Source organism: Populus euphratica, unplaced genomic scaffold (assembly GCF_000495115.2).
Source record: "Populus euphratica unplaced genomic scaffold, PopEup_1.0 scaffold26.1, whole genome shotgun sequence".
Lineage (NCBI taxonomy): Eukaryota > Viridiplantae > Streptophyta > Magnoliopsida > Malpighiales > Salicaceae > Populus > Populus euphratica.
The window spans coordinates 1335407-1406888 of record NW_011499896.1 but is presented as its reverse complement, the minus strand read 5'-3'; the positions used below and the strand labels follow the sequence as shown (position 1 = coordinate 1406888).

Genomic DNA, 71482 nt, shown 5'->3' with positions numbered 1-71482 from the left:
ACGTTAGCGGCGCCTAAACCTTTTTTTTTAGTGTTCAATAAGATTTTTCTCAGACCTCCAGGCATCACGTGAGTCAATAATCTAGATACTAAGGCAGGTGCTAAATTGTTAAAATTGACCACTCCAACGACTAGTTTGGATTTCGTTACGTTTTTCAAGTAACAACGGTCTGGTCTCCCAACAAACAAAACTGTAAAAATGGCGACGACACCCGCGTTTCTTTCCCCGTCCCTTCTAATTATCTACAACAATACAATATCATCATCAAAATTATAGCTCTAACTCCAGCAGCAGCAGCTAAAATCTCAATTAGCAAGCAACCTCCAATCATTTCGGTTCATGAAATTCCTGGTACTCCAAATCCTCTGCTTTACTTCCTTTAAACTATGCAGTTACAATCTTGCTTCGTCGGCCTCTTTCTCCTCCTCTCTTGTATTTCTGCATCTGGGTTTGGATCCATGGGCCCCATCTCTGCCGCATTTGGAGACCATGCCTTCTTCTGCGCCATCGACGCTAGTGGCAAGCAAGATGTTATTTGTTGGATAAAGAATAACACTTTGCCACCATCATCATCCTCAGCTTCTACATCTGCTTATTTTAGTAATATTGGTCCCATAGCAGCTCTATCAGGCGGCGAAGGATTTCTTTGCGGAATCTTAGCTAATAACTCACAAGTATTCTGTTGGAGCTCAGTTTATTCAGGTCCAAATCTTGTTCCTTCAGTTTATAGGAACACAGCTTATTCTCATATTGCAGCAGGAAAGAATCATGTGTGTGCTATTAGAGGATCTTATTACTCTGATCATGATTCCGGCACGATTGATTGTTGGAATATTATCAACGGTGCTAATAACAGTTTAACTTCTGTACAGGGCACTGGTGTCTTTTATGGCCAATCTATTAGTAATCTTGTGTTTGATAAGGTTGTTTCTGGTGAAGAGTTTAGTTGTGGTGGGGTTAGAGGAAGAGGGGTTGTTTGTTGGGGACCGAACAAAGATAGGTTCGGCGTTTCGAATTTCTCCGAGAATTACATGGTTTTAGCTTCAGGGAGGGATTCCGTTTGTGGGATTTTGGAGGGGTCTAATGATGTCAAATGTTGGGGCAACAGTACTAATTCATATTCAACCCCTCCCGTTGGGACCCGTTTTGTGTCACTCACTGCTGGAACTAACCATTTCTGTGGGATTAGGGAGGATAATCATGCAGTCGAGTGTTGGGGAAGTTTCAATTCATCTTTAATTCCAAAGGGTGGTTCTGGGTTTATGGCGATTGCTTCGTCTGATTTCACGACATGTGGGATAAGGGAAGATGATTTGGTTATTGATTGCTGGTTTGCTAACGGGACTTTGCCACCTGATTACAGTCCTCCTTTGGAGTTGTGCAGCCCAGGGCTATGTAGTCCTCGTTCTTGCGGTGAAGGAGAGTTTGTTTTCAATGCAAGCATTCTAAATGAACCGGACTTGACAAGCTTGTGTGTTAGAAAGGACTTAAAGATTTGTTCTCCATGTGGGTCAAATTGTTCTGAAGGTTTTTTCTTATCTAGTCCTTGTACTGAGAATGCCGATAGAGTATGCACAGCTTGCTCTCTTTGCCAGAACAATTCTTGTTGGGAAGTTTGTGGGTTGAAATCATATAATGAGAAGCAATGGCACAACTTGCGCAGATTAGCAGTCATAATTGGTTCTTCTGCTTTGGGTTTCTTGTTGATATTAGTTAGCTGGTGTGTTCTTCCATGTTTATTCGCCAGCCGAAACGAAGAAAGAACAAAGAATCAGTTTCATTCTTGTATTGGCAAACCAGAGCTCGAAGCTGACGTTGCTTATGATTCTTACCTTCCTCAATCCATCACTCCTTGTCCTGGGAAGGCTCAAGTTTTCCGACTATCAGAGCTTAAAGATGTCACCAATGGATTCAGAGAGTTCAACGAGCTTGGTCGAGGAAGCTATGGTTTTGTTTATAAAGCAGTTTTAGCTGATGGGAGACAGGTTGCAGTCAAGAGGGCAAACGCTGCCACGATAATTCACTCTAATAGCAGGAATTTTGACATGGAATTAGAGGTCCTCTGCAACGTTCGGCATTGCAATATTGTGAACTTGTTAGGTTACTGCTTAGAAATGGGGGAAAGGCTGCTTGTCTACGAGTATATGCCCCATGGCACGCTTCATGATCACCTCCATGGTGGGCTTTCTCCTCTGAATTGGAGCCTTAGGTTGAAGATTTCAATGCAGGCTGCCAAGGGACTTGAGTACCTTCACATGGAAGCGGAACCGCCAATTGTCCATCATAATGTCCAGACTTCTAACATCCTTTTGGATTCTGACTGGGGAGCACGAATCGCAGATTTTGGGCTTCTTTCAGCAAATGAGAAGGATATTTGTGGAGATATGAAAAGTGATGTATACAACTTTGGAATTGTACTGCTAGAGATTCTTAGCGGAAGAAAAACTTATGATAGAGATTACACTCCACCAAATATTGTTGAGTGGGCTGTGCCATTAATTAAACAGGGCAAAGCAGCTGCCATAATTGATAGATATGTCACTTTTCCAAGAAATGTGGAGTCCCTACTTAAAGTTGCCGAGATAGCAGAATTGGCTGTCAGAGAAAATCCTAACGAGCGACCTACTATGTCGGATGTGGCAACCTTTCTAGAGCAAATTGTGAAGGATGGATTGCTCTTGTAGTCTACAGACAGGATCCTTAGATGTCGATTGAAATTGATATGACGAAAGAGGTACCATTACCTCACCTTCAGCACTGAGTGCTGCTATACGGCTACTGTATACATGTCTTGAGCATTTTTGTACATCACGTTGTTTCAATACCCCCCTTCCCATTTTCTCTTTGTTATCTTTGTGTTCATTTATAGATGTGATGGGGAATTCCATTTGTATACCATTCTACATGTTTTGATCTCCAAGGAAGTTAAAAACAAAAAATTTGCCCATCTGAACACTGGACAACAATGCCTTGATGTAATAGACTAGGACAAATTCATATGAATCCGCTGAAACTCAAATTCCAAGCCCAAAAATTACACGAACCACAAAAACGAAAAGTTTGCCAACGCAGTCCTAGTCAATGTTCCAATCAACCACCCTACGTTTAATAATCCTTTGGTGGTCCCCATGCTTGTATAAATGCTTGGGAATCTAGATTTAGATTGATGGTCCTTCCTGTTTCAGTGATAAAGAATATTGCAAATCGCTAGCGATGAGAATTCTTGAATTTAAACCATCACTATTTGTTGATTAATTATCCACGCAAACGAGCTTATGCAACCAGACAACGTATCTATCAATATGACCAGGAACAGACTGTGTAAGGTCTGAAACGTTTAACAAGCTGATGCAAAAGGAATTCGACAGTGGATTGTGGTAATCCTGACAGCAAGAGATAAAATATTGTCAAGTCCGCACCGTATTAGCTTTCAGACACAGCTTCTCTTTCTCTATCTCTTAATTTTGTCTTATTCAGTCTCAATGTTTTCTCCAGGGCATTCTTAACGAATGCATTGATAAGAAATCGATTAACACGTGTATCTGAAAAGAGATTGATTAATAAACGCACTATTATTATATGTGCACCTAGTCAGATAATAATGCATACTATCAGTAGCTTTCTGGATGCAATTTGTCATTGTCATGGCTGGATCTATGTGCTCATTGGATGTTTTCGTGGGCTAAAGTTTATTGGAGAGGATCGAATTCCCTTTATTGTCCTGAAGCACACTGTGGGGATCCATCTTTTTTTTGCAGAAAAGTTTCTATGATTATGCTGAGGAGTGATGATCTCATAAGCTTGAGCTAAACGTTGTTGATACCAGATATTCAGAACTGGAGTTTGACTCCATCTGCTTAGAGTATGGTCAAGCATTTGTGAAACATGCAAGAGTTCAAAAGGAAAAGAAGAAACTGAACCCTTATGATTATAATGGACAAATGGAATAGCTTTGTGAGAGATTACAGACAGTAGTAAAAGCTAGGTTTTTGGAAAAGAGAGGAGGATGCTGGTGCGGAGCACCTGGCTGCAGATGGAAGAGAGAGAAGAATCTCAGCCATTTAGATCACAAGGCCTGTTCAAACACGAAGGTGGTGCCAACGCCCCCACTCATGGGACCTTTTATTCCAGTGAAGCATTTTCGAGAACTGATTGAACATGGCAGCCTTTCTATCAACTTGACAATGAATTATTCGAAGACCATTCTGTTCTAATCCAGAGGATAAGTCACAGAGAGAGAGGAAAAATTGCCAATTGCCAACCTCGTGTATTTCCCTTTCTATCTCCTTAAATCTTCTATGATACACTTTTAGGCTCACACGCATATCTCTGTAGCCTTCACCATATTTACAGACAAAATATAGAAAGAAAGAGCCTTTCAGGTAAAGTGTTTCTCTGTAGTTTTTTTCTCTGTTTGCCAAAAATCCTTCTCAACAGCTAGTTGGTTTTAAACAATGAAGAAAGGGAGGTATGGTGTGGACAATCCCTTAGAAACCAACTTGATTGTCCCATTTTGGCAAGAAGGGATCTATTTATCCATGCTTTCCTGTTGCAATGCTTTTGCTCCTTGTGTCATGGTGCTTCCAAACAGCAGGCACTTTCATGCCTCATTATTTCAAGGTGGTGAACAATATTTATGAAATTTAACATATCTATTCTGGTTTGAACTTTTGAAGTTGCAGCATATAATGCTTAGATATATTAATACAAATGCACTGTTTTTCTTGTCTAACAGGAACTAATTGAGCTCCGTTTGATCTCCAAAAAGCTTCATGTATCAGTTCAGACTAAAATATGTGCCTGTGTTAGATCCCTGTGTGCCTGGCTCCCTGCATGCCATTTGCATAGCTCATCAGAACGTCGGTAGCCTTGGTGGATGGCGTGCAAGGAGTCATGCATGCTGTGAGTCATTTATCGGAGAAGGGAACATTGTTACATTAATTGTACAGCCTCGTTAGGATGTCATGCCTAGAAAGCTTGACTGTGCCGTGCATTGAGGGAAACTAGGAAGCTGTACACTTTTGGGTATGGTGTGCATCCATTTTGACGGACAGAAACAAGAATTTATGTTCATGATGGAAAAGAGTCAAGCCTATACTTAATAGTTTTCACTTTCATACTGCCAGGTCACCAGCTTGATTTTGACACAACCCTAATCATCCACAGTAAGATAATTTTCCCTCTGTTCAACAAATTCAAATAATGGTCATCCACAATTCAATCATTAATTTAAAAGCTTTCATTAATTTGCAGTTCATGACACGTTGGGGGATTTGACCTACCATGAAGCTTGCTCTTGTCTGCTATAATTTGCAGTTCATGACACGTTGGGGGATTTGACCTGCCATGAAGCTTGCTCTTGTCTGCTATCTAGTAGTTTTTGTTTTGCAGGCAGATCTTGATGCTCTGACCAGGCCAAGGGTGAGGTGGGCAATTAACAAAGCATGGAATATGGATCTTGCTTCTTGTGTTAGATTTTTGGTTAAATGTAATAACTATTAGTGGTTTTTGTATTCCAAGAATTCAGTCAATTTTTTTTTGCTTTAATGTGTTAGATTTATTTCTCTTATTTTCACGTATAAAATATTTAACTTATTAAAATTAGAGTACACAATTACAAAATAACAAATATAAAGAATAGAAGCTATTCCAAAAAGAAAACATTTCTAATATAATATGATTCATATTTTCTGGCAAAACACAAGGTACTAAACAATCAAACAAAATAAATTATGTGTGTTTTAGCAATAAAAAAAAACATAATAAAGTACTTTTTGTTATTTTTACAAAAGTTTACATGTTAACTTACCGTACAGAGTCTCTATAGTCAAGCACTAGTGATAATACCTTGAAACAAAAATAGACACATTTATTAAAAAAATTATAAAAACTTAATAACTCATTTTATTTATAAGAGATTGTTCTTATATATATTATATACATTGCTTTGCTCACGGACTACAATTAACATTATTTGCAGTAGCTGGAAATGAAATTTCTATTTAGCTATTTTTTTCAAAAATAACAATCATTATCAATCTAATTAGTGCTTTTTCAAAACATCATATCGAGTCACATTATGCTCAAGTTATAGAAATTACACATATGGTAGCTACTAAAGAACGTGAGGCTGGTAAAAAGGTTAATCAAATATGTAATTTACATCGAAATAGAACTACTCATTGAGCTCTCATTTTGATTTTATTTACAACTTAGTAGATATTTATGATGTAACTATTACTATATTTAAAAGTATGGTTCAAGAAGGATCTTTTAGCTCTATATGTGGAGAAGCTAGTGGTTGTTTGATTGTGATGAAATCTTTTGAATTTATATTCATCTTTTATTTGATGCATAAAATAATAGGGATTGCTGATTTACTTTGTTGAGCTTTGCAGCAAAAATCTCTTTACATCTTAAATGCAATTAAAACTTTATTGTTAACTTGATAAATTTATATATATGAGTGAATGATTGATTTTAAAAAATAATTTATATGCATTGATATCATAGTCCAGAATAGGAAAAATTCTTGGCTCTGCCCCGAGACCAAACCTTTTCTATTTTGTCCCTCCACCAAAGCATGAAGAGACAACAAAATAAACATCCTCGCATGAAGAAAGATGTTGAATTTGATAGAATTCTACAGAATAATACCATGCTATTTTTAAATTTATACTGCAACACATGAGATAAAACGGTTTAAGCTTTTAGTATTCGTAGTTTCCTATTGATTCATGTCCATTTCATACTCCTCTTTTTTTATTTTGCAATGGATCAATCAACCAATTTATACTAAACCACAATACACATGTATTTCACACAATAACAAGTTAAAATTAATTTAAACAAACAACATCTTTTACTAAATTCAACATCGTGTTAAAAGGATTGTTCCTATGGAATCAAAAAAACCTTTCGTTTGACCACACAACACCAGAATGATCCAATCAATATATTTATATATCTGTAGCAGTTATTATCTAGACTCATTTAATTAGAAATAAAAATTTGCTTTTCTTTTTTTCTAAGGTTTATAGAACAAGGATTACCAAATAAAAAATACTGGAAAATTTGGTCTATATCCTCTAGTATGGGTGCTTATATCGTAGTATAATATCCATCAGATAAAAAAGAAGCCCTGGTTATGAAATTTGAATATCTTTAATATCATTTTTGTTGGTCAACATTTTAACTATGGTAGACATTCATAGGCGAAGCTTGGTAGTTTCTTACAGCAAAGGTTTCCTGTGATTATTGTTCCATATTCTCATATTTTTTTATTTAGAGTAAATGGAAAATTGCCTTGCATATTACTGTTAGCTAAGATATGAATCGATCTACGTAATTAAAATGCCCAAGAAATGTTTTTACTTTTTTCTCTGATTTAGGCTATTTTTGATAACCTTTGCTTTATCCAAATCAACTTGCTCATACTAGATTGTAGAGACCTAATCTTTCAAAGCATTTACTATATTCTAGTATTCCCTGCCCTTTTTGCTTCTTTCATCATCATCTCAGCCTTGTATTGAGCTCTTAAGCTTTTTTGTTTTTTCAATAATGAGATTGGTTAATTTTATTTTTTTTGCAACTTCTAGTCTCATTTTGTTGTGATCCTTCTCTTTTTTTAAAGAAGTTATTGATTCCTTGCCAGCACGTCTCCTACCTTCACAAGCCTTTTTCAGAGTCACCAACTCTTTTTCCAGCATTACATGTTTGTTCACTAGATCATCATACTTGATCATTCTTTCTTTCTATTATCCTTAGATTCCATGCACAATTTCCTTAGACTGCTTATCCATCTTTTAGTGGTTCTTTCCTCATTTCAAATCCTGTATTAATTCAACTATCTACTCAACCTTTTGTCTCAACTATTGGTTTAGAAAGGCCTTCATCCTTTTCTTTTTAAAAGTTGGTTTTCTAAGAATTTTTGTTGACTCTTACTATTTTTCAACTCAATCCTCAGCTTATCTAACTCCTATAGCAATTCTTCTTCATTATTTACCCCTTTTTTTATGGGTTCTATGGTAGAGGATCTTCCTGACTGATGTTTGGCTTTGCATTCTAATGTTTCTAAGCACCCAAATAATTCATCATTCCTCCATACTAAGTAATTAGGGTTGGTTGAGGATTATTTTTGTTGTTCCTCTCTGTAGAATAAAATAAGCTACGTCCAATCACATCTGATAATGTGATTGGCATCTTTGAACAAACTATTATACTTAGCTAGTCCTTATGTCCTTGATAGGTACTAAATGCCTCTAAATTTCCTAGCTACTAATAAGGGTGAGTAGCTGATGTAACTAGTTAAACCAATCAATGGGACCCATTCTATATCACCACAACTCAAAAGATAAGATAAATTGCTTACCCAAAGGGCTTTTCCACCTAAAATTACTCTGATAAAATGCTTGGTAATTTTTTAACCATGACTTTTAATTTAAGTTGTTCCATTCCTCACTTAAAATCATCATGAAAGGTCTTATGTTGAACAACCAGAAATTATTGAAAACTTTTCTTGGTGTCTCTAAATGGTTGACTATCCATATATAATATAGAACACAACACCACATTGCTCCCTTTCCATGCAATTTACAATGGTTTGGGGATAAAAGAGTTTCAGCCAAGAAAGCTGAGGTGGGGTTATTCTTTGTCATTCATATTCAACTAAGGCGTTGGCAGCTTCAATATTGATGATCCTAATAACTTCTAAAGGAAACGAAACTAACTCGAAGGTGGTTAAAGCAACTACTTAGTATTCCCTTATCTTTATTTACCTTTATTTTATTCATCATTAACTTCCACTTAAATTCTCTATTAAACATCTTGTATTGATCAAATTTTATAGATGCAATAATTTTACAATCTTGGTAGTTGTGTTCTTAATTCTTTGTCTAAAATATACTTTATAAGGGTTATATGGGAAGTTAAGAATCTGGGCATACTCTTTGATGGTAGGGGTTATGTCAATATCATCAAAGGTGACACATATAACATGGATTCCATAAATCCATTAAGGCCTTGCCTGTAGAAATCTAAACTAAGATCCTTATTAGGTGGGCAATTCTCCCTTACTTTCTGTCAAACAAAGTCTCATCCACATATCATAAGACTGTCATAAGCTTCTTTATATTATCTATGAGTTAATGTATTTTGGTTATGTATAGTAATTCAGTACTTAGAGAAAATCCCCTTCAACTAGATGCATCATCATGGATCTTTCCCCATACTTAGAAAAAGTCATGGAAATCATAGTTTTAGCTTAAAAAAAAAAACAACCCTGTAAAGTTTAGGATTTTAATCAAGTTTGAACTATTGCAAAATATTGCAAAATGAATTATTAAGAAGTCTATACCCTAAAGGTAGGTTCTAGGTTATGACATGAGGGGTAAGCTCAATAACTAGTTTTAAAAGAGTCTATGATATGTCTAATAACCTCTTTTCATAAAGGTGGTGTGGGGATTTACAAAAAATAGTTAGGGCACAGTGTAATTGTTATTATTAAGTAAATGCTCGGCTTATAGTTAGATTTCTCATGAATCTGAACTCCGACTGAAAGTCATAAGACAAATTACTATTCCACACTTAACCTAGAATTAAGTTTATTCAAAAAATAAAAATACATGAAAGCATTAATTCATACCTGATGTACTTATGCATGCGTAGTATATAAACATGCATAATAAAGTAGTAAAAATAAGTAAGCAAACAATCAAACAATTAAAGCTCAATCTAACTAATTTCTTCTTTGCTACGTGAGATTTATGAAATACTTTGTTTAAATTCACCACCATTGGGTTGTATCTTCTTTTTTTATTATTGCTACGTTATAGCATCCTTCATGTTATTTATTCTATATTGTTCACCATCATTAATAAGTTTATGAATGCTTTCTAATATTTTGTTTGTGTTTGTAGTGTTTCTATGCAGTCTTAAAAAATCGCATTCTATCTTTTAGGGTAGGTCTCTTTAAGTTAGTTAAGTTTAAACCTCAACCATAATATCTAGTTTTAGACATATATGTGTCAATGTTCACACTTATAAGTTATATTAGAAAGTTTAGAACTTTCTACTAATTAAAATATTAAACTTAAAATGTCTTAAACCTCTCATTGTTAGAATTGCTAAATATCTAGTTTGGGCATGTTATTATTTGTTATTTCCCCTTTCTATGTCGTTTAATTACAATATTGATATTATTACCCCATTTATATTGTTTGGACTTATGATGAAATATATATGGATTCCTATGTGTGCTTATAACTATTATGTTTTGTATCTATTTAGAAGTTGCAATATAGCTTTTAGGTTAGCTTCTCTTTCAAGTCAATTGATTCTAAAACCCAATTAAAATAAGTTTTTTAAAAGACTTATCTATTTCTTAAGTTTGTTTTTAGTTTGTCTATTTTTTACATTATGGTTGAAACCTTTTAATCTTGCATCTTGGTTTTGTTATATTCTTACCATTTTAATACAATCATTGTCAACTGTAATTTGTTATTTTCTTTTATATGGATGTAAATATTTTTAAACAATATGTGTTATGGCATTCTTTTTTATTTTCTAGTGAAAAATCAAGACTCATTCATATATGTATTCATATTGGCTTTGTTTAAAAGAAATTTACAAGTTATATTATTAGAAAATCATTCTAAATTATCATTCTAAATTCTAATTTAGAATAATGAATTCTAAAAAATTATAAATTACATTTTTAATAAATTCTCAATGAATATAAATTTGAATTCTATTCAAATAAAAAATTAAATATGTAAATCATATAAATATATAAATATATTACATAAATTAAATGTATTATATAAATCTAAATGTATTATATGTAATCTATTAATTAAATATAATAGGAATATATTAAATAGGTAATAGGAATATAATAGGAATGGTCCTGAAAAGAATATCTAGCATCGCTATTCATAAATAGAATCCAGGTACTATGTGTCAATATTAAGACAAAAAAAAATACGGATATAGTTAAATGGTAAAATTTTTCCTTGCCAAAGAGAAGACGCGTGTTTGATTCTCGTTATCCGTATAAGTCGATTTATTTAATAAAATAAAGGATTTAGTATAGTTGACCTTAATAGTCTAATTTTTTTACCCCTTGACACGACCAAAAGATTGATGTCTTCTCCCAAGTGCAGGAGTGTCAAAGTAATAAATAACCCGGTAAGACCGGGATCGAACCACAAGGAGGTTAATTGTATAAATTATAGATAATAACAATACAACAACAATAATAGTAACAACAACAATAAACAATAATAATAGTAATAACAATAACAATAGCAATAACAATAACAATAACAATAATAACAAGTTCTTGATATGTAGTGGCATTCCTTTATATTCAGGAAATTCAAATGACAGTACTGTTTCAAAGCTAGGTTTATAGAATCATTATGTTCTTCTATCTAAATATCTGCCCGATTTTACATATCATCATATATAAAAATTCAATTTTTTAATGTAATATATGTATAATCTAGCCTTTACCACACGCGGTTTTTAGAAAATTAAAGGAAAATCTTAGGCATCGTTGTAAGTAACTGACAATACAGAAAATTGAAAGCAATATTAGCAAATACGTACAGTAAATTAGAGGGATGAGTACATATATAAGCCTGCATCAAAGTAAACAGACTTCAAGAATCTTCATCTTGGATCTGCTACGCAACATTGGGTCATTCACCCTTCTAATTATAGAGTTAGCACTAGAATCTAGATCTTGAGGTGCCCTACTTTCTCTGGATAATTGTTTGGTTGCATAGCCTTCTCTATGGTAGCTTCTTTTGCAAGACCTTTATACTTCTTAATAAAATCACTGGTCACATTCACCATGAACAACAGCAACGACAACAACCTGCTGCTATCCCAAAAATGTTAGCATATTGATTGACAGTTAGGTTTTTGAACCCAATCCAATGTGGACATTGTGCATGCTTGTGCTAGCTAGAACTGAAATTTAGGTGTATAAAGATAGTATTCTGGTACTTAATTAGATGAACTTGGTCTACTGGTTCAACCGATAGTACTGTCATAATTTACGGCACTAAGTTGCTAGACCAGTAGACCAATTACAGACACCGGAATCCATTGCACCTCCTAATTAAAACTTGTTTGATCCAATAGACAAGGTCCAAGCATGTAAATCTTTTGCATATATACAGCCCTAGGTATGCATATGCGCGCGCGCGCGCGTATGGTAAACTGAACAGAAGGACACTTTATTATTGCCGTGTGAGAAAAGACAAAAGAAGTGACTCATACAAACACATATATCACCCTGAGGGCTCAAGAAACAATCACAGAAGCTAGCAAACCGTATGTTGAACAATCACAGATTTGAAACATGACCAGCTATATATGTTCTCATAGGAACATGACAGGGTCCACATCCGAGTAATTAACTTTTGTTGAATTCTTACTTGTTTTCATTAACTGCTTAAGACACTTAAGTTGTATCATGTTTGAAAACCTAGTATATGTTACAAAGAGATAACTTATATGCACTTCACTAACAGCCCCCTTCAAATTAACTGAATTTGTGTGAAATGTAAGGAACAAGGCATTAGGCCTTGAGCAACTTGTCCCTTACAAAGTGGTAGTTCACCTCCATATGCTCGGTTCTTGCTTTAAACACTGAATTGCAAGACAAGTACGTGGTACAAAGTGGTAGTTCACCTTTATACTGAATTGCTTTAAACAAGGATTGATGTTAACAACTGAACTCTCTTCATGGCTTTCTCCTCTTTCTTTTTTGTCCTTGCAACTTAAACTGGAGTGTATATTATATCTTTGCAGTATCGTCTTCAAGAAGGACACTAGTAGGAAGGGATTGTTAGAGGACAGAATCTCTCGGGATACTGAGTCTCCTAGTCGTTGCTCTTTGGAGTTTGTATTCTCTAAGTTCCCAGTACTTCGTAAAGTACTAGTTTTGTTTCAGTCATGATCCTTCAAGTGTGTGCATAATTTTGGACCATTGACAACAGCAATATAATTGCTCTTGCTTTCATCAATTTACTTACGTCATAACACATTAACGTCTTGAATAAATCATCATATAACATATCCAGCATCCATTATAAAATCTAATAAATAACACAAAAAAGGTGAACCATATATATATATATATATCTGTATATATATATGTATGAAGATTTCGTTTGTTAAAGAAAACTAATAAACATTTCGTTGCTCTCTCTATGTAGATACTCTCATTATAAAGACAAGAGGAGCTTCATGAGTTAACCTTGTGAGATCTCTCCACTTGTTTTCACTTTGAAAAAGCTTCAACCCGTTCTCTCTTGAAGACTATTACTTCAATACCTTCTAACACAAAAGATTTGTTTGGATGAATCTATATGAAAGGGTGAAAAATATGAAAAGAGTCAAGTCTTGTAAACTTAAAATCCTCAAAAAGGAAAGTAATGGTTCTTTGTGTTGAAAAGATAGCTAGAAATGACCCCCCCCCCCCCCCCCCCAACCCCATTAGAGTCAGGAGAATGGAGGAAGAAGGCTTGCTATGAAACTCACCATATATATAACGTATGATTTGCCTTCTTAAATATCACGGTTGATTTTGGATTGCTTTCTAAAGATTTAAGTCTTAAGATGAATGGTTTATTTTTAATCTAACATATTATTTTACTTTCTTAATTTATACTCATCAAGAATATATATCTGAGATATATATACATATTCTTTAACACTTTCTCATTTGCAACTTGTTATTTTATACTGTCAAGGTGATTTGGGTTTCAGGATCTTTGTTGAGTTATTGAACCTCTCACATTAAACTTTATAGCTGGGTTTAGATTCATTCAAAAGACTCGAATTTTATGATGAGTGATCTATTTTTAATCTTATTTTGTTGTATTTATTAAATAGATGTGGTGCATTGCACGCGATCCATGCACGATTATTTTGTTTTATTATATAATGTAGTTTTTGACACATCCTATATACGATTAATTCAAGTTTCTAAAGTCTAGCTAAATATAGAACTTGAAATAAAAATAATTCAAAGTCAATATCATACATGTAATTAAAGAATTGAAAAGAATAAACATTTTATTCATGATGAAATATAATAGTATTTTAAATATAATAGTTTTTTCCTACTAATTTCAATTAATTTGCTTATAATCCTACGTACCTTTTGTATTCCTACTAATTTCAATTAATAAATATAGTTAAGTGGCTTGGGTTTCAAGATTCTTGATGGGTTGTCGGCCCTTTTTGAGACTTTGTTATCATATAAATTAATTTATAGTTGAGTTTAGATTTATTTAAAAGAATCAAGTCATATAATGAGAGGTATATTCCAATTTTATATGTTACTTTTATTATTTATTAGATGTATATTTCATTTATTGTTTTTTTATTTATTATAAGATGTAGTTTTTGACAATGTAATCATGTTAACAATATATAATCTGATTGGAACCTCCTTAGTGTGTGGTTTCCAATTCAATAATAAGAGTTTATACTATACTTGTTTGATATACCATTAGTGGAACCTCTAACCTTGGCATTTGTTATTATCATTGTTTAATCCTTACATTAATATTCCATCTCCAAGTTCTCATCATCATCTTCTCTTCTTCTTCTCTTTCTTTATTATTATTATTATTATTATTATTATTATTATTATTATTACTACTACTACTACTACTACTATTAATACTATTATTATTATTATTATTATTATTATTATTATTATTATTATTATTATTACTATTGAACAACTAAAATACTTATGGAGGTTCTGGCCTAGTGGTGGGAGGGGTTTGTCCCCTTCTTCCGCACCTGGGTTCGAACCTTACCATGCACACATGTCACCCCGCGGTGCCTTACCTGCTCGCTGGACTTGCAGGATATTCAGTGGACCGTGAGGATTAGTCGTGGTGCGCGTAAGCTGACCTGGACACCCCACGTAAATCATAAAAAAAAAAAAATACTCATGGAGGTCAAGAAATTAAAACTAACCTTAAGGTTTTTTTTTTTTTTTTTGTCTTTCCACAGATCTTTTTATTATTATTATGCCTCCCGGGGTCTAAAAATGATCGCCAATTCTGTTCTTCCTACTGTATTCTTGAAAGCATCACCATATCCTTTATTTGATCCTTTATTTGGATGGGTGCGCATCAATATTGAGTAGTTGATTTGTTATTTGTTGGTTTTTTTAAAAGAAAAATTTTCTCACCTATAAAAATATAAGAATTTCATTTTTTTTATTGATGGTTTTTTTTTTTTCAAAATAGTATGGTAGGACAAAAACGGGAACATAGCTTTGTCTATTTTAAATTTAAAAAATAAATCAAACTCTATACGAATAAATGCTCTATTTCTATGCAAACTCTACAAATAAATGAAGTTATATTTTTGGTGTAAAATTAAAACAGTTTAACATAAAATATAGGATTAAAATTATTTTGAGAGGGAAAAAAAATCACAGCAATTTAAGTAAGATAAAATCAATTCAATGAAAAGAGTATTTATTGATAATAAATAAAATGTTGGAACTTTGTAAATTAAAAACAAAAGGGGGATGCTTCGTCAAAACAAAACAAATCATTTTTTGTTGAAACCATGTTATTTTTCTACTGAGCTACTTAAGACTACAGCATGGACTTTGAAAAACTCTTGAAAGTAGAATTGAGTGTGCAATCAATGAAAGAACCAACCGGTGAATCAAAAACAAAGATGTGAGAGCCTCCAGCCTTCAAATTTATTGAAAGATGTTTCTCGGTCAACAAAGAAAAAAAATGCGACTGGAAACAAAAAATGCAGTGTAACTTACCTACCAGATAGAAGATATCAGAATCTTTTTCGATCCTTCCTTGCCCTTGCTCTCACCTGCCTATCTAACATCTGGATATTTACATGGTGCTTGAATTGGCTCTCGTATAAAGTATGTACAAAAACCTATCTCAGAATTTGTCACAAGCTTCTACACTTCTGCAAACCTTGCAATAAGTTCAAAATTCCCTATAATAGATAACAAGTCACGATTTCCTATGAAGGCATTTCTTCTCGTGATCATAACCTTGTACTTCACCTACCAAAAATGAGGGGGGAAGGGTATTCATCGATTCCACGACCTCAAGTATGGCTTCCCCATTGGATCGTGTAAAACAGAATTCTGTGGCAAAGCCATCCATCCCATATCATCAGGCATCAGGGAACTAGCAGTGTCACGCCCGCTAAAGTAATCGAGTGGATGAGCTGGTTGTGGTAAAGCATTACTGACCCTGGGGGTAACCCCGCTCACCATACCATAGGCCCTCGGCAACACAAACTGCTCAGCAGAGCCCACTGAATCTATGGTACCATTTGGACGCTGGTTGGTGGGGCTACCTGAATGTAACTGGTTAATGGGCCTTGCCATATGCAGTTGGTTACACTGGGATAGAACACTAAATAGGCTTTGATCTGCATTACTTCCAATGCTCTGGTTTGAGACACTAACACCACCTGCACCATTCCAGTCCCCGCGAACTTGATGCTCCCCAGAGAACCAGTTCTGGGTTAACAAACCATCATCATTTGGATGGGATTGGAGCCGTGCTGGCATGCGAACAGGATTAACATTCCATTCTTGCAGATTGACTAGTGGAGCATGTCCTTGTCTTGGAATCAAGAATCCTCCTCCCTCAGAATAAATGTCCTCTGATATATTTTGTTGCATGTACTCCTCAATGTGATTCTTCTGTCTCTGTTCAAGTGACAGCGAGGACTGAAGCTGCCCCTGGATATGCCCTGTATACTGACCATCTTCCATTATAACATCATTTGGTGATTGAAAATCTAACCCGGTTGGCTTTTGTTCATTATGGTAGGGTAAAGTTACCTGACCTTTGAACAAAGATTGAAGCAACCCACTACGATCATGGTTTGGGTAAGAACTGAAAGAACCATCATCAGATTGTCTGTGCAATAAATCTTTTCCGGTTTCCTCTTCATGCACTTCAGATTCCAAATCAATCAACTGGGAGCATTGTTCTTCATTAACTTGATGTGGCAGTGACAATCTACCAGTAGATGTGTATTCATGATTTGCAGTGGAATCATAATATGAGTTGGGTATGCTAACTGCTGACCAGACATCTCCACCAGAAGAGAAAGGAACTCCCTGATCAATGGAAGCGTCTCCGATGTGCATGGTCCCTGAGTACTCAGATAAATGTGGAGAAGCTTCATCTGAATTAGAGTTCAAATGGACATGATTATTTTCCATATTCATATCTATGGGATTAAGATCATGGCTAACAGAGAGGGAGGAAAGATGATGCGGGGACTGATTCTGCTGGGAGCCTGAACCAGAATCTCCATAATCAGAAATGCTGGATTCTTCGTTTCTTGATCCATGATCATGCTGATCCTGAAGCACAATTTCATGGTTCTGTTCCTGCTGATCCTGAAACACAATTTCATGGTCCTGTTCCTGCTTATCCTGAAAAAACAATGACAAAAAAGCCAAACTTAGAATCAAGTATGGAAGAATTCACCATCATTCAACAATGAGAATTGGGTTAAACAGGTTCTGATGGTAAGCAGATGATATTAGCTGTATAATTGAGTGATGAGCAAAAAAAAAAAAAAAAGGGCAGGGGGGGGGGGTTGATATGAGGACAGAGAATTAAACCTCCGTGTTGGTGTCATGTTGGTCTGCACATTGATCGCTCTGATCCCGAAGCAGAGTCTCATGACCATCTTTCTCCAGATGCTGGTTCAGGAACCAAACAAGTTAAATATAGAACAGGGAAGATTTCTAGGATTTCACTGTCATACAAATTCTGCTGCCCTGGACATGCAACAAAATGATACAAGCCCACGAAAAGAAAAAATACACAAGGCCAGAATATCAGACCTCCACTGGATATTTTAATATCTCTTCCTCCAAAGATTTGGTTATCTCCTGTCTCTGAAACTGTCTCTCTCTCCAAATTGCATATGCTACAGGAAGATCTTTGTTTGCCAATTGCATCCTACATAAAACAAAATCACATTTTGAGAGAAGAAATCAAATATTTTTGTGCCTGTAAAAAGATAGTGTAGTCCAACAATGTACAACTAACCAATGCTCCTGCAACTTCTTTTGTTCCTCTTTCACGAATTCTTCATATGGTTGTACATGCAAAGTATCAAGGTCACCTAACACACAGTTAAGAGACTTAGATTGAATGCTTTTACCAGACTGCTTCATGATCTTAACAAGTTGGTGCTGCTTCTTGCTTATCTGATATCAAATGCAGGTCATCAGCAAAATCCTTAAAAAGAGAGAAAAGTTCAAAACAAGATGAGGAGAAGAATCACATGTATTTTCCACATTTCCAACATTTTGCAAATTTCTAGCCTTATTTTTATATGCAAGAGAGAGAGATTATTATCACTTGACTTGGTTACTACTTTAGGTAAACATTGATTGTGGTGGTCACCTAAGCATGCAAGGTAAAAAGTGTAGACACGTAAAACTTGACAAACAGGAGAATTTTATGATGGATGAATCCTGCCATTAAGGTAAAGAATAAATACTAAAGTACTTCATATAAACTAAGAAATAACAAAGACGCCAACCTTTAAGTATGACATATATTTTGCACCGTCACTACGGTGGATATTGCGCTTGTGTAGCTTGTCTCCTTTTCCAGGTCTGGCATCATCTGAAGCAAGCAACGACTTTCTCAGTTTCTCCTTCATGGAGCCTTTCTCACAAATCCTGACACCAAAGGCAACTAGTGAGATTCTTACACAATTGAGCAGGACTGCAACACAAATGGTGCAACATAAGATCTAAAAGATCTCCTGCCCATTATGTAATTATTTTTTGGAAAAGAGGCAAGGCCACTGCAAATTGCGACCTGCTAAAGATAGCAACAGCATTGCACCAAAAAGGGAGAAATAAATCATAAAGATCAGAATAGCATTAAGAAAAAGATATTAAGCCCAGAATGTCTGCATCAAACCAACCAGCACTTTCCAAAAGCAAATACAGGAGCTACAGGCATCTCAATATATTATTTACTTATCTTGAAGGATGGTGTTGTTGAAGGGGGTGGATACTATGAATTTTATCGGGAGAACAAACGCACGAGAATAAGAGTATGGAAGGCTTTTAGGTCTCCACCCTCCATGAAAGAATATAATGAAGCTAATGTTAGCAACGATCATGATAATCAAAACAGGGTTCCAACATGAGCCTGTAGAGGCGTCACCTCAGGAGGATAAGTGGGCTTCTTTAGCAAGGTTATCAGAAGATAGTAAATCAAAAGAGATGTGTCTCAAACCAAATCAGCTAATTGATATTGTTCTGGGGGAGAGTGATATAGGAATCTAGTAGTGATCCTCAAACAGAGTTCAGATTTTGGTTATCCTTTCAAATTTTCAGAAGCTCTGTAAAGCAAGATATCTAAAAATAACAGAGATATTTTTATCCTTTTTTTATACTTGAATCTTCACAATGTTTATCTTTCAAAGATTGATGAGCACAACAATAGAGGTATTGAACCTTTACAAGCAGGGACCTGTAATGATAGAAATATGAATAACTTTTTAGATTGTATTTCATGGATAGAAGAAGTGTTGGTTTAGAAAATGAAAAAACCTCACTTAATTAAACCTTGGAAAACTTCAAGAAATAACAATCAAATGCATGGCAAGGAAGACCAGTTGAGGAAAGCTTAATTACCTTTTCTGAACCTCTCCACTCTTTGTTACAGGAGAGTTCTGGGTATCGCTGCTAGATGTTTTCTCCTCTGCAACCAAGGAGCAGGATCCAGATGTCGCCGACTCATTCTCCCCGGTGCCATGAAATTCAGACTCGATATCGCAAGGGGAAATTCTTTTATCTGCATCACTTCTTGACCTCCTTAAAAAAAATAATGTCCAAATGTGAACATGAATATCATACGAAGAAGTCCAAGAGCCTCATTAACTTGACAAAAGACTATGATAAGAAGAAACTGCAATATAAACTCTTCAAAAATCAAATGCATAATTTGATGATTTAAAACCTTAAAAGTTATCTCCGAACCATTCCAAACAAAGTAATGAAGCAATAATCGTATGAAAATATGTATTTCAATAGTGAAAAGAAGGAACACAGTCAAGTAATCAAAAAGTATGGCGCATGCAAGTGTAATTAGGGAAGCATGAATGAAAAATTATGCATAATTTAAATCCTCCTCAAATTTCCATTTATTAAAGAATGGATAAGGTGTTCAAATAGTTCACAAGAAAACAAATAAGGGAGTTTGGTGTCATTAGATACAGCAAAGTCAAACAACTAGTTATAATCAGGTGAATTGAAACATTTACCATTTTACACAACAGAAATCCCCCACTGATAATTAACCAGCTTCGCAAATCCAGTAGGAAAACTAGTTCAAGTTTCCACCAGCTTACATGACATTCCACAACTGTACAGCTCTCAGGGTTTTTTTTTTTTTTTTACCGTAACGCACACGATGGGATCAAAATCTTCTTTCCCATTACTACACTATTGAGCATGACATTTTGTAGAGTCTAGGAATGAGTGGTTAAGCATGATAAAGGCAAAACAGCTGAGGAAGATAGCTCTGCCAGTACAATGTTTTGCTTTGCTTGCGCATAATACAGAGACTTTATATACAAGGTACAGCAAGCAGCAGGTACAAACCTCCATATCTTCTGCAAAATTTCCTTTTCAGGATCCTTGCTGCTTTCCCACGTGTCCTTCAACTTCTGCAAATATGTTATCATGCTGCCACAAGCAGAAAACCAATAAATTAAGCAAACATTGTTAACATAGGGAACACACATCGCCTAAACGGCTAAGTTAAATAATGAAACAAAATCAGAGAAGTATGCCTTACTCAATGTGATAATCTTGTAACTTGGAGTAGAATGCCTTTTTATCAGCCTTTAGATGCTGTTCCTGACAAAGAACCACATCAGGGTGAAGATTACCAGAGCAAAGTGAAGCACCCCTGCAACAACATTTTCCACATAAATAGTCTAATCAAACTTTGAAACAAGATCTTATGTTCATAGTGTACAGCTTCAGGAGAAACCACAATAGAGTTCCTAGTTTTTTATTTTAAATTTTCTGATACTAGGAAACCCAAACATATCAGTGTCATGCCAGAAATCAAGAACATGCAAGGCAGTTATAAGATATGAAAACCCATATATAATATAGAAGAAAGATAAAGCACCGAGAATCAACAAACTTGATGCCACAATACAAAAGATTTAAACCACTCCATGTTGCCACTGTCAAGCAGCTTTCTTTAGTGTTAAAAATTCAGAACATGACAGTATTTCTCTAAAAAGTCAGCAAGTAACAGGAAAGAAAATTCTCTACGGCCAAAAAGCACAAGTATGAATTTTGTTTCTTATATATATATATATATGCTCAAGCCCAAACAAGATGAGATCAGAAGACATTGTGGGAAAGGAGGGAAAGAAAACCTTCAATACCACATGGAAATAGCTTATTAGATAATGGAAGAGAAAACAGAGGATCCCTACATAAAACCTTGACCAGAGAACACAGGAAAAAATCAAAATTCATGAGTGCATCTGTATTGCCATATCTCCAAAGAGCTCCAAAGAAGGTCGTGGTTGATCCCCACCCCCCTATAAAAAAATAAAAATAAAAAAACTGGTATCAAATACCAATACTTACCATCTAAGCAACGGATTTCCAAAATGAAAGTTGTCCCCAGCAAGCAATGCTTCCACAACCTCTTCCGTGCCTAGTCCTGTTGGTAGAAACTGCTTAAGAAAGTTTCTCTCATCTTCCGATAAATGATTTTGCCAAGTCTGCATAAGGTTCCACATAGAGGCATTAGGCATTAATATATATATATATATATGCAAGCAAGGAAAAAATATGCACATGAATAATTACAAACAATGATCACAAGTTATAGTCACCTCGTAGGAAAGGACCTCTGCTAAATTCTGCAGCTCAAAAATCTCTGGAGGAACAGCAAAAACATCTGCCAAAGGATTATGATAGTGGAGAACAGAATCAACAAATGGCATTAAATCTCTCTGACTAATGCCAATTTGCTCCTTTTTGGCAATAACCTTCTTTCTGTTGCCATCCCACTCAAGAGAAATAAGAGATTTTGCATTCAAGCCATTCTTCGATTTATTCTTTTTCATTCTGTACGGGTCCCGGGAACTACAACCAGCAAGGCTGGCACCATTAAGCCGTTTTCTTCGTTGATCAGCCGCCATTCACCACAGCCCAAGATGTCAACAATCAATCCTATCCTCGGTGGAAGATTAAAGCAACATGTTTTTAGTGTACCTGTGTAATTATCCACAGGCAAAAAACAAAATTACTTCGAATATTAGTTAAACAGTCAATTAATAAACAAGTTCAAAGTTCTATAATGCATTGATAATTGGAAAAATAGTATATAGAATATAGAAATTCAATTTTTGAATTCAACACAACATTTTATAGATAAAGAATCCGAAATTAAAATAAATCACCCTCGTCGAACAATGCAACCCGTGGTGCAGAAATCGAAAAGCCAGACATGTAAAAACTGAGATAAAAAAATTAAAAGATAGGTCTTTCGAATTGGAAATAGGAAAAACCCTAAATAATTGAACGGAAAAAATACCTTGAATAGAAACGAGCACCACTTAAATTGAGAGTGAAGGCTGCTTGGTGTGTTAAACGCGCAAGCAAAGCAAGGGAGCGACGAGAGAGTAAAAGATAGAAACGGAGAGATAATCAAAGCGATAAATAGAGAAGGAGAGAGAGAGAGAGGTCTTCTATTTTTATTTTTATTTTTCCAGTGTTATCCTCCTCCTCCTTGATTGGCTAGGTTTTTACGAGAGCGAGGGACGCCACAAGAATACGAGAGAGCGACAGAGAGAGATTAGACGAGTGGTGTCCGTGCGGTTTTGTGTAGCCTCGCACTATGAACGGTTGGTTGAACAGGGTGCTAGGAGGTTGGACATTCAACCCTTCATTCGCGCGCTTGGGGCTCGGCTTCGCTTATCCATGGCTCCTCTTAGGCTGAGCCCATCGCGCCCCGCCTCGGGTTCCGGAATCCGTATTGTTTACGAAAATAAAGAGATGGCTCGTTAACTTTCTGTCAACTTCAGTCACTGGTCTTTAAAATTCCTGATTTTAGTGGCTTGGAGTATATTTTTTACGGTAATGTAACCCTTCTGTTTTATCAGGTTTCATCCATAAGTTTAATTTAATTTTTGATAATTAAAAAGAAGAAGATGGGGAGGCATCTTCCACCTAAATTATTTCTTGTTAACAAGGATTAGCCTTAATCTCAGTTTCATTCATAAAATTTATGGTAAAAAAGGAATTTTTTTTTCTTAACATAATCTACTTTAAAAAATTATAAATACAAGCAAAATATATATATATAACATCCTGTGTTGAGAGAATATTGTTTAAAATCAAGGCATATTAAAACTATTGATACTTAATATTGTAGGATATGTTTTGAAACCTGTACACTACTAAGAATAAAATCACAAGATATAAAAGTGTTATTTATAGATAAAAAAAAAATTATCCTCTTATTTTTAAAAAATATTTTTTATATTATGATATTAATATAATAGTTTTGTGGGGTTTGATAGAAAAAGGAAAGTGAAAAAATATTATTAAAATGTATTTTAATATAATATATAATATATATTTCCAGTTTATTTATCTAAAATTTTCTCTTTCCTTCCCTTTTCTTTTACTAACTAAAAGAGAGCCCCCCCTTTTTTTTTCTTTTCAAGCCAATGTTGCCTACCTCTCTTTTTTATACAAATTTCTCGTTAAATCCAAATAAACAAAAAAAAAAATTGTGCTTTGTACTCTAGGTAAAAAAAAATTATGTTTTTTATTTATTTTATTATCTAATTTTAGTTTTGTTTTTTAATTATTTATATAAAAAAATAAGATTTATGATAATTTAAAGGTTTTAATATGAATGTGTTCAAATATGTTCACAATAAATGTTTGAGTTTATTGGTGTAATCAATTAAATGTTTTTTTTACTGTAGATGAATAAATTAATGTCTATACAAAATCATTATACTTGACATCTCTTGTATTGGTAGAGTAAATTATTGAAATTATTCAACTGAGATCTCTTAATTTACTATATGGCACGACTAGAAGGTTGATGTCTTCTTCCAAATATAGAAATGCCGAAGTAATAAATAACTTGATAAGACAGGGGTCGAACCATAGGGAGGTTAATTGTACAAATTATAAACAACAATAATAACAATAACAACAACAACTATAATAATAGTAGTGGTGGTGGTGGTGGTGGTGGTAGCAGTGGTGGTAATAATAATAAAAAAAAAAAAGAGAAGAAGGAGAAGATGACGAGAATTTGGAGATAGAATATTGGTACAAGAATTAAACAATGATAGTAACAAATGTCAAGTTTAAATGATCCACTAATAGTATGTCAGACAGGTATAGTATAAACTCTTATTATTCAATTGGAAACCACACACAAAGAAGGTTTCAATCAAATTATAGATTGTTAACATGATTATATTAGTCATCTTATTCAATTAATGCTAGTACTTGTAAATTTTGTCAAGCATTCATGATTATAACTTATGTTAACAACAAATCAAGTTCCTTTCATAACTTAGGTGTCGGTTATACCATACAGTATGAACTATAAAAGTGCCAAGCATTTATTGTACCAAGTGTTATACAATATAAATCAAGATTAGTTATTTAACAAGCATGGTATTAAAGAGTGAACAATATAACAAATATAAAACAGTTAGTATCAAACATTAAAGTCCATATTAAGTTTACACTATACTTATTCTTACACCATTAGTGTAACCCTTTCACCTTGACATAGTAAACTTAACTAAACATAATAAAAGAAATAAAAGTAAATAAATAAAATAAGAGCATAAATAAGATAAGAGTTAACTAAGTAAATAAAATGAAATGAAAGGCATAAACTTGATATTAATAAAAGTAAAGCACAAACATTACAAAAAATACAAAGAGAGAAAGCAAGAGTATGATCTTGATCTGGAAACTAAAATGCCTAAATGCATGGCAAATGTCTCCTTTTATAGACCAAAATTGGGAACTATTGATCTGATGACTAATTAATGAGTGGGTGATCAACTCTTGACTTGGTGACAATCCTTATATTCTTTTATCTGCCCAAAACGTCATTGATAACGTCAAAATTGGAGCAACTTGAAAACGTGAAAGTTGTAGAAAATTATCTCAGTTTTCCTGTGTAAAACATTCAGCTCATTTTAACTTCTAGAACTCCAAATATGACCAAAATAATAAACAATCCTCAGGCTGGAGGACAGATTCAAACTTTTTTGTTGTTGTAATAATTTGGACTTGAAAATAACCTTTTTAGATCTTAGGCTCCATATGAAAGTTGTAGGCCTATATCTTACTTTTTCATCCATATAAAGTAGACCTAAATATAAGATTTATAGCTCAAGATATGACCCAATTACTGAATAGTGTTCCGGTTTGGATTGCACTAACATCTTTTTTTTTAAGTTTGACTATCTCTTTATCCTTTCAATTTCAGTTCTTAAATTCATCAATCAATCCTTTTATTTATGCGATAGGCCTGCATTTAAAATGAACATTTACCATAAATTAAAGATATATTATATTATTAGATATATTATTATAAAACATGTTTCAGTTAAGGAGTTATTGATACTTCAAGTGCAAAATGATGATATAAAACCTTGATAAAAATACACTTTTAAGTATCAATCACTATAATCATAGATTAATTATTTAATTAAGGTCTTTTAATTTATAATATACATATTTAATTATCATTTCATATCACATATTTGTTTATAATTAATTGTTAATGAAATGCCTAGAGTCAGGAGAAGGTACGGGTTTGAATCTCATGAGCTATACTTTTCTATTTCCTATTTTGATATTTTCTTTTGTTTGAAACTAAAGTATATTATTATAACTTGTTTCAAATATTTGACTCAGTGAGCTCATATAATTTTCTTACGTGTGTCTATGAACAATTTAAATGTTTATAAATGATCAAGTAAAAGTTAATCAACATAGTTAATACATCCATATGAATATGAATTGAAATAATTTTTTATAAATTAATGTGTATTTTGCTATAATTTTTACATGAAAAAATTAAAATTATTGTGTACTCAATTGAATTTTGTTTAATAGAGATTTGTTGAGTACCTGTGTTAATTATTACATAGACACTAACAATGATAAAAAAAACCCAACAAGTTTATTAATTAAATTAATAAGTCATTAGACAAGTATTTTAATTATAAATTCATCGAGGATGAAGAATCATTTAAAGTTTCAAGTTATGTAACTCAATCGAGTTCAAAGAAAAATCACATTAAAAAATTATACAATATTTGTTAGTAATCTACCTCCTCATCTAAAAAACTCTAACTCTGCCACTGCTTGGGAGCCAGGTTAGGCCTAAGTTATCACAAACAATATTTTGTGGGGAAAAATGAGTCGGGTCTTACAGTGTGTAACTTCCCTCGCTACACCTTCAGTCTAACAACATCATCATTCCTTTATTTCAATGATTTTTTCTTCAAAATCTTTTTAAATTTTTGGTGGTAATTTTTTTTGTGGTGATACCGTACCTAATTTTTCTACTTAAAAATACGTCAGAATAACATATTTTTATTTTTTATAAATTATTTATAACATCAATATATCCAAACAATAAAAGAAATATAAAAAATATTTAAATAAAAAAAATAAATTCTTAATAAAACACGTATCAAACACATTCACATTACACACGCTCTATAAATATGGTATGATATGTCTTCCTGATCCAAGTCAAGTGATAAACATGTTTTATTTTTTTAACAAATTATTAAAAACACCAAAACAACTTAGCTTTTCACTTTTGAAATTTCATTACCCGTGAACTCACGTTTCGTGGCTCATTTACAGTGTATTTTTGCATTTATTACAGTCCAGTCCCTATAATTTGAATAACTTATACTTCAGTAAGTTTGATTTTTTTCCAATTCTATTATTTGAATACAACTTTGTACTTCATTTAGAATATAATAGTTTTTAACTCGCAATAACCCACATTTCCAATCATTTTTTAACTTGAAAAATAAAAAAAATGTTAGAAAGTTAAAACTTTGACGAGTATTCATCAAAACATTTTAAAATATTTAAATCACAACATATTAAATGATTAAATATATATAAAATAAAGACATATTTTATTAACTTAGATTTACCATGTTATTTTGTGAAACTCGCCATCTTAAGTATAAGATTGTGATAAAATCATAAAACTCATATGAAAATAAGTTAGAAAGCTCAATTATAATAAATCAAAAAAAAAAATAACTGAATGAAAAGAATACATTAAAAAATCAAAAAAATAACTTAAGTAAATTTATATTAATAGTTAGCATAATATTGCAAGGCAAACCAAATTTTTCTAGATACGGCAAGAAAAAAGTTAGGGCAATGCTATGATTTTTAAAGAAATAAACAAAATTTAAAACTTAGGTAATTGAGTTGAGCATGTTTAATAAGTTTATTAATTTAATAATATAAAAAAATATAAATTTAATTTAATAATGTGGAATACTAGCAAAACTTTTAAATTCAAGTCAATCTTTCAATATTATAAATAGTGAAATCTCACACACATCTTAACTAAAAATTTTATTTTTTAACTAATTTAATATTGAATGATAACATGAAAAAATTAATTTATAAAATTTATTAAAGAAAAGACAATAAAAAATAGAAAAAACCTAACTTGACACAAAATAAAGTAGGAATCACAAAAAAATACAAATCATCTAAAATAATACACACACGGGGCAAGGCTGAAATTATATAAAAAAAAAGGGTTAAAATTAAAAATATAATTTATTATTAGAAAATTTATCTATTTAAAATTAAAATACATTATATTATTCTATATTTAAACACCAAAACTACAAAAATTTAAAATATTTCACGGGGCCCGAGCCTTGCCCGCCTTCTTCTGGTTTCACTTTTGTACACACATATATAATCAAATGAATAAGAAAATTTTGAAAGAAATCAAGGGAGGATAAAATAAAAATAAAAATAATTTTTAATTTGAAATTATTTTTTTAAATAAAAAAATTTAAACTAAAAAAATATAGACAAAATTTGAGGAAAAAGGAAGAAGGTGCAACTGTCATTTATGTGGGGGGCAGCACACAAGATGAGGTGGAGAAGAGAGCAATAAAAGAGGAAAATCAAACCGATATCTAACCAGATAGAATCAGCAAGCATATGCCGCCCTAAAAGTAAAAGGATGCCAAAACGAACACCATGACGTGGTCAACAATGTTTCCTCTAATTGCACGTAAGAAACCCACGTGTCAAAACCACTCATTTTCTTCCTCTTATTCTGTAAGCTTTGCTCTTCCTTTTCCCAATCTTGTTGAAGGTGCTGATTACTGTGTTTTTTTTTGATAAATAATTTTTATATTTATTTGTTATTAAAAAAATTAATTAATAAAAAATATTTTTTGATGAAAAAAATTTAATTTAATTTCTAAAAAAGAATTTTCTTAAAAAATTTAATTAAAACATACTTTTTGAAAGTCATAAAAAATTTAGAAATACTATATTATTTATTTACTATATCAAATTTGATCTTTAAACTTTTGATTGTTTTATATATTTTATTTTTAATATTTATTTTTAATATTATCTTTTAAAATTTAATTTTTATATTAACTTTGAACCTTATTTTTATAATTGTTATTTGTGTTTTTCTTATTATTTTTTTATTAATTTTTTTTATCTATCAAATTTGATTCGTATTTTTTTAATTGTTTCTTATTTTATTTAAAATAATTTATGAAATGTTAATTATTATTATTTATTTTATTTGAAATTATTTATAAAATTATATATTTTTTTAATTTTATTCTCATTCAATTTTCTAATTTTTGATATTTTTTTTATTATTTTAATAAATTAAAAAAAATAAAAAAATATTTTTTAATTTATTTTTCATAATATAACTAAATATTAAAAAAAAACACATAGAATCATGTACTCGAGGGCTTAGCTGACCTGGGCCAGGGAGGCTTGGTCCAATTGCTTTAAAATAAGAAGAAATAAAGATCGTAACGGACGACGAGCCATACTAACACATCCTTTACCAACTCGGAAACCGCCATTTCTTAAGAATTTGAAATCCAAGCCTTTTCCTTAATGAATTCGGACCTCATGACTGAGCTACCTTGATCACCATGTATTTAAGTAATGCCCGCTTCTATTATTCTTTATCTCTTCTGTCTTGCGTTTTCAAGCAAGTACTCCTCTCTCTCTCTCTCTGTTTTTTTTTTTCTAGTTACAATTTACGTGCCATAATTAGGGTTACATTAAGGATTAGGAATTAGGTTCAGTGAATTTTGATTGTGGTTTCCTCAGTTGTGTTCAGTTGCCCTAGTTTTGGATAAAGGAAAAATTATATCATGTTAGTTCTATTTTTGGATGAGTAGCTATGTTGTATATATGGAAGCTTTGATTTCTTTCCAAAACAGAGCAATATGATGAGTATTTGACATGCTTTAATATTTTCTCATTGCAGCACTACTGAGATTATTACATAAGCATGAAGAACTCACCTACTGTGTCTACAATGGTTGCTGATCAGAATACAAAAGACTTGGTGGAAGAAGATGTGGGGCTTGCCTGCCCTCCTTTCGATGAGGAAGATTTCATGGCTGCTGAAGCTTCCTTTTTTGACCTGTCCGAACAAGTGTTTTTCAGTGGATTTGAGGGTGATCATAAAGGTGACTCATACTTGTCTGTCTGTCTACGTGCTTGATCCGATCATATTTGATCATGGTTTTTGTTTCAACTAACTTGATTTGTTTTGTATCGATCAGGTGCGGAAAGAGTTCAAGGATCATCCGGAAACCTCAATGCGGTGCAGATCATGCGGAAAAAGCATGGTAAAGGCAAGGACATGAAGGTTTTAGAGCAGGTCTATAAGCACAAGGACAACGCTCCTAAAGATACAAATACTGAAACAAGAGCTGACAATATCGATTCCGATAAGAAGACATCAACAAAAGCTGAAACTATTGAGTCCGATAAGAAGACATCAACAAAAGCTGAAACTATTGAGTCCAATAAGAAGACATCAACAAAAGCTGCAATTGTTGATGACAAAGTCTCATTTGAGCTGAGGATTAATTCGGCAAAAAGGAAACTACAAGAAAGTTACGAGAAAATTGGAAAAGGTTAGTGACTTCTTTCTCTCTCTTATTTAAGTTTCCTTCGATCTCTTTTGCACTGTAATTAAGATCCAAGTATGCTGTTCTAATGTTTTTGTTTTCTCGTGATCACAGAGAAAAAGAGGAGACAGATTCAAGTCCTTAGCCTATCCGAAGTGCCTAAATTTCCTCAAGTGAAATGCAGGCCTGAGAAGCATCGCAGCGGTTTTGCACGCAAGTTCAGGAGTTTTGCTGCTTGCCACTAGCCTACCACGAGTTGCAATATCAAGAGCATTACGGAGTCCGATATCACAGATGGACAAAGATTAGATTCTTGGGTGTGGATTCATGAAAGAGGTGGTTTCTAATTCTTTTTGCTGGCATAATGGAACTCAGCCCTGACAGCGCCTGCGGAGCAGGCCTATCTAAAGTTTAAATTTTGTGTCTAGTTGTTTTTTCCTCCTCTCTTCTCCTCCCTGCTCAGCCAGAATAGAGATAGTTAGCCCTGAATTCACTATATCTGTAGCAATTGGCAGCCATGACCAGTTGATGCTGCCGTGGGTTTGCCTTTCTTGTAAAGTTGTGTAAAGGGATTTGCCTTTCTTGTAAAGTCATGACCATATTAATGAAAATATTTCATTCTTGAAAAAAAAAATTACATATCAAAATAATTTAAAAATATGAATTTAAACAAAAAAAACCAAAATTTTGAAAACAAAGACAAACAATTCTAACATTGTTTCTGCATCTTTACGATATCGTAATTTATATTTAGAGGTGCAGTGCAAATTGCATTCACTTAAATTAAATATTTTATTAAAAATCATATTTTTATGTTTTTAAATTGTTTTGATATAGTAATTTCAAAATAATTTTTTAAAAATATAAATTTATTATTTTAATATATTTTTTAATAAAAATTATTTTAAATCATAATTGCTATCACAATTTCAAAAACATACCGTATACTTTTCACTTGATACATGGCAACAATATTGATAGCTTTCTAATAAGTGAAAATCTCTAGTTTTATTATAAAATCTATCAGCCATAAAAAAAGTTATCTGTATCTCTAATACATGGATAATGGACAGGAGAACTTCTACCTTGAAAAAAATATTATATATAGTAATATGTCTCAATATAAATTATAATTAAAATAAATTATAATTTAAATAATCCATAAAGTTTACTATTGTTGTTTCCTCTATGAGCAGATCCCCAGCACGAATATGCTGCCGGCCTTTATAATAGTTTTTTTTTTTTTAATTATTATATTTGTCCTCCAGTCTCTCCCGCGGGAAGAAACGGGAAATGGGAGGGAGCATAAAAATTGAAAAAAACAGAAGCTCCAGTTCTGTTCGCACCGCACGCGCTAGAACCGTCCCGTACAGTTCTCGAAGTCATTAAAAACATGTCTGTTTGGATGTTTTAAAAATATTTTTAAAAAATTAATTTTTTTTAGTATTTTAATATATTGAAATTAACATAATATTTTTTAAATAAAAAATATTTTAAAAAATAATTATAATCACCATTAAAAATACCGGACCCTCTCCTCCTCACCCGGCCCTCTCTTCCTCCCATCCCTCTTTCTTCGCCTTCTTGCAGCATCTTAAATGCCCCACCCATCTTAAAATGCCAAATAATTTTTAAAATAATATAAATATAATTTTTAAATATATTTAATTAAAAAATTATTTTAACAAGCTACTTCTATTCTAATATATTTAATATTAATTTTTTTTTTAAAGTTTAATTAATAAACTTTTTTTAATTAATGAAGATTTCTATTGAATTTGAAAAATAAAAAAAAACAAGTTTGTTTATCAATTTAAGTTTTTCCATTATAAATATGCTTGGAATCCAATTATTTTTTAAAATATTTTTTAATTTAAAAATTTATTAAAATAATATTATTTTATTTATTAAAAATTATATTTTATATAATGTGAGTACATCAATTTTAAAATATAAGATAAAAATTATTTTTCTCAAGAAAAAACATTAAATTTTTGACAAACACGACGGCGTTACCAAACACAACCTAAAGATGCCCTCAAGTCGTCACCTCCCGAATATTTTCAAACTCACGCGCAAGCTTCCCTCCCTCCCTCCCTTCAGCTTCCTTCGAATCCCTAAAGAATCAAAACCTCAATTTCTCCCCTCTCAAATCCCTAACTCCACAGGTGATTTTTTTAGTTCTTTATTGTTCTTGTTTTGGTTTTCTTTCAATGACCGAATATAAATATATTTCTGTGGTTGAATCTCCGATTCCCTGTCTTATTATTTCTTAGATTTGTGAGGTGAAAATGGTGGGGCAATGTGCGAGCAATGGACCGAAAAGGAAAGAGGTTGCTAAAAATGGCAAAAAAGAAAAGCAAAAGACAGAAGAAACAGAGACACAGAGGAGAACGAGTGATAGAATCAAGAGCAAGCAGAGAGAAGAGAAGGAGCGATTGGTGAGAAAGAGGGTGCAGTTATTAGAAGAGCAAGATGAAAAAGGAAACCTTAGAAAGAGACCAAATGCTAATGTGACCGAGGAGGAGAAGGAGGTTGTGATGGCTGAAAAGTTGCTAAAGCAGGTTTTGGGGTCAACTGAAAAGCAAAAGGAGGCGACTTTAAGTGATGCTGGTGGTGTGGGTAATGTGCTGACGGAGAAAAGTGCTACTGTTAAACTTAAGGACACTCTGAGGTTGTTTAACAAGTTTTATCTACAGTTAGTGCAGGTATTCTTCTCTTTAAAACCACTTTGGGTTGAGTGTTTTCAAAATGGGCTGCTTGTTTCGCCTGATTTTTGTTGTGTGCTTAGAGTCATGGCTTGTTTCTGTGTTATTCTTTGAAGATTTTGTTTTCATGGTTTTTTTTATAGAAATATGGGTTGGGGGAGCTCACATTCTTTTTTATGGTGCATAGGAAGAAGAGTTGAGGTGTGCAAAAGCGAAAGTTGATAAAAACGTCTCTAAAGGTTCAAAAAAGACCTCTAAAGGCTCAAAAAAATCAGGTGATAAATCCAAGGTTAGCCTCTGCTTCTGCCTTTTGCTTCAGTTATGCTAATTTCTGGCCTTTGTGTTGCTTTTGCTTAATTTACTACTCTTGTTCACCATTTTTACTTTTCATACGCGGAAGTTTGTCAAGTTGCACTAACCATTTCTTAATTTGCATATTTCAAGTAATCACCCAAGGAATTACATTGTTATGACATTAGAGTGCCTTGAAATGAAACATTATTGTCTTGGATCCTCTCACCATGCGATTTCCTGTCTATTTTGAGGTCCTTTGGGGATAGAGATGCTATGGTAAGCTCTTGCTTGAACACCAATAATGAGAACGTGGGTATTGGGCAGTATTTGAGAGCCTCAGTTTTTCTTTTTTGGTTTATACTATAGCAGTAAGGCAGGCTGAGGATCTGGATGAGGATGGTAAGGCTCGAATGGAGCTCAATAAAAATGTAAAAATTTGTCTAATTTTTAAAATGGAGCCTTTGTGAAGACATGGTGCAAAGAGTGAAGGAATTATTCTCCTTGAAGGAATGACGATCACAGGTCTTATGGAAGCAGGGTTTAGAGTTAGGTGTAGTTTCATACAGACTGATCCCTCTGCTGATTATCTAGGTGTTGATCGGAACAAAGCAAGAGTTCCAGTGGAAGAAGTATCCTCTTTTTCCTTTTTGAAGAATATTTTTTTGAGAATCTTGTATTTTTGGTGCATCCGACAACCTCCTTTATTAATACTGAGGATTTTCTGAATTTTGTTGATTATTTGTTTTTGAATTATAGTTGAAACTTATATTATTTTGATGCCATTTCCTGTGAATAGGTGGCACTGGTTGCCGTGTGTAATTTATTTTCTTTATTAATAAAAAAGGCCCTTTGGTGATTCAATTTGCACAAGGAAATCTTGTCTATTAACTAGAGGATTCTTGTGATGAGTTGAAGAGAGAATACACTAGGCATCACACACATACAAGTTTTCCTTTAGTGGACGCCAAAAAGCCCTAGTTGTCCGAAACTAAGTTGGAAACAGAAAACAAAATAGGAAATGGGAAATGATAAATACTTGATGCTCCTGATGGATATTGTAATTAAGCTAAGATTACTGTATAGTATTAATATTTCCAAGTAAGAGGAGTTCCTAAATTGACTTGGTATACAAGCAACCTTAGAATCTAAATCAAATTAAAGTAACTTGTACATTTCTTTTGTTTGTTGCATCATCATACCACATCCATCTCTTGGAGCTATGAACTTCTTTGGAGTTGAATCGTTTCAGTGATTGATTGTGCTTTAAAGCATTGAGAATGTTAAATTGGGATCCTGATATCAACATAGTTTGAATCAATCTCTTTGCTGTCATTTCACGATCTGAATTGTTCTTTAACTTTGCATTTCCAAATGTTCTTTTGTAACATTTTCTAACATATATTTGCACTGTTGATTTTCAATTAATAGTAGCAAGTTGAAATGTTGTTTTGTGATTTGGACACTGCATGTTTTCTCCCATGTATGCTAATCCACAATTTTGGTGCAGAAAGAAAACACAGCTGAAGATGATAAGAAAAAAGCCAAGCGTCCTGATTTAAAGGCAATATCCAAGGTAAGTGAAGATTCAGTGAGTCTTTGGCTCTTTTTAGAATTTGACCTATTTGTGTTACTTCTAATAGAACTACCATTTATGAACAATTCATCTCAGGTGCAATTCCACTTTTCTTGATGGCTATACTTGTCATAAATGGATGAATATTGGGCACTTCTTTGTTTAACTTGCGCACCTTCTGAATTCTTGATTTAAAATTTACTAATCAAAATCACTATAAATATTATCTTTTCAATCACATAAAATTTGAATCAATTTTTTTATTTACTGTTTATCTCTTGGTCATATCCGTATTTGACAAATTATCATCTTTGCTTCTTGACGTTATAGATATGATGATGGTGATGATGTTTCTTGTCAGTTTTTTCTTTCAAAATTCTATTCTTCGCAATGAAATTGAACAAGACTGATTGTGGAAAAACATGATGTTATGCTTTGTTTATTTGTAATTAGGAAATAATCTCCATTTTCTCTTCAAAATGAAAATTTTTGGCAGATGATGGAAGCTAATGCTGTAATGTATCCTAAGAAAAGAATTGGTGATCTTCCAGGTTGGTAACTTGCATCTCTATTGTTTTTGACCATTCACACTTTCACACTTTTGTTTGACTTAAATAACCTGAAAATTACTTTTAGCATCTCCTATAACATGTATGATTCTGAAATATGCACCTGTCTCATGCTGGGAAGTGATTTTTTTTTTGGGGTCTAACTGTCAGGTATCAATGTTGGGCACCGGTTCTATTCCAGAGCTGAAATGGTTGCTGTTGGCTTTCATAGCCACTGGCTGAACGGAATTGATTATATGGGGCAGTCCTACAAGAAAGGGGTAAGCATCTGTTTTATCTGTACTGTCACTGTTATTCCTTTTCTTTTGTATTTGCCTTGGCAGTGGGGAGATGTTTGGTCATCATTTTTTTTTTTCATTCCCATCTTGCTTTGTCCTATGATATACGGAATAGAATCTTTGCTTTTTGTGGGGAGAGGTTGGTGGCGCTGAGCTAGGAGGATTTTTTATTTTGTGAATTTGGTAGATTTTGCTCTGTGAGAGGGTCCTATTTGATGGTGATGTATTATGCTTGCTGTTGTTTGATTTATTTGGATGGATTGGAAACAATGTTCGTTAAAACTATTCCCTTGCTTGGTAGATACTGTGAAATATAATAGTTTCTTGAAAATGTTCTGGAGCTTTTTCTAGGAGTTTCTGTAGCAGATATTTGATGGGATTAGATTGCCCTTTTGTATTGATTTTAATTTGATATTCTTCTCATAAGGAGGATTCTAGTTCTCCACATGGTAATCTTCATGCACTTATTTATCAAACTTAGTGTCGTTCAGAATGTAAGATGTTGTTTAAGCATGATATTGTTATCATATCCCTCCCACATTTCTCAGCATTTCTTTGGATGATCTATGCTAAGCGACCAACAGTGTAAGTTTTCTTGCTTTATAGCTTAGTCATGGTATAATATCGTATTTCTTTACAACACTGTGATGTTATAAATCTTGTACATCAATAACTACTAGTAATTGGAGGATTCTTGACTGAAACAATTTGTACATTACAGGATAAGAATTGATGTGGCAACCATTTTTTCCTTCAAAATTTACAGGTGTACCATAACTATATGTTCCCACTTGCTGTAGCCATTGTTATTTCGGGGATGTATGAGGATGATCTGGATAATGCTGATGATGTTATCTATACTGGCCAAGGTGGTCATGATTTAACTGGAAATAAGCGTCAGATTCAGGACCAAAAGTTGGAGCGTGGTAATTTGGCATTGAAGGTGCAATTAACTTAATCCAAAAACCTCCTTGATGTGTATTTCTCTTCCATGATTAGCATGTGAACTTGTACCTATTATATATCTATATATATATTTTTTTTTTCCTGTATTAATTATGTGTAAAGTTTGTTATAGCCTTATATGGCATATTGAAATATTGGTTCTACTCTCATTAGCTTAAATTTAAGCTGGATGCTCAAAATTTCTATGAGAGCATTGAGTCTTGTTATGTTCTCTAATGTTCTAGGGCCATTCTTTGGGCCGGGTCCAGCTATCAGTATGTAGGTGCCGTTCATGCAAAGTAATGAGCATTATCCAGTGAAGAACTATCATGCCCATAACTGACATGATATTCGTTAATACAGATGGGTGGAAATTCAAGAGAGGACTGGATAGTAAATGAACAATAAACTTGGAGGATAGTGCTGCTAACTGGTGATAAGCTAGTGTAAATTGAGGGATTGTGATGGTTTATTCACATGTACTATAATCATACGGATACACCAAAGTGGAAGAGCAAAGAGATTTGAGTTTGAGAGAGGGGGAGAGGTAGGCAGAAAAGCATTATGCATTGAAGTGGTTAAGGGGATGTAATATCACTACAATTCATCAAAAATTGGCTCCTAACAGAACATAATGAAGAAATGATCTTGCAGCTGACTTCAATTAATTAAAAAGTTTATTTCCTTTGAATTTTACAATATTTCTCTCAATATTTTGAACACTGACGTCTGCAGTTGCAGATCTTAATTATAAAGTCACTTTGTCTGCATCAATGGACCAATGCTGTCTTGCAAATGGGTACACTGGATAATTTGGGTTGGGTTTCAGGTGTGTATGGTTTGGATTAGCTGCTTTGTCTCCCTCTTCCCTGTTGGTACATAGGAGAGCAATAACTGGGAAGGAAAATATGGGATTTAAACCTGCCATGTCAGCATTAAAAAAAAAAACTCCTCTTTGCTACTTGACAAAAAGTTGATCCTCACTATCCCCCACATATTTTTCACCATTTTGTAGCGTCTTCTTGTGATTCTCTTTGTTAGTGTTGTGCTGACATGATCGCTTCTGGTTGAAGTGAAGGCATGTGCATGTTGTGTCAAAGAGAAACACATCAGAGGTTGTCTTGATTTGAATTCAAAAACACATTGGTGCTTGTGCATGTTGTATGTATGCATATATGTATGGAGACGCCCAAACACATGGTTTTCCATGAGACTATTAAACTGGCATTTTGTTCTCTCTCTTGCTCTTTCTTCATGCATGCATGTGTATATACGTATACATAGACACCGCACACAAAGGGTATCTAGATGAGACTATTAAACTGACATTTTGCTCTCTGTCTGCCCATGAATGCATGTGTATACACATGTAGACACCACACTCAAACGGTATTGAGATGAGACTATTAAACTGACATTTCATTCTTGCTCTCCATGCATGCATGCACTTGCATTGGGCTGGTATGCTAATGTGGGGTCCTGTAGCTTGGCATTGAAATTAAAATCTCATTGCTCGATTACTGCTTGTTCTGCATTTAATTGCAGAATTGTGTGGAGCAATGTGTTCCTGTGCGAGTTGTTCGAGGCCATGAATGTGCTAGCAGCTACTGTGGCAAAGTTTACACCTATGATGGCTTGTACAAGGTACATCTTTAATTCTCATGGTGTCTGTGTCCTTGTGCCATGCAACAAGGAACTGAATAAAATTTATGAGATCTGTCATGGCCCTTTTCCCCTTTCTCTCGTATTTGCTATCTCTTCCTATACATGTGTTGAAAGCAATCACTTATTCTGACATCTGCTGATGGTGTTTTTATGTGCCTTTTCAGGTTGTTCAATACTGGGCCGAGAAAGGTTTATCTGGATTTACTGTGTTTAAGTATCGACTGAGGCGGCTGGAAGGTCAGCCACTTCTGACCACCAACCAGGTTTTCATGTTTCCTTTCTAGATCAAAAGACAGGCTATTCTGCTTTCTTGACCGACTGTTGTTCATTGGCAAAATCTCTTTCTTAGAGATAACAGTAGGGCTATTATTTTTTATATTCAAAATTGTCTGATCCGGACTACAAGTGGCTGCAGTGTAGGCTCCTACAGCTTTTTGGTCTTGCTGCCCGATTGGCTCTACTTAATATCTTTCTTTGTTGCCTTCGTGTTTAATAAAATCAATTTTTTCTGGCAACACCCTCCCAGATGTTGATATCAAATGGCGTGCACCAATTCTAGGCTATTACCATAGGGTTGTCTATGAATCCAAATATGTATTTTGTTTTAGTGCTTGAATATTGTAAACAAATGGTGTATGCAAATCACATGCTATGCATTCAATGTTAATACACCTTGGGGACATCCAACATTTTAGTTTAAGATGCTCTAAACACACTTGGGTCACCACCTTATTAAGTGCTTGTTTGGCATTGAGGTTGAATCTGTTTTCTGTCAAAATTTGAATATTTTTTGCTTAAAATTAATTTTCTCAGTATTTTTGGATCATTTTGATGTGTTGATGTTAAATATAAATTTTAAAAAATAAAAAAAACATTATTTTAATGTATTTTCAAGTGAAAAAAACTTTGCAAAACAACACTCCTAAACACTCTGTAAAGCCCACAGGAAAATTATGTAAGGTCAGCTTCATTACCATTTGTAATACCTAAGTTCAGCATTCAAAGTGCCAGTTCATGTTGCTTTCGGGACCACCTGACCTTAAACAAATATCATGAGTTCTCTAGAGCATCAGCCAGGTAGGTTTTGGTATTTTTCTTTCATTTTCCTTCGGGAAAATTCCTACTGCATCAGTGTTCCTCTCCCATTGTGGCTGACTTTAAATTTTCATAATGAGATTGATATCTTTAAGTGCCATTATTCTTTAGTTTTGGTTAGATAACTGGCTACATTGGTTCCTGTCCTTCCCATTCTCAGTGCTAAAATTTGAGCATTTTTCCTCACTTGTCACTGGTGCATTCATAGGTTTACATGGACTATGTTGAAAGCATCTTCAAGGCTGTCCCTTGACTAATCCTCGATAGGTCTCACCTCATCATTCTGCATAAAATACAAATTTCATTACGGTTTCTTGTTGAGTAGTGATTTTGGATTGTATAATACTCCAGTGATGCTTCTTCTCTCAACCATCTTGTATTTTTTGTGCATAATATCCTGGATGTTCCCTCAATTTTAACCACTTTTTTTTATTGGATGTTGCTTATAAAAATGGAGTATCTTTTGGATACTGATCTCCATACTCTTCATAGCCAACTCAAGGATTCTGTTCATACTTGAAGGAAGTAGTGCTTCTACATATCACTTTGTTCCTACTTCTGCTTTCCAAAATAAATTGTTTACTCTATGCTGAACATATATTCACACTTATGACAGGTGCAATTCAGTTATGGACGTGTTCCCCATTCTGTTGCTGAAATACGAGGGTACAACAAGAATATTATTCTATTATATACTTGAATTTCATCGGAACTTGCATTACCATGAGGCATAATTAGTTTCTTTTGTTTAATTTGTTAAGGTTGGTGTGTGAGGATATTAGTGGAGGTCAAGAGGATGTCCCAATTCCAGCTACAAATTTAGTTGATGATCCACCTGTTGCACCATCAGGCAAGTTAAACTTTTAAATTTGTTGGCTTAATTTGTTACTATTCTACATATAATGTGAAAGTGGAAGTTAACAGTCTTAAAATACAGTTGGAATTGCAGTCAAAGCATTGCAGATCATTGCTTTTTTATTCATTAGTAACTGTAATTGAATGTTCAATATGATATATGTTTAATATATAATGTGCTGATTTAAAAGCTCAAATAAGATTTTTCTCTAAGCGCTTGTCAAGTAGACAAGTTTGAAATGTTAGTTTCACATGCAGCAACAAATTGGATGCACATTTGGCGTATGTATCCTTCTCAATGCCATTATTTAAGGCTAAAATCTTTTAGGCTGACTACAAGTTACTGTCCCTGACTTTGAGGAAGTTTATAATAATATTCTTAAAAGTTCCCTGTGACTCATAAGGCCCTTATGCTTTGCTTTTCTAATGTTGTCCTTCCATCTCCTGATAGAACTTGGTATGTTATATTAGCCTTGTAATGGATTCTATATCCTAATTAAAGAATTTAATAAACTTTTTAAGAATATCGTTCCTATCTTAAAAACTAGTAAATTAAACCAGTTTTTGTTTAAGAGGCAATTGGTTGGGTTGAAAGACAAGGAAAACAGAAATTTAAAGAAGATTAATCCTCCTTAAAATTCCTTTTAAGTCATGGCTTATGAAAAATGTTATTCTTTTGGCATTTTATTTTGTGTATAATTAATAGAATCACATCTAAAAGGATGGTAGAGAAAAGAGTTTAGAGGGAATTTCTAGGCTTTTGCTTGTCCTTTACGTTAAAAATGTTTTCAAGATTGCAAGTAGTTAATAAAAAAACCTTAGAGATAGAGATGAAAATGATTTTATTAAAAAAAAGGTTCAAGGATGCACTACTTTAAAAGGTTGAAATTTTGAAAAACATAGAAAGGATTAAATAAGTGAAAGACATGAAACATGAAAGATAACTTAAGACATAAATAAAATGTGAATAATGGAAAGGTTAAAAAAATTAATTAATATTAACATTATGGAAGATGAGCTCATCATTTTTATGTTTTGTGATGACATATAACTCATGATCAAATGCTAAAAAATTGGCTCAGGCTTTTGAAATAGTTGTCAAATTAAATGATATTTCCGGAAAATGAAAAGTTGAAAAATTAGCTAATATGAAGCATTGTTAAAATTGTGGAAGGCTAAAAGATGGATATGTTTAAAGGTCTAAGAAATATCATTTTTCCTACTATCTATGATGCATGCGGTTCCCTATTTTGTTGTAAGGCCCCCCCTCAAGGTCATATCTCTCATGCCAATTATTGGAAGGCTGGTTTCACTATTCTATGATTAGCTAATCCATCATGTCAAATTAAAAAACCCTTCTGTTCGCACAAGTGATTATTTTTACTCCTTTATTTGAGCATAAGTTTTATATACTAGACCTTTTGCTTTGATGAATTGTTAGTGTGGACTACCTTAAAAGATGTGATGATTGTTTCTCCCATGGTTTACTGCCATCTGGTCATTCAATCCTGTCTTGATTTGGTTGATGGATTTAACTCGCTTTAGTGCATTCGTTATTCCAACTGTCATAGCCTGCAATCATGAGGTTTTAGTCTCAAGATTTGAGAGTGGTCATTATTAATACATAATATCAGGCCTTCTATGACCTTGGTTCCTGGGAAATTACTTAATTGGATGGACCCTAAAAGTTCATTGCCCATTTTTAAAAGACAAAATTAGCTCTCTGCCATTGTTAATTATAAGTTTTTGCTAGTTAAGGATTTGGTTTTTTTCTCACATTTCTATGTCAGATCCAATAATAGGTATAATTCAAGAACATGAATTTTTTTTTCTTCTCTTCTGTTGAGCTTACATTTGAAACCGTAGTCACACTTGCCCTACTTTAACCTTAGATTTTCTAGGACAAGCCTCAGTCTTTGTGAATTTTTTTTTTTTTAAAAAAACATAAAAATATTGAAAAAGTTTGAAAAAAAACAGTTAGCATATTCAAAATGATATAAAAACAATTAGTTGTGCTAAATTGTTACTAGTAAAATTAGTTTAAATAAATAAAAATGTATGGCACTGGTGTTTAGTGTTCAAGCTAAGCCCAATCCCAGACTTGTTAAATGAAATGTTATTTCTTACTTGGACAGTTGGACTGATGTGCCTAATCCCCAGGGCAGAGCCAGCTTAAAAGGCTTCAGGCTCTTGTTTACCTAGTGGTCTGCTGGGACCTATAAGAAGTCCTAGATAGCGTTAACCCATGCTGCCAGAATTAATCTTGTCATTTTGAATCCTTGAAAATCTTAGGTTATACCTACCGCAAATCTCTTCAAATTGCAACAAATGTGAAGCTTCCTACAAATGTGTCTGGATGCAACTGCAAAGGGACTTGTGTGGATCCAAGGACTTGTGCTTGTGCAAAACTTAATGGCTCTGATTTTCCATATGTTAATTGTCATGGTGGCAGGTGAGCATTATTTAATCATGAATTTTACAAAATTCAGTCGAATCCTATATTTTAAAGTCTTTTACAGGTTGTGTAATTGGTTATTCTTGCATGATAGTACTTTGTTTTGTATTTTACCTTCAGGCTAATTGAAGCTAGGGCTGTAGTTTTTGAATGTGGTCCTGGTTGTGGATGTGGACCTGGATGTGTAAACCGAACATCTCAACGAGGCATCAAGCATCGTCTCGAGGTGTCATTTATATCTTCATTTTCTTAGAATGCCAATCGCATTTTTCATTATGTTAAGTTGATTTATCACTTTTTCTAAATTGCTAATAGTTAATGGCAATAGGTTTTTCGCACTCCTAAGAAAGGATGGGCTGTTAGATCATGGGACTTTCTACCTGCCGGGGCACCTGTTTGCGAGTACATTGGGGTACTTATGAGAACAGAAGACACAAATCATGTCTGCGAGAATAATTATATTTTTGACATTGATTGCTTGCAAACAATGAGGGGGCTAGATGGAAGAGAGGTACTATAACCAACTGAAAACCCTTTTCATTTTTGTTTATATGTATTCCCATCCTAGTGGGTTGGTGTTTTAAATTGAATGAGAATCACTTTCATTTGATAGAAATAATTCTAATTTACATTCCAAAAAATAAGCTATTATCAACTATAATATCATCATAATTATAAAAAGCTATTTACACTATAATTATATAAATATTGACAACTATTAGCTAATATTTATATGAAAACTATGATTTACAGTCCATAAAAATTAGCTATTAACTATAATATCATTGTAATTATAAAAAAGCTATTTACACTATAATGACATAAATATTAACGACTATTAGCTAATATTTATGTGGAAATTATTGATTCTAATGAGATGGTTTGCACTAACATCTCTTTTTAAATTGATGCTGAGTGATTAAAAAGCATCAATTTGCCAATTAAAAATTGATGGTGTTGGCAAGTTGTTTATTTGGTAAACACATTAGTGATTTGAAGGTTGATGGAGATATGTGAAAGAGAAATAACGTTAGCATCCATGACTTCTCAAATAGAATAACAATCCATTTTAATATGCTTGGTACACTCATATAAAATAGGATTGATAGCAATCTAAATGGTACTTATGTTGTTAGCATAAAGAGGAGTAGTAGTATAGGGAAATCCAATTTCTACAAGTAGCCTATAAAGCCAAACAATCTTTGAGCAAGCAGTCGACATGGCTTTATATTAAGACTTAAGATATGGAAACTCAATCTTGTTTCTTACTTTTCCAAGATATCAATGAATTATCAAGATACATATACCAACCTGTGACAGAGTAATGTGTATCCTACCTAATTAATATCACTAAAGGTAACAAGAGAAATAAAAGAACTAGCTGGGAAGAATAGACCATGACTAGAAGAACCAAGGGAATATTAAATGATACGGTGAGCAACCAAATGTAAGTGACATGGAAATTGAAAAAATTGAATGACTTGCTGAATTGCAAAAAAGATATCAAGTTGAGTTATAGTAAGATAATTCAAACTGCCAACTAATTATTTAAATAGAGAAGGATCACGAAGAAGACCCCCCTCTCAAAGTCAAAACTTAACATTCACATCTTAAGGAGTATCCATTAGAGAAGAATTTTTAAGACTAGCCAAAGTAATCAAATCGTGAGTATATTTATGTTGATGCAAAAACATACCAGAAGAGGTAGAATGAACTTCCAATCCCAAGAAGAGAACTAGGGTCCTTAATGAGAAAAAAACAATTCTAAAGATGATGTTGAAGATTGCTAATCAATAAGAATCAATTTTTATAATGACATTGTCATCCATATAAATAAGGAGGATAACAAAACTAGTAGATAACTTGCAAAGAAATAACGATGAATTATATTTTCTTTGCACAAAAGAGAAGCAAAACAAGGTAGATCGGAACTTCTTAAACCATGCCCGGGGAGTCTATTTCAAACCATATAAAGACCTCTTCAATTTACACCCCACTGTTGTAGAGGGGAACAAACCAAGTCAAGGTGCCATATTTTGTTATGAGAGCAAGAGTCTTCTAATCATCTATTTTATACTTTTGCGTGTTCCCATGATCAATCAACTATGTATATCAATCTAAGGTTCTGTTGGAGTGAAGCAATACACCCATTTACACCTAATGGGTTTAACAATTGAAGGACAATAAATAATTTCTCATGTATGATTATCTTGAAGAGCCTCAAGTTTTTTCTATATTGCTTTCTTTTGACATTCATGCTTGATAACTTGTAACACGATGAAATATTAATAGTGGATAGAGTTGTAGAAAAATCATATCGATTAAGGGGATGAGATATTCATTTAGAACGTTAAAGAGCATATTCCTTAAGCATATTCATAAGGAGGTGCAAAAGGTGCCTCAGGTCGGGAAGCAGCCTTGGGAAAGAGTAAAGTTGGTCGGCATCTTTCATACACAATATCTAGCTTGAATTGTTCAAAAGATGACAAATCCTTAAAATTAGGAAGAATTGGAGCAACATGGGAAGGTTTAACTTGAGTAAGGAAGAAATATTAATTGTCAAAGAAAACACCATTTTGAGAAATATAGAATTTGTTACAGCTCATATCATAACAAACAAAACTTTTATGAGAAACATTATAATCCAAAAAAGCATATTTAGCAGACTCAGCAGAAAGTTTATGTCATTTATGAGTAAGCAAATAGACAAAACAAACACAATCAAAAGTATGCAAATCATTATAGCTAGGAAACTTATTGTACAAATGATAGTATGGGGCATCAAAATTTAATACTTGAGATGACAATATGTTTATTAAATAAACTGTAGTAGATAAAGTTTCAATCTAGAGTTTAGATGGTATAAAAGAATCAATCAATAAGGTCCTAATAATATCGAGAATGTGATAATTCTTATGCCTAACAATCCTATTTTGTTATGACATATTAGGACATGAGTGATGTGAGACAATACTTTTCTAATGTAAAAAGTCATGAAATTCATGAAACATTCTCCACCCGAATTAGATCTCAATACATTAATACAAGTACAAAATCGAGTCTTGATTTAGATAAAAAATGTCTTGAAAACAAAAAGGACCTTAGACTTTGAATGAAGAAAATATGTTTAGATAAACTTATTATAATCATCAATAAATTTAAAAAATTACTTGTAATGAGCATGAGAAATAATTAAGGTAATATCCCAAACATCACTATGAATAATATCAAATTTATTTTTAGCATGCTTATTAAAGGAAGTCAATGGAAGGGTTTGACTCTTGCTCAATTTGCATTTGGAATAATAATATAACATTATGATAAAAAAAATTGATCTTTATTTTCCAACAAACCAGATTTAACAAAGGAGACAAAACAATAGAATTTGGATGGCCTCAACACTTATGCCATACTTCATCTTTAATTTGAAAAGTAGTACAAGCAAAGGATAGAAAATGAGAAATTGAAAATTGCAACGAAAATAGTCTTCTAACTTTAGGCCCTTTCGTGATCATTGTCTTTCACACTTGATCCTAGTTATTCTTCACCAATTGACCAATTAAAATAAGAAAAGTGGACAACTTTGGTAATACAAACACATTATTGAAAGTTGGATTGATACCCCCGACCTTAGTAATAGGTATATGACCTCCATTAGCAATCTAAATTTTTGATAAACCATGATACTTATGTATATTTTTAAGCATACTAGATAAGCTGGTCATATGATTTGAAGCAATAGAATCAATAAGGAAAAATTAAGAATTAGTATTATTACTTGTAGCTCAAAGGTTGAAACAATTATCTGTTGCAACATTTTAGGAGCAAGAATACTAGATTCAGTTGCTATATATGAGTTTTCAAGCACCACAACTTGGAAAAGCATTGATTTTATGGTTTCAAGGATGAGTGGGGTACTCTTTGATAATATGTCCTTTGATGTTTGCAATAATTACATAACTTCTTTCTATAATTGTTAATGAGGTGTCAATATTCTTTATAACTATAGCAATGTATATTGCTTTTATTCTTACTAATTCCTTTTCCTTGAGCTGCAATAGTAATTGTAACATAATTTTCTTGTTTGAAAATGTCTTGTGTAAGAAGACATTGGTCTTCATGAAGTAATTCTTTAAAACAAACATCTAAAGAGGGAAAAAGATCTTTATTCATTAAGTTTGAGTGAACAGTCTTAAATTTAGGTAGTAGTTTCATTAAATATTGATTGTGCTTGCTTTGGTCAGAGATCTATTGAACAATAGAAAGACACTTTAGCATAAACAATATCAATATATTTTGCTTATAAATTTTGAAAGCCAAAATAGTAACCCTAGATGGAAAGGTTGCCTTCAGAATAATTAGAAATTTCATTTTTTAGTTGAAAACTTCTAATAATATTTTCTTAATAGTAAACCCTTTTTTTAGGTATTCTCACATGGATTATGCTATCCTATATGACCTTAGATTAAGAAAAATAAAAGGGTCAGCAAACTCTAAGATCTAGGACATTACCTGAGCATTTTTGGCCTTTCATTTAAGCAATTTTATAGAATTATTAGGAGCTGGATTACTCTTATCTATCTACATGACTTCACAATTCTTTCCTCGTAACAAATACTTGAAACTGAGATTCATAAGCTGAATGATTTTTTCTAATGAATCAAACACCAAACAACTCAGAATTGTTTGATGTCATCTTCTCAACAAACACAAGAAAACTAGAAAAGACAACCAATAATCAAAGAAAATCCAAAGCTTGAGAGCTCTAGGTATCTAAGACTAATTACCCAGTCAATAAAATTAGAAAAGATAATGATCAATAAAAAAAAATCCAAGAGACCAGAGTCCTAGGTATTCAGGATTGATTAGCTAGTCAAACCAAAGAAAACCACAATAAAATTAGAAAAGATAATGATTAATAAAAAAAAATCCAAGAGATCAGAGTCATAGGTATTCAGGATTGATTAGCTAGTCAAGAAAACCAAAGAAAAACTAAAACAAGAGACTGTTTCAGAATATTTGGTGACTGATCCACCTTTTACTATCTTTGGAGCTAATGTTGAATACATTCAAGTATAATTACTAATGGCATGGAAATTAATCATTGTTTGAGGATTTGTTTAGCACATATTAGTTGCTAATAGCATGGGATCTGTTTATCCTCTTGCATATCATTGGAATTTCTGTGGAACAAAGTTTATTCATCATTTCTGACACATCTTTAGTGTTTGCAGTAATCCAATCATGCCTTTTTTTTTGTCATTGTTTATATTTCCCTACAAAATGTGCACTGCTGATGCTTTCTTTTCTTTTTTCTTTTTGAACAGAGGCGACTAGGAGATGTATCAGTACCAGGAATTAACAACTTTGATGGAGATGATCAGAAGTCTGAAAGTGTTCCAGAGTTTTGTATTGATGCAGTTTCCACTGGAAATATTGCCAGGTTCATCAATCATAGTTGTGAGCCCAATCTCTTCGTGCAATGTGTCCTAAGCTCACATCATGATGTCAAACTTGCTCGGGTGATGCTATTTGCAGCAGACAACATACCTCCTATGCAGGTTATTCACTATTTCTCCTGGTCTGTTTTTTATGTGTTTCCCTTAAGCTGAGGATAGTTAGGTACTGTATCTTTATGGATTAGGCCACCTGGAAGGGGAGGAAAACTGTTATTCTCATTCCCAAAATAGCTTGGCTGGAAAACAAAAAACTGGAATTGCAATCATTTTGGGAATGGAAATTTCATAGGACAATTTTAAAACCAGGGTAGAGTATGGTTGTGACTGGAATCGGGACATAAAGCATACTACTGTAAGTCCATCGTGTGTCTTTGGACAAAACATAGGAGCTTATATCCTTTTTTTTAAGCATGTTTGGAATTATGGTAGGTTCTTGTAGAAAAACTTCTTATCGGTTGTTTGTATACCTTTTCAAAACCCAAGAATAAATGAAGTATGGTTTTGAAAAATCAAGGGATTTTGTAAAAAAATTTCTTATCCATAAAACCCATCTATTATTTTTATATACCCCAAATGAAAATCTGTATACCAAAAAAACCACATATCTAATTTCCACCAAACGCCTTAAACCCATTTTGGTATGCAAAATTTTGTTTTTGGACTTTAGAATAAATACAAAAATGTGTAATGGATTTTATATAGAAAGTATTGTACAAGATTATATATCTATAATTTTATATTTACAATATCTATATTATATATACAATTGCATATTGTATTTTATAACACGGGCTATATACAATAACCTTTTTTTCTTGAAATCAGACAACTGCAACTGGAAAAATAAAGGTGTTTTCTTAAATAATTGTTGAAATTATGGTTGCAATTTGAAGGAAAACAATTATTGTTTATTAAATTCTATAATTGTACATCTACATGTAAATATTATATCTATAAATGTGATTTGCAAATACAGAGTATAAAACTTTGTGAAATTATTTCTATACAAATCGTTGAAATCTTGATGAATCTGTCAAACTCCAAAATAAGTTTTCTATAAAAAAAAATCAAATGAACTAATGGTGTTAAGTGACAATTAGATTATGGGTTTTTTTATATGAAAAACTTGTTTTAGGGTTTTATTGATAGAAAAATATTTCGATGAGATTTTTTAGGTACAATTTTTCTGACAAGGGGATTTTAGTAATTATCTAAAAAAGACCTTGAACCTTTGTGGCATGATGTGTTGGATGGACGCCTAGCTTTGAAAGGATTCCTGGTGTTTTACCCTCATAGATGGACTACTCGACAGGCTATATTGTTGTGGTCCTCTTGGTTGTATCCGTATGAAGTCATTTGGATTCTCTTTTTAGTAAAAAGCTTGACTCTAAAAGACATCTTCTGGCCAGTTTTTTCCCTGATGTTATGGGTGGCCTTCATATTTAAAGGTTAATGAGTTTGTTGTTTATTGCGTTTACATAATTATATGAATCTTTTGCATCTCTTGACTATTTTAACTTGGTTTTCCTTTCTGCGTGCTTATAGGAGCTTACTTATGATTATGGCTATGCCCTGGATAGCGTCTCTGGCCCTGATGGAAAAATAATTCAGATTCCATGCTACTGTGGTGCAGCCGATTGTAGGAAGCGCTTATTCTAGTTGGAGCTGGTCAAACTGATTTTGTGCATCCAAACTGACCGTTCTGCTCTTTTGACATACACGCCGGGTGATTTTGCCTTGCGGAAGTGTATATGTGACAATCGGTCAGCACAGGTTATATCATACTGCTGCCTTTTGAAAAGCATTCACTGATGCAGCTTACAAGCCCCATTACATCCTCTTTTTTTCCAGTGAGATTCATATTAACTTAAATTCTGAGTTGTCAAGGGTAACGGCCATATGTTAACATTGTAGCTCGCCGTAAGGAAATTTATATCATATTGCTTTTATAAATGTTTTGAAATTATATATATGAAATTTAAGATTACACTTGCTGCTTACACAATGCCGTAGTATCGAGTTGTCTTGCTTAAAATTCCGTGGGGTTCTTGCTATGCTTCAAGGAGTGGCCCATTTGATTTTAGTATCTTGTCCGAGTCAAGTTGTGCTCCTCATTCACTGCATATATGTCAACCTTTGGACGAATTTCCTAATGCACTGCACATATAATAACTCTGTTAACATTATGAGGGATTCTAATGCAATTTGTACATAGCTGTCTTGTATATTTGAGTTCGATTTTAAGTAGGGAGCTGCCCAAGGTGGGGAGCAGCGAGCACTGGGAAGTTCTCGAGGGTTAATTGTGGTGGAAATTCTTTGGCCCATCCTCAACAGAGGTGAAAATTACCCGTGACAAATTACGCCACCCAAAAGTTTACGCCAATGTTATGTAATCTGACAGCATCAATTGTGAAATAAAATGCGAGCTATAAACCAGCACATTATTAGCATACAAATAATAAAGTTAGAAACTTTCATTAGTATACAAGTACTTCAGTTGGCATATAGTAAGATGTCATAATAAATTCAGTTTTTACAATGAAGTAAAAATCAGGGAGGTGCTGGTTAACTCATGTCTCGTACTTGGCCTTTGACCTATACTGGCGTTCTGGTCTGCTTGAATTGGTTTTATCAGCTGCTGTTTCCGGTTTATCTTCCTCTATGGCACAAGTTTCAGTATCATTGTCATCAAAAGCTGCAATCCCAAGAGGTACCCCTCTCCTAAGCTTGAAATCTTCACTGGCATCATCCTGGTTTTGTTTAGAATCAATGCTGTTATCAGTCACTGCAGCACCACTGGTTTTCCTTTTTGGTATGAAGGTGAGAGGTTTTGACAGATCGTCAGGAACCTCATCTGAATGTGATTCTGTTGTATTTGGTCTCTGCAGAATCTTGAGGAAGTCCATGTAAGCCCCTTGGTTTGATTCTTCATCCACATTGGTTGCTGAGTCAAAAGTATAGCGCGTGTATTTGGAAGGATTTCGCATATAATCTGGAATTCCAGAAGGATAATCCGGAGGCAAATGATATATATGTGTTTCTTCTGTCGAATCAGTGGTTTCCATCTGTGTCTTCAACTCCACCAGACTCTTCATCATTACCATCTTTGCATTCCGGATCAAACCGGACACGCTTTTGTAACTTTGAATCCAAGTGGTTAATTGACTTGGAATCTGATTGAACATCCTTCCTCTTCAGGATGGATTTCATATTACCATCATCAGATACGCTGATATCTTCCTTTACAGTAACTCGCAAAGAATCCATCTTTTTTGCTGCTTCTGCATCTTCCTGCAGCCTAATTTTTGCAGCAAGGTGATTAGCACGTGGATCCCTAGTGAAATCCCCGAATGAACTGGGCATGGGCATAACATCGCCAGAATCCACATCAATACCATAATCATTCATTTGGGTCAAGCACATGCGATCATCTCCAGCATCTTCCCTGCCAACAGCCACTTTGTCGTAATGATCTTCATCTTCCTGCCAAAGAAAGAAAATCATAATACCGTCTGTAACTTGTAGCAAATCATATGAAATTATCCATCCACAAGCATATTTATATGAGGAAAAAAAATGCATTCCCTATTGATAATCATCATCAATCAACCGCAAGCAACATCGATCGAGCCTTTCCCACTAACATGCAAATGCATGTAGAGGTAACAGGACATTTATGTCGGGGCCAAAGCTTAGATTACCTTCAGACATGGATTACTTGTACAATGCATGTATGCACCCATACTCAAGAAGTTAGACAAAGCAGCAGCAAAAGACATACATTATTCAACAATTAATACCTCATAATCAAGAGTACGATCCAGGCCAAAAGATTTCTTGATGTCCCATTCTTCGTCATCACAATCCTCAGGTTTAAGTTTCGAGGCACGCGACGACTCCACCTCGTCGTCCTCGTCGTCTAAATCAACAAGGTCTTTTCCGATCTCAGAGTTGAAATTCATGTCGTCGAGTCTTGCTGGAATAAAGTGTGGTTGGGGTTGGCTTTCGGTTTCAGGGCTGTCCTTGTGGTCTCGATTCCATTGGTTTCGCTCGATTTCTTCGTCAGTCAGACACCATAGAGAGCTTAACGAGGAGGATCGTTGTTGGGTTTGTATTGCTGAGGAAGAAAAGGAGAGAGAACCAAAGGTCTTGTCGACTCGAACTTTGAAACTATCTTCCATGGCTGGGCTGGCAGTGGCTTTTCTGTTTATGAAATTTGAAGCAGCTATGGCTAGCTAGGGTTTTTGAAGCTTCGAGATTTATAATCCAGTGTCGTCGAATAATCGGATAGGATTCCTGACTGTCTCTAAAACGGAGAGTGTCTTTGGATTTTTCTCTTGCGCTTGGATTATTATTTTTTATCGGAGGCCCTTGTATTTGCGTCAGATAGATGGATTATTATTTTTTACCGGAGGCCCTTGTATTTGCGTCAGATAGATAAATCAGTCCACAATGGAGAATATTTTATTTAATTTACCCTGTATTGGTCACATTTTTATCAACTCCACACAATCGGACTAAATTGCAAATAAAATGTGATGAATTTACCATATAGAGGATGAAAATATGTTATTTATAATTCAGTCAAATTGGGCTGAATTGACAAAATGTTTGATGGTTTTTCTCTTTTTTTGAACTGACAGAAATATATGAGTTAAATTTAACAACTTTCTATTTAAATCATATAAACGGCTATCATTCACTATGTATGTATGTATGTATATGTTATGTATGTATGCATGTATGTATCATCGAAACGAAATAATAGAAGGTGAGAAATTGCAGCATCAAGAGGCTACAATCTTATATTGTTTATATCTGAACGGAAAAAACATTAATTATATTTCATTAGTTATCTTTTGGATCTATTAAAAAAAAGATAAAATTTAATAACTCATAAAAAATAATAAAAATATTTTTACTAGAACTTCTCTATCATAATTACATATATTTTTATTTTTACAAAGTAAATTATAAAGATTAATTAATAAAACATTATTAATTACTTAGTTAAACAGTATAAATTACTTTGCGTCAATTATTATTATCAGTCCATAAAAAGGACGACTTAATTCACTTCCAAAGCAGAAAAACAGGCGAAGAAAGGGCCTTCCAGTCTCGGCAAGGCCTTTTCTTAGTCCCTAATAAGAAGATTAGGAACCAAACAGAAGTTACAGAGCAAAACCCGTCACTCATTTCTTAGTTAAAACCGAAGGAACGATCATGCTTTAGTACTCTCTCTCTCTTCCATTATTCGTTGTTCTTCACCGCTTGGTTGTTTTGTTAATGATGGTTTTTTAAAATATATAAATGCAGTACAAATAATAAATTTAAAAGATTTTAGGAATTCTAAAATTCTGGTAGATAGATTTAAGGTTGTTTCGGTTTTATCTAAGCATATATATTATTTTAATATAATTTAAAAAATTTATTTAATAAAAAAATTATTTGATATTTTTAAATTTAGAATTGTAATTTTTTATATAAATTACATTATAATTTTTAATTTTTAATTTTATTTATAATCAAGTTATACTTAACTAATCATTTTATATTTTAATTTATAATTAATTTTTTATATATGTGAGCTATTAGTTTTTTTAAATAATTTGATTTAAATATATATTATAATTATAATTAAATAAATTAATTTATTATTAATTTAATAATTAATTAATTTATAATTAAAGATCAAATATATTATCAAGTAACTTGTGACAATCTTTTAAATATTAAAAAAATTATAAATTATTTGATCTAATTTTTTAATGGCTAGTTTCTTAGTGTAATTATTATATCTTCATTAATAATATTTTAAATTAAATATTATAATATAAAATTTATATACTTTATTAAATTATATTTATTCCTATTGATTACTTGAATAAAATTTTTAAATTTAATTTTACTTTACATAAAAATTTACAATTAAATATTATTTAAAAATATATAATTTTTTTTTTAATTCACTGTATTGCTCACCATCCTCCAGCGTAGTGGTTGAGTGTTGGAAGGCATCTCCTCGTCAACAATTTCTTCTTCGGAAAACATGTTATTCAGCTTTTGTTAATGGTCCTTATTGCTCTGCATTCTGGTGGGCTCCATGTTCTTTCTAGACAGGTTGATTTGATCAATATGTTCCGGTAGCACTGACTTTACTCGTCGACAATTATATGCCTGTCCGGGAAGCCATAGAGACCAAGTCTCGGCGGGCTAGCTACCTAGCATGTCAGAGCTCTTCAAGGAACGTTGTTTTTTGAACAGTTCATCTAGAAGTTGTGGTAATGCTGTTTCCAAATGGCAAATACTATTAAACTGGCTGAGCATGTTTCTTTCTGCCTATTTTGCCAAGATGGTTTACTTTCCTAAAAAGATAGACCTATTTAGGTGGAGTGGGCCTGCTTTCAAGATAATGAATCCCTTTGATGCATCCATCCGCACTGTTTTTTTTGGCATTAAACTCATTTTCTTTGACCTTCATTTTTATTCTGTGAACTTTTCTTGTCCTATCATTCTTTTCTTCTATTTCCTGCTTTTTTTGAAACATTTTTTTTTCCCTTTTCCTTTATGTGCTTCTAATTTTACAGGCAAACCTTGGAATTTATGTTCATGACAACAGCACAGAGCTCTCGATGTGGGTGGACTGCTCAGTGGGTGGATCTAGCTTATTGGATGGTCAAATAGAGCTGATGCTCCGTAGGTTTGTCACTTTTAATGCTTTTCCTCTTTCCAATCAGGTTTTCTTGTAATGTGATGATCTCTAATGACTTCCATTTTATAGGAGGTTGCTAGACGATGATTCAAGAGGTGTAGGTGAAGTGTCGAATGAGACAATCTGTGCCTTGGATGGATGTGAAGGTTTAGTTGTGGGCATGTGTTATGAGCTACCATTCAACAATTACCTGTTATGCTCATGGTTTTAGGGTTTCAGCATTCATAAAATTGAAATGCATGTGCTGTATTGACGTGACATGTACTTTTGCAGATCCAAGGAAAGTTCTTTATCAGAATTGATCAACTTGGAGAAGGTGCCAAGTGGCGTTGAACAGCCGGCCAGGAGATCTATTCCCAGTTCTATATACTGCCCTCCGCAGAGAAGGGTAAAAATAAAAAATAAAAAATCTGAAGTTGACATGGTTTCCTAAGGCTGTAATGCTTAGGTGGTCAATTTCCCAATAGCAACTTTTTCAGGAATTGATCCATCTTACTCGTTACCCAATAATGTTGCTGTCATAACTCTCCAGGTAAGCAAGACAAAATCATCTTGAATATTACTCAGAACAAGCTCTTTGTTATGCACTTGGAGAAGAATGGATGCATTCACTTCATTGCTTTATAATGAACCCTTTCCCGAGTCTTCAAGACAAACGAGACAGTGCATGTTGTTTTTATCTCTACTTGCAAGTGTGGGAGAAATGAAGATCTGATGCTCTGAGTGCTCCTCCGGTTGGCTCACCTATATGAGGTCGTACGTAGCTCCTCTCTTCTATCTCTTAACTCTTCATATTTGTATTGCCTTGTTCGAAAGGAAAATAACAAAGGCCATATTTGGACCAACCTGCTCCAGCCTACAAGTGTGGGACCTCCGGTTGGCTCAGCTATATGAGGTCGTACGTAGCTCCTCTCCTCTTCTATCTCTTAACTCATCGTATTTGTATTGCCTTGTTCGAAAGCTAAATAACGATGGCCATATTTGGACCAACCTGCTCCAGCCTTTTACTCTTTGCCTACTATCTTCTTGGTGCTTTTGTCACTCCTGTTAGAATGAATTCTCGTTTGCTTTTAGTTTGCTCTTGAAGAGGGAATCTTGAGTTGTCTGGTGGCTGTGCATTTCAACAACGCGCGCATTCTAATTCTTGTTTTTGGTGGGCGTGATGTGTGAGAAGATCGGGGAGGACAGACAATTCAGTAGTGGCAGGGGTGGAACTGAAAAACTATTTCCAAACAAGAAGGCCAGTAAGCGCTGTTTAGTAGGATCAGTTCTTTTAATGGATGGACAGTTCTTTCAAGAGTATTAAGCATTTGATTTTTAATATCAAAGCAATGTTCTTTTTTCGATTTATCCAGATAGTTAAACTAACAGAATCGAGTTTACCTGCCACATGGAGAAGAAGAGGTTGGTTTGGGAAGTAGAGGGCTCCGCCGGAGAAGAATCCACGATGGTGCGGGGAGGACCTGTTCATCCTGCCAAGCCGGTGGTGGAGCTTGCCCCCATGGAAATCAATACTTTCCATAGACTTTGATTACCTTCCACATATGTTGGGACATGGGCGATCATCTGCCTGCCCCAGACGTTGTAAAAGAATTGCATGCAGCATCATCTGGCCGATTAGTGCACGGAAAAAGGAAAAATTGCAATCAATTTATAATCAAATAATAATATAAATCATATATTATAGATTGAATGCAAGCCTTGATGACTACTTCACCTGAGATTGCGTTATCACCACCATGTTGTAATTACCTTTTGAAGATTCAAACGCTCATTGATAGTTCGTGCTTCTCCCCGCAAAGGAGATAATTTTGTTGCAGTTCCATTAGATATAGATTTTCAAAATATATATGTTTAAAATATTAAAAAAATTATAAATTATAAATTTCAATAATTCGTTAAGTATTTATAACTCATAAAATTTATTTTATAGTAAAAATAAGATTATATTAATATAATAAAATATAACCCAAGCATCTGGACTCTTCCCTCGACGATGTCCACAATGTTGGGTCAGATGCGCTGTCGAAAATCATGAATTTTTGGATCTTAGAGCAAAAAATTATCCATGAGGTCAGGACGAATTAAAGCATTCTCAATAACCCAAAAGATAAGAGCAAAAAATAATATTAAATAGAGTAACTAAGAGTATTAAAGTTTGCATTATGTATTAATATTGGATATACTAAGTAGGGGTATTAAACTTAGCATTGTGTATTTTTATTTTATTCAAGAAATATTATTTTAAGCGATGCAGCTACAATGGAGAGAGAAACCTGCGCTAGGTAGAGGAAAGACAAAACAGTCTCCTCTGTAAAAGTCTTTTAGCCTTATCCAAGAAAGCCCCACTTAACTAGAAATTAGAAATAATAAAGAATGCTTGCTTGACTCGGATTCCTCCTCTCTTTGTCAGTACAAGTTCTAACCCAAGAAACTAACGACTTTTTTGATCAAGCGAGAGAAGGGATATATAGCTGCTGTTTCTCCAAGCTTTACTTCACTGGAAGTGGAGATGATGAAAGTGTTGATGGTGGTTTTGTTGCTGTTGCTGCTGGGTGGTTCATTATTTATGGTGGAAGCCAAGTACATGGTTTATAACACTTCACAAGGTATAGTGAAAGATAAGATCAATGTTCACTTGGTGGCTCACACACATGATGATGTTGGTTGGTTGAAGACTGTTGATCAGTACTATGTTGGTTCTAACAATTCTATCCAAGTAATTAAGATCACAACTCCTTTTCTGGTTCTTCTTTTTGTTTAATGTGATGTGTTTCACTTGAGGGAAGCTTATATTTTGATGGGCTGCTTTTTTATGTTTTTTTAAAAATAAAATTATTTTATAGGGTGCTTGTGTGCAAAATGTATTGGATTCCCTTATTCCTGCGCTGTTGGCGGACAAGAACCGGAAATTCATTTATGTTGAACAGGCAAGTATTATGCATTCCCCATTTACTAATTTTGATGAAGATTTTGCGATGAGATGAAGCAAAGAGTTGAATTATCTTCCACCATTTCCAAAATGAAGATGTGAACTTTTGGCTTATATTTTTAGGGCTTCAAAAGTTCATGAATGATTAGGAGTATGTTTCTCTATTGCCTGGCATTTGAGCATTAGGCTAGCTTTTGTAGACTCCAATAATGGTGGCATTTCAAGAGAAGAAGGGACCCTCCTGAATATAATAGAACAATAGGCAGTTCAAATTGGAAAAGTGAAGTAAGACTTTTGATTCTTATTAGCGCCATAGGAAATTTTAATAATCCCTATGTTATATAATAGCATTTAAATTGTTTGCATCATAATCAAGATAGATAGCGAATATCTAACTATTGATATTTCTTGCTCGCATGCATAGGCTTTTTTCCAACGGTGGTGGAGAGATCAGAGCGAGACAATGCAGCATGTAGTCAAGCAACTTGTTAGTTCCGGTCAGCTTGAATTCATGTAAAGCACACAGTTACAACCACTGATCTCAGCAATTTTCTTTCAGCTTACTCTTAAGTCTCAATCAAGTGTTGATGTCTGATTATTCTTCCTATACCTTGAATTTGCTTGCTGTATGGGATGCTTCAAGCTGTTATTCATTTTATGAAGATTTGGCTCCTGATGATGCCTCTTTATTTGTTGTGTTGCAGAAATGGGGGGATGTGCATGCACGATGAAGCGGTGACACATTATATTGACATGATTGACCAGACAACTCTTGGGCATCGGTTTATCAAAAAGGATTTTGGTGTGACTCCAAGAGTTGGTTGGCAAATTGATCCTTTTGGTCATTCTGCGGTGCAGGCTTACTTGTTGGGAGTGGAAGTAAACTTATTTACCCTTAACTTCATTTAGACCTCTAAACTTTGTGGTGTCTGCATGAGTGTGATTGTACATATGTATCTGTTTTGGTTTTATTTTTCCAGCTTCATAACAGCATAAAGATTAAATGAATCTTCGTGTAGATTGGATTCGACTCTCTTTTCTTTGGCCGGATAGATTATCAAGACCGGGCCAAGCGTAAAAATGAGAAAAGTCTTGAAGTTGTCTGGCAAGCTTCCAAGAGTTTTGGTTCGTCTGCACAGGTGAACAAAATGTATAGGTTTAGGCTTATCTTGTCAGCATATAAATGGTTTGAGTTAAATGAGCATATTGCACACAAAATTCAATCTTTTGGTTATCTTATAGCCTATAGAGATTAATCTTTAGTTTTGTCTGTTCCATATGTGTTGTTGCCGAGAAAAATTCTTTCATAGTCACCTTGTCTTCTTGCTCTATTGTTGTAGATTTTTGCTGGTGCTTTCCCGGAAAACTACGAGCCTCCTCCTGGTGGTTTCTATTTTGAAGTCAATGACCCTTCACCTGTTGTTCAAGTAAAGCATAAGAAGGCAGATCCTTTGTTTTGAATACCTTGAAAATTCGCTAGTCTGCAGTGTTAATTTTGTTTGCTCATCTTCTGAAGGATGACATCAATTTGTTTGATTACAATGTTCAAGAACGAGTTGATGACTTTGTTTCTGCTGCAGTATCACAGGTAAAATGGTGATCTGTAAAAAACCTTAGTTATTTATGTTGACACAAAATAAATATTGAACTTAATCTTATAATGTTTGTATTTATTACCCCCAATTCTGAAAATAAATGTTAAAAGTTCTGGTTTGCTATGGAGAAAGTTCAGTTTAAAATTCTTTAGAGATGAAGAGTGTATATCATTTTACAAGTGCCCTCTGTTAGTTATTCTAACATAATTTACTCTTTTCTCAGGCTAATATAACACGAACAAATCATATAATGTGGACCATGGGAACAGATTTTAAGTATCAGTATGCACATTCGTGGTTCCGACAGATGGACAAGCTGATTCATTATGTCAACATGGTATGTTTTCCATATTATTTTTTCAGTTGATTTTTGACTGATTTTATACCATAATTACCATCACCCAATGCTCTTCATGTCCACAGCACTTCCACAAAATGGTAACTGTGGCCTTGGCTTTTTTTCTTTTTTATGAGGGCAGTGAATGGTGATATTGGTTTTGGTCAAATGAATCCATGACTCAGTTAGATAATTCGTTCATCCATGAAATTAGACCAGTTAAACTAGTGATTACTAAACAAAATAATGCCTTGTGGCATGTATATGCAAATTAGTCTGGCAATCTTCTAAAAAGGTACATGTCTCTTTGTCAAAGCTTTAATCAGCTCACTGGAAGGTACAAATTCCATTTCAGTGGAACCTTAAGGCTGACGCTCGCACATCAAACCAATCAGGGTTGAGGAGTCTATGAATATAAACATCATCTGTGTCATGCTGAATTCATCTCAAGGGATAATGCTAGATGCCTTTGATTATTTTTCACTTGTGCTTTTCATGATCAGGATTTAATGGTTTGATAGGAAGGATGTGTATTTGCACCCCCTTATGGGTATGCATCTCTATGTTATCTTGTTTTCTGAGTTTGTCACTTTTACATGGTTTTCTCTGAATGCTTGTAGGATGGACGTGTTAATGCTCTCTATTCTACACCATCCATTTACACTGATGCAAAACATGCTACAAATGAGCACTGGCCAGTAAAGACCGGGGACTTTTTCCCGTAAGCTCAATCCTGACTGTTTTTATAACTCATTTGCTGGTTATTCCTTCACTTTGAACAACTCTTAGAACTTGAAGCATGTGCCCTTCCAGGTATGCAGATCGTGCAAATGGTTACTGGACTGGATACTTTGCAAGTAGACCTGCCTTGAAACGCTATGTCAGGATGATGAGTGGCTACTACTTGGTATCCATTAAGATGACTGTATTGATTTGTTAAAAGTTATATGCTGCCTTGGCACAACACAGTTTTCAGGCTATAATCTTGTACTTCCAACGAATCTACTCTCTCTCAGGCTGCAAGACAATTAGAGTTTTACAATGGGAGGAGCAATACAGGACCGAACACAGACTCATTGGCAGATTCTCTTGCCATTGCTCAGCATCATGATGCTGTTACTGGTACAGAAAAGCAACATGTGGCTAATGATTATGCAAAACGATTGTCAATTGGCTACACAGAGGTGAAAAATTTTATTTAACCATTTCAATTTTCATGGTAATAGTGTTTCTCCACTTTTTTCTTTAAATATGTAGTTGATAATTCATTAAATCCTTGCAGGCTGAAAAGTTAGTTGCATCCTCACTTGCTTGCTTGGTGGAGTCTGCATCACATACTGGATGTCAGAGGTCAACTACTAAATTTCAACAGGCAAAAACTCGTAATCTCTAAAGCTTTATTAGCCTACAATTCAATGGCTTGTTGCTCTTATGAATGAATCATTTCATGTCCCTTTCCATTCCTCATCTTCTTTTACGTTTCCATGCAGTACAAAGAACAACTGTGTTTCATATGATAATGCTAGTGGTATCTATCATGCACTGCATCTTTACACAGGCATTGAATGAGCCCATGACAAATGGGTTAATCAGTTACTGATTTGAAACTTCTGAATAAAAATGTGTGGCTTACACTCTACTCTACTGTAGCTTCTGTGATATTTGCTCCTTTTTTTCTAAGGAAAAGGTTAAAGATTTTGATCATTGAATGTTGAAAATTAGCAATGCGCATAAAATGATGGTAAAAAAAGATAAATAAAAACTCTGCATAAAATGAATGATAATATTCTTTCTTTGAAGTTGAAAATCAAACCAAAATGGACTTCACATTCACATCTTCCATTTCTGTTTTTCCCAGTGCCCACTTCTGAATATTAGTTACTGTCCTGCATCAGAAGTAGATCTATCTCAGGGGAGAAACTTGGTAAGAACATATCTCATTCTTCGACATTGTAATTAGCCACAAAATTTTCACAGTGAAATACATCATCAATGAATCTTACATTGTAGATTGTTGTTGTCTACAATGCACTTGGATGGGCGAGGGATGATGTAATTCAATTTCCTGTGAGTAGTTCTGTTCTGTTATCTCTTTTTTGGTGATTTGCTAATTCTTGTCGACAGTTTCTGTTTCCCTTAACAATATTTTTGGAAAAAATCCACAGAAAAAACTTAACTTATGAAAATGTTGGCTGACATTATGATTTAATTGTTTCCTTCACACATGGGCCTTACTCCAGAAAAAACATCCCAACCTGCAGAACTAATAATTTGCAAGGTCTAGCATGATTAAAATACAGGAGACCTTACCATGGTTCCAGGTTAGACAACTAATTATCTGCCTGAAAGTCTAATCTGTCAAATTGTGGGAAATAATCTCATCAGTGTGGTTTAACGTGATTTAAACCAGGGATCCATGCAATATGCGTGAGAATAAATAAAATGCTGAATGTTTGTGTATTAAATTTTCTCGAAAGTAACTGTTTCTGGGCTCCCTTAACTTTTAAAATATTAAAGGTAGTCATCCTTTATGGGATGTATATATGCATGGGTGTATTCACATACACTTGTTATGCAAGAATCATGTATACCACAAATGGAGTTTATGCATTTGGTCTCATGTTATTTGTATTTGGAGAAGGGGTTGTTATTTTTGGAGCAGTATACATCATTGCTTTTGGGAAGAGATCATATTTTTTTAAATAACACCTTTGTAATTAGTACATCAAACTTTGGCTAATAAAGTAGATTGGCCTGTTTTTTGCTTATGACTTACAGTATCTAATCTACTGTAGGTTTTCAATGAAAATGTTATTGTGCATGATTCTGAGAAAAGAGAAATCGTGTCACAAATTATTCCAATAGCAGATGCCTTTGTGGGCTTGAGGAACTCACATGTTAATGCATACTTGGGTAGATCCCCAGTGGAGACGCCTAAGTATTGGCTTGCATTTACAGTTTCTGTTCCACCTTTTGGTTTCAGCACTTATTCCATCTCAAGTGCCAAAAGGGCAGGTTAGTTACTATAGCTTCCAATAAGCTTGCAAAGTAGCACAAACTTGAAGCCTATTTCATAAAATTTATTGATATTAATTTGCTATGCCAAATGTTTCGCTTGCATTTGTAGGTGCTCATTCGAGTAAATCATCTGTATACACATTTAGAAGTGAGAAATCTGCTGTTGAAGTTGGCCAAGGAAATTTGAAGCTTACATTTTCTGCAGATAAAATCAAGCATGCTAATTATGTTAACAGCAGAAGCTCAGTATGTGATGAAAAAACTTGCTGTCCACTTTCTCTATTCTGTTTTTTCCTGAAAAAATCGCGGCAGTTAGAATTGTTCTGGCATTCTTGTTGTCAGTGTTTTAAGAAGCCTTCTTATCATATATCATATGATTGTCTAAAATATATGTTTCTAATGCACATGTTCCAACTTTGAAGGTCAAGGAATCTGTTGAACAGACATTCAGTTTTTATGCTGGATACAATGGAACTGGAAATGATAAAGATCCACAGGTAAACATGCATAGCAGAAATTCTGTCTTCTCATTCTGAAATTTCATGACCTCAATTAAATCTAATTGTTAGACTACCCATTTCCAAGTCAATATCTTATATTCCTCTTATTGCAATTTTTCAAGAATTCTGGGGCATATATCTTCCGTCCAAATGGAACATTTCCTATAAACCCTGAATCCCAGGTTTGTGCTCCTTCTGATATGCTTTCATCCACAGGAACAAATAATTGTGGTGCTCTAATCGGTGTTAAAAGTTTCAGGTTCCTTTGACTGTTATGCGTGGACCTGTTTTAGATGAAGTACATCAACATGTCAACCAATGGATATATCAGGTGTGTTCCCGGCCACATGGTTACTGTCCGTGTTTGATTTATTTCTTTCATCAGACCCTTCTTTTGTTTCACTAAAAAAACACTCACCAAAATTTATGAATGAAATGAAAATATTGGACATGAATTAAGAATGATGTCATTTTCAAAAACAATGAAGCCACTTCTGAATGAATAAACCTGTAAAACTCCAGAAAAGAAACTGTCAGTCTTTGAAACTAGCTCTGTATGCTTGTAGAACTTCTTGGAATCTGCTGGTTTGGTGTTAATTTTAGAAGTGTTGGCTGTTCAGCTTTTTTCTCCTGCTTGGATTAGGTCTATGGTTGCAGGAAAATTTACATTTTCTTCGAATGTATTACAAGGAAATGTCAAAACCCTTCGTCCATTGTTATTCCTCAAAAAGGTCCAATGCTATCATAACCTTCTGTAATTTTACATGAAATGGCAGTTAACATAACTTGAATTCATGCAATGATGCCTGGCATCACATAATAAAGAAAACTTAGTTTCCAATTCCAATCACTTATTTTTTCCCTTCAAGTGCTGAGCATCTTTTGTCAGGTAATTTTTGGGGAAAAATGTTTTTGTTTAGTGGAAGAGATTGAGGCAATCATGTGATAAATTGTTCTTCCCTTAATGAACTATGCTTTTAACATTTATGCAGATCACTATTACCCTTAATTTACATGCTTTACACACATGCAGATCACCAGATTATACAAGGGGAGAGAGCATGTTGAAGTTGAGTTTATTGTAAGTGAAGCAGATGGATGCCTAATTGTGACTAGCAGTTTTTTCACGAGGTTTTACTTACAGTATCTGCCATCTCAGGTTGGGCCCATACCCATTGAAGATGGAATTGGAAAAGAAGTTGCAACTCAAATCACAACAACCATGGAAACCAATAAAACATTTTACACAGATTCTAATGGGCGTGATTTAATCAAAAGGGTAAAATGCTGTTCTGTTTACTTAAGGCTCCATTTGGCATTGTGGTGTGGTGCAGTGCAGTTGGAGATGCATTTAGGCTGATGAAAAGTTGTTTGGTTTTCATTGCTTAAACCTGCTTTTCATCTCAAATTTGTAGCTTTTCTTAAACCTTTTTTTTTTTCCAAACCGCGACCGTAAAAGCTACCACAATGCCAAACACATAGAGTACCCTAACTTCGATCTTCATGCTCAGAATGGTTGCAGGCTTAAAATTTTAATCAGTTCTGAACAATGTCTTGGCCTCTCTTTTGAAAATAGGTGTGAACATTCCTGAATGGAAGGATTCATTAATCCAAACCATTGGCTTATGCTAGCCTGTTATTGGACTATTTGCTTCCTTGTGTTGATTTTTTTAATTTCTGATTGTTGTGAGCCCTGAATAAACTAAAGAATTCACATATTCTGCAGATTCGTGATTATAGAACAGACTGGGACCTGGAAGTGAATCAACCATTCGCTGGAAATTATTACCCAGTAAGTTACTTATACATTATCCATCTTTTATCTCAAAAAGTGTTGTGACTTGCTTACAGTTGGCAGTAATGAGACTTCTTAATTAGTTGAATTTTCTTTATTAGATAAGAAGAGAGAAGAGGAGATGAATGGAGGTTGTGGTATGTTAGCACTAAACAGACTTACACCTATGATGTGTGTGGTGGATGTGGTAGGTGTGAGAGAGGAGATGAGAGGAGAGAAGAGAGAAGAGGAGATGAATGGAGGTTGTGGTATGTTAGCACTAAACAGACTTACACCTATGTATATATATACTTCAGTACCCTTACACTCCTGCTCAAGATGATGCATTGAGGTCTCTCATGGCTATCCTGCAAGTAATGGAATGAAACAACCTATTACTAAGGCCTTTAAGAAAGATATTAGCTGGCAATCTTTGTACTCTATGAAAGTTACAAACTGTTAGCACTAAACAGACTTACACCTATGTATATATATACTTCAGTACCCTTACACTCCTGCTCAAGATGATGCATTGAGGTCTCTCATGGCTATCCTGCAAGTAATGGAATGAAACAACCTGTTACTAAGGCCTTTAAGAAAGATATTAGCTGGCAATCTTTGTACTCTACAAAAGTTACAAACTGTTCCCGCACTCATTTTTTCTTGATAGATTGCCTATTAATTTCAATTGCTTCGTTCTGTCATGTTGAACTGATTACAAGCATTGTTGATAGTAGCTTTGTCATTACAAAACAGAGAGATGGAGCCATCATTTTGCTAGTTCAAAAATTTGTGCATCATTATCTAATTGTGAATATGTTAGTCTAGGAGCATTCCGAATCTTTGAGGCAGAGTCAAGCAGTAAATAGCCACGAGCAGTAGATTTAAGCCAAGGCATAACAAGAAAGTTCTCTGATTCACATTGACTAAATAACTGATCATTGGCTGTCGGTTTTCCTTTGCCGCCAGTAATATACCTAGACAATCTATGGGCCTTGATAGATAGCAAGCAAGCAAGGAAGCCCGCGCAAGATAATTGGTTCCATCTACTTTTTTATTTTTTAAATTATATTCCATCTAATTTGAGAGGACTAATTTGGAGAGAGGGATTTGAATGCCGAGGAAGAATTTGGTGGTTCTGTGTATAATTTATTTTTACTGATTTTTTGCTCATTGTGCTTTATAATGGTATCCATATGTTTTTTTTTATATATAGAATTTATCTCTTCGGTGTCTATGCCATTGGAAAGTCATCTGCTTATCAGGGAGTAATATCCCCTCCTTTAACCTGTACTTCATTTCACACTGTCTCTTCAGATTAATCTTGGAATTTATATCCAAGATGACAAGAAGGAATTTTCAGTTCTGGTGGATCGAGCACTCGGAGGATCCAGTCTGGTGGATGGACAAATAGAGCTGATGCTCCATAGGTTTGTTATCACCTTTCCAATGCTCATTTATCTTATGTTTCATGAGCAATTCTCTTGACTATCTTGAAAAGTAGCCATTGTGGTTAATAGGATACTCAAGGACAAAACAGTTTATGTGAGCTTGTTCTTGATAGGATCAGATTTGAATTCTTTTCAAGGCCATTATGAAATGGAATGGAGTGAAATTGCCACTTAATACAGTGTAGGAGTAATGCCAAACTATATTAAGGATTGGAGCAATTCTTGTAAATTAATGAACACAGTATATAACACAGCAGAAAAGTATTGACAGAGGGAAAGAATTCTGATAACTTTATTGCAGAAAACAAGAATTACAAGGTATAGGAAACAAGCAGCCTCACACCACTCAAGGGAATCCCTCCCATATTGGAATCACACCAGATAACTAACAGGTTTTCATTACAACATAATCTACCAGACATAATATTCTACAATAAATAGAGTTACATTTGACAGTTATTAATAGATAACTACTAACTAAAGATAAGAACAATGATGGTTACAATAAACTTCTACTGCCACTTGGAAATACAAGATTATCTTCATTTATTGGATGCAAATTTCTCCTTATTGCCAACGTGTGAGACTGGAATTGTAGCCTGCATAGAGTGTATCCCTTTACTGGAACTAGCTTGATCTCTGCCAAATCCCATCACGCCCTTCTGTTTGTCGTTGCCTTGAATATTGTCACTTTGATCATAAGAAATTGCATCAAGGAATTGTGCTTCTATTGTGTGAATAAAACATGAAGGGGTATAATTCTTGGCCATATCATTCTTTGCATGTATGTTATTGGAGATTCCCTTTACCATGTAGGAGACTGCTACTGGATGATTCCAGGGGTGTTGCGGAGGCTCTTAATGAAACAGTATGTGTCCTTGATCAATGCAAGGGATTGACGGTAAGCAAATTGATTGATGTTGGAACCCAATCTGGCAGTGAGCTTCTTTTTTGTTGAGGGCCTCCCTTGGTGTGATATGATTGATTACCTTCTTTCTTAAAAAAAAAAAAACAAAAAAAACTATTGGAATTCTGTTAACATGTCTCATCTATGTCATTATGGTCCAAATAGCAACTTCAAGTTCTTGTAAGATATTATTGCGGGTATCCTTTAAAGATTCAGTTAAATTGACAACTGCCATTGACATCTGCACAAAAACCCTCCTTAACATGTCCAGTATGAAGTATATATAAAACTACTGAAATTAGTACCTAGCTCTAACTTACTCTTTGATTTGCAGATTCAAGGAAAATATTATTACAGAATTGACCCTATAGGAGAAGGTGCTAAATGGCGTCGCTCATTCGGCCAGGAGATATATTCACCCCTCCTACTTGCGTTTTCTGAAGAGGTGAAATTATAATCAAAATAGAAAAGCATAATTAGATGGATCCCCACCTCCCCCACCCCCCCTCTGTAACGCAATTTGTTCTGGCAGGATGGAGATAAGTGGATGAATTCTCATGTGACCACATTTTCTGGCTTTGATTCTTCCTACATTTTACCTGATAATGTGGCAGTTATAACTCTCCAGGTATTGAAGCTTCATTTATGGTGACGAGATTACTGTTATTGCTTCCTTAATATTCTAGGTCTCATAAGATACAGATAAGGAATGGCAAACAGTCTTCTAGAGTTTAAGACCATAATTTCTTTTCCAAAATAGAGACATTAAAAGAACAACGTGCAAGCTTCCTTTTGCTAACACTTCCTTTTCTAACTTGATATTCCATTTTTCTTTTCTAACGTACTCTCTCTCTTTCACTGAATTATGCAGGAGCTTGATGATGGAAAAGTTCTCCTCCGTTTGGCTCATTTATATGAGGTTTTAATCTCTCTTCTATTCCAGTCTTGCATTTGCTTTTAGCAACTCATTTATTTCATCAGGAATAAGGTTTCAGCATCTTCATTTTCCTTGAGACTTTTTGTTTTAATTTTTCATCAAACATTGGGCAGACTACTCAACTCAACTGGGCATCAATCCTAACTGGTTGAGTTTGGCTACATGGATTAACCTCTTCCATTTTAGTGCTATTATGGGCTAAACTTCTTTAGCTATTCTGATTCTAAATCAGTCTCTTACTCATCAGTCCATGTCTCTTCAGTCTGTAGAGATTTTTCTTTTCTTGTCCACTCCCAATACTTCAACTTCATTCCCCTTACGAAGTAGTTAATCCACAGGGTTAATGCTGGATGTTTACCATGTCGGAGGCCCTCCTCCTCAGTTTATTCTCAATAGGTGTCATCTCGACCTTCCCTTGTCATGTATATACTCATTGTCATTTTTTTTTAATTTATTTTACATATCCTAGCTTTCTCATCTCTGTGCTTATTTTATAAATATGTTGCCTCTTCACCGACCAAAATTCTGTAGAGTGTAGATATTTTTCTATCATACGAGGCTCCTGTTGTTCTTATATATTTTAACCACTGTTTTGATTGCATGAGCAATATTTTCCTCAATGTTTAATAGAATCTAGGTACGTTAGGTGGTCAGGTTCTAACATTTCTATTTCACCTAGACTAACAATTTCCCCTCCTAGACTGAATTCCTTATTAATAGTATGATTAACTTTGGTATACCATCCAACAGATAATCTATCAACAAGGTTTAATCAGTTCCTATTATGAATTTCTTCTTTAGACAAGGAGTTTACATGAACATCTTGATTTAAATGATCTCTGTTGTGACGGTAATATCCAGCAGGTTCCTTTTTTCTTCAGAAGAAGAAGATTCCCGAATTTTCACAGAAGTCCCAGCCCATCTATCTATGAAATAGCAGCTATGTTTAAGAGAAATGATTATCTATCAATCATTCTATAATTAAATTGAAGCTATCTAGCCTTCTATGAAATAGCAATGATGTTTAGCAGAACTTCATTGTCCATAGATTTGAATTTATCATCCACTACGTTTATGACTTGAATTCTAATCAATTTTCTTGGCTTCATGAAATATTTGAAGATGGGAGAGGACAAGGATCTTTCAGTGATGACAAGCGTAGAACTTCAAAAGTTGTTCCCGAAAAAGAAGGTAGAAAAAATAGTTTCCTGCCCCCAACTACTACCAGGCATCAATTGTTTAGACATATAAATGTAATGTCCTAGTACCATCTCGATAATTTTTTAACCCCATTTCTCTTCAGATCGGCAAAGCTGCAGAAATGAGCTTATCTGCCAATCAAGAAAGGGCCGAAATGGAGAAAAAGAGGCTTGTGTGGAAAACAGAAGGATCATCAAGAAAACAAGCAGTGCTGAGGGGTGGACCTGTTGATCCTGCAAAACTGGTGGTGGAACTTGCTCCGATGGAAATCCGCACATTTGTTATTGACTTCGATCACCAGTTCCACCATGTTTTTGCTGCATAAATGTTCCACACACAATAAATCCTCCTTTGCTAATTCGAGTTGATTTTCGAGGTCTGAGATGGGTGCACCTTCTTCCCCGAGCGTCTTGCTCTCAATAATTGCTCACTTGTATGTGCTATCCATGATAGCTTAGGTCACTCTCTGCTTCTTAACATGGAATCATGAAATCATGTAGTCCAGGAAACAGAGTTGTCAGAAATAATGTTGTTTCTTCCCTGTTCACTTCCAACCTCAAGAATTTAAATTATGAACCCCTTTATCATTTCCGGTTTTGCTTTCAGAATTTTGTAAACAACTTTTAAAAATATAGAAAATAGAGAATAATAGTAGAAGAAGAACCAACAATTTAATATGGCTAGTGAAAATTGGGGAAATAGTTTTAAAGACAAAATACACACACACATATAACCTTAGAACATAACGAAGGTTTATTTATGTCTTCCCTTCTTTAAGAAAGTTTATTTTTATGGTGATTATGTGTCCGTATGGGACAACGGACACCGGACAACGCTTCAATTAGAGTTTTCAAAAATTTTAAATTTTGTTTATTTTAAATTATTTTTTTTATTATTTAGATATGTTGAAATAAAAAATAAAAAATAAAAAAATATTATTTTAATATATTTTTGAATAAAAAATATTTTAAAAAGTTCAAACACCCTAAAAAAATACTCTACATGCAACGTATAAAAAATGGTGATGTTTTGTGAGTGTTTGGAATTTGTTCAAACACCCTAAAAAATATACTCTACATGCAAGGTATAAAACATGGTGATGTTTTGTGAGTGTTTGGAATTGAGGCTGAGTTGTATTTTTTGTTAAAATTTAATGTTTTTTATTTATTTTAAATTAATTTTTTATTTTCTTAAATTGTTTTGATATATCGATATTAAAAATAAATTTTTAAAAATAAATTTTTTTTTTATTTGGTTAAAATTTAATGTTTTTTAGTTATTTTAAATTAATTTTTTATTTTTTTGGAATTGTTTTGATATATTGATATTAAAAATAAATTTTTAAAAATAAAAAATATTATTTTAATATATTTCAAGTAAAAATTATTTTAAAAACAATTATTATTATATTTTCAAATAAATCTTTTATCTAATTTACATAATTTTCAAAATATTACATAAATTTTAAAATATTAAACTTGTTCCCTTTTATGTATAATATGAAGTATTCATTTGATATTGTGATAGTGATTATTTTTTAAAATATTTGCTCCCTTTTATGTATAACATGAAATATTATAGCGATTATTTTTTAAAATATTTTTTATTTAAATATATTAAAGTAATATTTTTATTTTTTAAAATTTATTTTTAATATAGTATATTAAAGCGATTGAAAATATAAAAAAATGATTTAAAACAAACAAAATAAAAATGATTGAAAATAAAAAAAATAATTTAAAACAAACAAAATAATTTTTTTTTTTTTTTTTTGTAAAACACTCTTGAAATATAAAACTAGCCATGCTCTTACATCAAACGAAGGGATCTCCTCCTGTTTTGCAGGTCAAGTGAGCAGCCACCCGGCCACCGAAGCCAGGTCGCCAGCTCGCTCTGGACAACGAACAAACGTCATAGTAATGGTGTAATCCATGC

At 33.7% G+C, this 71482-nt stretch overlaps 5 protein-coding genes across 9 annotated transcripts; 3 read left to right on the top strand and 2 right to left on the bottom strand.

Annotated features, from left to right (window-relative positions):
* The first annotated feature begins 211 nt into the window (after positions 1-211).
* On the top strand, positions 212-2840 carry LOC105132139 (serine/threonine-protein kinase-like protein CCR1). The gene has a single exon (XM_011035467.1). It carries the CDS (start codon positions 387-389, stop codon positions 2682-2684), a length of 2298 nt encoding a protein of 765 aa, XP_011033769.1. The 5' UTR covers positions 212-386; the 3' UTR covers positions 2685-2840.
* A 12872-nt stretch (positions 2841-15712) lies between these two features.
* Positions 15713-22908, bottom strand: LOC105132137 (uncharacterized). 2 transcript variants are annotated; one of them, XM_011035466.1, is made up of 11 exons: positions 22647-22908; positions 21943-22324; positions 21692-21828; positions 20877-20990; positions 20681-20764; positions 19712-19891; positions 18601-18742; positions 18102-18262; positions 17894-18011; positions 17669-17749; positions 15713-17440 (listed from the first exon to the last, which is right to left on the bottom strand). In XM_011035466.1, exons 2-11 carry the CDS (start codon positions 22249-22251, stop codon positions 16109-16111), a joined length of 2658 nt encoding a protein of 885 aa, XP_011033768.1. In that variant the 5' UTR covers positions 22252-22324; positions 22647-22908; the 3' UTR covers positions 15713-16108. The 2 variants fall into 2 exon arrangements, with proteins under 2 accessions (XP_011033768.1, XP_011033767.1); XM_011035465.1 differs by having other exon boundaries at positions 15713-17476; positions 22647-22907.
* Positions 22909-32330: 9422 nt separating this feature from the next.
* On the top strand, positions 32331-50200 carry SUVH4 (histone-lysine N-methyltransferase, H3 lysine-9 specific SUVH4-like protein). 3 transcript variants are annotated; one of them, XM_011035461.1, is made up of 16 exons: positions 32331-32456; positions 32565-32996; positions 33184-33285; positions 34798-34863; positions 35360-35414; positions 35583-35692; positions 36477-36653; positions 38201-38299; positions 38485-38583; positions 40032-40081; positions 40177-40265; positions 42563-42722; positions 42846-42951; positions 43054-43236; positions 48053-48286; positions 49730-50200. In XM_011035461.1, exons 2-16 carry the CDS (start codon positions 32580-32582, stop codon positions 49841-49843), a joined length of 2061 nt encoding a protein of 686 aa, XP_011033763.1. In that variant the 5' UTR covers positions 32331-32456; positions 32565-32579; the 3' UTR covers positions 49844-50200. The 3 variants fall into 3 exon arrangements, with proteins under 3 accessions (XP_011033763.1, XP_011033765.1, XP_011033766.1); XM_011035463.1 differs by having other exon boundaries at positions 32342-32417; positions 32541-32996; XM_011035464.1 differs by lacking the exons at positions 32331-32456; positions 32565-32996; positions 33184-33285 and adding an exon at positions 33785-33919.
* Positions 50201-50569: 369 nt separating this feature from the next.
* On the bottom strand, positions 50570-52506 carry LOC105132135 (uncharacterized). Its single transcript, XM_011035460.1, has 2 exons — positions 51985-52506; positions 50570-51667 (listed from the first exon to the last, which is right to left on the bottom strand). Exons 1-2 carry the CDS (start codon positions 52363-52365, stop codon positions 51236-51238), a joined length of 813 nt encoding a protein of 270 aa, XP_011033762.1. The 5' UTR covers positions 52366-52506; the 3' UTR covers positions 50570-51235.
* Positions 52507-57133: 4627 nt separating this feature from the next.
* LOC105132134 (alpha-mannosidase-like) lies at positions 57134-70152 on the top strand. Of its 2 annotated transcripts, XM_011035458.1 has the most exons (29): positions 57134-57615; positions 57743-57826; positions 58253-58341; positions 58533-58707; positions 58848-58967; positions 59169-59255; positions 59345-59416; positions 59647-59760; positions 60381-60481; positions 60574-60667; positions 60777-60944; positions 61043-61132; positions 61619-61684; positions 61771-61827; positions 62556-62775; positions 62888-63024; positions 63201-63275; positions 63401-63460; positions 63538-63609; positions 64312-64359; positions 64438-64557; positions 65005-65070; positions 66370-66482; positions 67320-67404; positions 67745-67855; positions 67943-68038; positions 68282-68329; positions 69470-69538; positions 69651-70152. In XM_011035458.1, exons 1-29 carry the CDS (start codon positions 57409-57411, stop codon positions 69870-69872), a joined length of 3066 nt encoding a protein of 1021 aa, XP_011033760.1. In that variant the 5' UTR covers positions 57134-57408; the 3' UTR covers positions 69873-70152. The 2 variants fall into 2 exon arrangements, with proteins under 2 accessions (XP_011033760.1, XP_011033761.1); XM_011035459.1 differs by lacking the exons at positions 57134-57615; positions 57743-57826 and having other exon boundaries at positions 58269-58353.
* Positions 70153-71482: the final 1330 nt, after the last annotated feature.

Coding starts and splice junctions, on each gene's coding strand:
- LOC105132139 (XM_011035467.1), top strand. CDS start 387: ATGCAGTTACAATCTTGCTTCGTCGGCCTCTTTCTCCTCCTCTCTTGT.
- LOC105132137 (XM_011035465.1), bottom strand. CDS start 22,251: ATGGCGGCTGATCAACGAAGAAAACGGCTTAATGGTGCCAGCCTTGCT. Junction 20,991..21,691: donor GGAAATCCGTTGCTTAGATG/GTAAGTATTGGT, acceptor ATGTTGTTGCAG/GGGTGCTTCACTTTGCTCTG. Junction 18,012..18,101: donor AAGAAGTTGCAGGAGCATTG/GTTAGTTGTACA, acceptor TGTTTTATGTAG/GATGCAATTGGCAAACAAAG.
- SUVH4 (XM_011035461.1), top strand. CDS start 32,580: ATGGTGGGGCAATGTGCGAGCAATGGACCGAAAAGGAAAGAGGTTGCT. Junction 40,266..42,562: donor TCCACCTGTTGCACCATCAG/GCAAGTTAAACT, acceptor TGAAAATCTTAG/GTTATACCTACCGCAAATCT. Junction 42,952..43,053: donor GCATCAAGCATCGTCTCGAG/GTGTCATTTATA, acceptor TAATGGCAATAG/GTTTTTCGCACTCCTAAGAA.
- LOC105132135 (XM_011035460.1), bottom strand. CDS start 52,365: ATGGAAGATAGTTTCAAAGTTCGAGTCGACAAGACCTTTGGTTCTCTC. Junction 51,668..51,984: donor ATCGTACTCTTGATTATGAG/GTATTAATTGTT, acceptor TTTCTTTGGCAG/GAAGATGAAGATCATTACGA.
- LOC105132134 (XM_011035458.1), top strand. CDS start 57,409: ATGATGAAAGTGTTGATGGTGGTTTTGTTGCTGTTGCTGCTGGGTGGT. Junction 63,025..63,200: donor ATGTTAACAGCAGAAGCTCA/GTATGTGATGAA, acceptor CCAACTTTGAAG/GTCAAGGAATCTGTTGAACA. Junction 64,360..64,437: donor ATGTTGAAGTTGAGTTTATT/GTAAGTGAAGCA, acceptor CTGCCATCTCAG/GTTGGGCCCATACCCATTGA.